This window comes from Ambystoma mexicanum, chromosome 5q, assembly GCF_040938575.1.
Source record: "Ambystoma mexicanum isolate Mex_15411 chromosome 5q, UKY_AmexF1_1, whole genome shotgun sequence".
Classification (NCBI taxonomy): domain Eukaryota; kingdom Metazoa; phylum Chordata; class Amphibia; order Caudata; family Ambystomatidae; genus Ambystoma; species Ambystoma mexicanum.
Genome location: NC_090933.1, coordinates 839,217,931 through 839,290,019, shown reverse-complemented (window position 1 = coordinate 839,290,019; position 72,089 = coordinate 839,217,931).

The following is a 72,089-nucleotide window of genomic DNA, read 5'->3' as shown; positions in this document are numbered from 1 at the left end:
TAGTCAAGCTAATACATGAAGATGGGACATGAAAAAAGGATGGATCTCAATGTCCAAATAAAAAGGGATGCTAACCATGCACTGGACAAACAATCGTAAATCCCACTAGGGATGTATACACAGGTCGGACTTGAGACTGCCCACAGATATAATGGAAGCCCAATGCCTCTGTGTTAGTTACTTTTACACGCTGCACTCCTTGCAAGCCCATGGAAAGGGGAAGCAGGAGTGGCATATGTTTCTGGACCCTAAGGCACAAACAAGGAGTGTGCCAACATGAGACAACCCTGCATGGGTCCAGCTGGAATCTACAGTGGATGCCCTTGGCTGTCACACAAAGCAACACACATCACATAAATGCACAATAGACAAAAAACAAGTGAAAAAAAAATAGAAAATTAAAATTGGGGGAACCAGGGGTGCCCACCCAGGAGGTAGGAGGTGCAGGGTGCAGGTCAACACCCACATGTGTGGATGTTGAGAAAAAAAAATACCTCCATGGGTTAATGGGCTGCATGGCTAGCATGGATCGGGAGAGCTGTCGCTGCTGTCACCACCCTCTGGTGTAGCATCAGAATGTGGTAGTGGTAAGGGAGAATCACCACACATAGCCCTGGCCTGGTCCTCCATGGCAGTGGCCATGCAGGATTGAAATGATCGCATCTGCAACATGATGGCTCAGAGGTCCCCATGCTACACCTCTGTGATGGTATGAGTCAACTGTTGCATCTGCTGCTCAGACTGCGGCTGCCTCGAGTGCAGGCAGTGTAGCTCTGAGGGACCTATACTCTAACCTCAGGGCATCCCTGTGGGCCCGACCCTCTGCAGTTTAGGATGCGTGCAGAGCCCTGAGTTCTGCCTGTCGGCTCCTGTTGCTGGCCTCCATGTGAAGCCTGTGTGAGCGGCATGTGGTCCGCAAAGCCTGCTGCTGGTGCTCCACCTGTCTTTCTGGGTGGATCATGGTATTGGTCACCCTATCCATGGCCTGATCCAACATCTCATATGAAGCACCCTGTTGTTGTGCAACAGCATACATGGACTGCTCCCACACAGTATTGCCAGCTAACACACTGCCACCACGTTGGCAGGGCCCACGTCTGCCTGGGCCAAGGGAACCTGATCCCTTGATGTGATGGCGCTGTCTGTGGCTTCAGGACTGCATCTCTCCCTTGGTCAGCTGGCCCAGGACCCTGAGTCAATACTGTGGAGTGTGACCCTGCAACCGTTACAACACAGACAGATGTACCAACACTGACTTTCAGGATCGGGGCTGAGATGAATCTTTGTTTTAGCTCCTGGAAGGCTTTCTCAGCCTCTTCCGACCATTGAAATCGCTTGTTTTTGTGCAGCAGAGTGGTGATGGGGTGCAATAGTTGCGAAAATCCTGGAATGAAACGATGATAGAAGTTTGCAAATCCGAGCATGCTCTGAACTCCTTTAATCGAAGTTGGAGATGGCCATTTGAGAATGGCTTCAACCTTTTGTAAATCCATGCACACACCATGAAGGGTTAAAACAAATCCAAGGAACTCGACCTCAGTGACATGGAAACATTTTTTGTCCAGGTTTGCAAACAGTTTGTGTTGTCGAAGTTTGTCCAAAACGGGCCGGACATGTTTCACGTGTTCTTGCTCTGAACGAGAGTATACCAGAATGCCGTCAATGTATACTACGACACACACATCAATCATTTTTCGCAAAACATCGTTCATGAAATACTGGAACGCCGCTGGGGCGTAGCAAAGGCCAAAAGGCATCACCTGGTATTGAAATAGCCCGTATTTGGTGCGGAAAGCGGTCTTCCATTCGTGCCTAAAAAGGAAGGTGACCTTAGGACTTGCATCGACTACTGCGCATTGAATCAGGTCACTGTTAAAAACCGTTACCCTTTGCATTTGATTCCTGACCTATTGGATCTAGTTAAAGATGCCTGAATGTACACTAAGTTAGACCTTCGCGGAGCATACCACCTGGTACGGATCAGGAAAGGGGACGAATGGTATCCTGCCTCTCAGGAAAAGTAGTCCCAATCCACACCCTGTACTCAGCATCTCAGAACCAAATAAATGGACCATGTATTTAACGCTTACCATGAGCCTGGACTGAGCCCGGGTGAGCCTAGCTGGGGCCTGGGAAGTCCCAAAGAAAGCCAGAGTCTGGGCTGGGCTTGCGGGTTTCAGGGTTTTTGGGGCAAGCACCATGACAATACCACAGGCCTCTGGTGCCCGCAAGGTATTAATGCTGCAAGAAACTCTGATTTTGGAGGCTCAATGTTTAGTTCATCTGATGTTGTGAAGATTTTGAAGCAGTTTCCAGGCACAAAGTGTACGACTCGAGATAATCGACCCAGATTAGTTGCAATGTGCCCAAAACCCCAAAAGCGTGCAGTGTTTGCAAAGACCCTACCTGAAGCTGGCAGATGTGATGTTTGTGGCAAACAGGTGGCAGAAGACTACAATGCGCTGCATGGCAGAAGGACCCATGGGATACGGGGAAGAAGTCCTTGCAAGGGTAAATTAAGTGTGTAGACAATACTGGAATGAGCACGTGGCAAAACTCACATGGATCGAGGCAATGGAAAAGCTGGTGAAAGTGCAGATACAGGAAGACTATGAACTATACTTTTATAAAGAAGGAATCATTTTTGTGGGGGCCAACAGCAGGTGCGACAATATGCTGTACATTACAGATCTCAAGAAAGGCACAGCAGCAGTGATGGATAATTGCTGGGTCCACGGTCAGCAAGAGTTTTTACACCTCCCGCCGTAATGGAGGGGCCCCTGCCCGCTGACCACTTTGCACTCAGCTCTCCTTGTGATCCCTGAAGATCTTCTAATAGTGGGGTCCCAGGGCTTGCTCTCACCAACAGCAGCACCAGGAACAAATACCCCCACAATGATTCCAGTGCCTGATCCCCATGTTCTGTATCCTACGAGAGCAAAAGAAGAAAGAAAAATTGAGCAGAATGCAAAGCTCTAATTATCTATCTCAAGTCTCATCACAGCTGCTCAAGGAAATACCAGATCAATATAGTGTATATAGCAAGGAAGAGAAAAGAGAAAAGAAATTCTCTGTATTGCTCTTAGGATCTAGAATACAAGTAGCTGCAAATGCCAAATGGCTCCAGATTGTTCGATGGGAGGCGATACAGTTGGTGAATGACACTGAGCAGGGCCTCAACACTATCAATGCAGAAATGCGTGCAATCAAATGAATGACACTGCAGAACTGAATAGACTTGTTAACCACAATGGAGGGAGGAGTTTGCTGCAAGATTGGTGATTCTTGCTGCACATTACATCTCCTAATGATGCTGACAACAGTTTCCTCACGCATATAATAGGGACCCTGTACACTCTTGGCAACCACATGCAAACAGAAGGTGGCATATAAAAGAGTGACTGGTTCGACAACCTTTTTTCTTTGGTACCATCAGGGAGGTGGGCAATTGTGAAACTTATGGTTCCTGCGACAGTGTGTGTGCTGGTAATCTTCTGTACCTGCCAACTAGAGCTTCAATGCTGCTCCAAGGCAGTGCCTAGCAGCGTAATGATGATGGTCTCAATTGGGGTACAGGGTGCACCTCTTAGTACAAAAGATAGTGCTGTCCAAACAGATGACCCTGAAAAACCACACATGGTCAGGTTAGAGCAACGCCTTCACCCTCAGGCACCACCACAATTCCCCCACGAGATCCCGAGAAATACATAGAACACTACATAGACTTAGCGGGGATGGAGGGCGTGTATATATATGACATGTACACCTGAGCAATATGCGCATGAAGGGGAAAGCTTACGGTCCATGTGTAGAGCATGGGTACCAAAGGAAGGGTCACTACCATATTTGGAAGCTGAAAGATTGGAAAGGGAGAGAATAGACAAGAAAAAAAAGGAAAGGCTCACCTGGGAGTTTGTTAATGTAGTAGTAACGAAAGGGGTAATGTTGGGAAGGAGAGATGATCATCCCAGGCCCCCAAGCGGTTTCAAATGTGGTAGAGGCCTGGTAGTGTGTTTTAGGGGCTTGAGTAGGGTACATGTGGAAGGGGGTGCTGATAGGCCCACAGTTCAGGGAAGTTAGTGCATGCCTTGGGAATAGAGTACACTGGGGATCAAACGCATCAAACGAAAATAACAGCCATAATGAAATCAAGGCTTAACTCTGCACTGCAGCCAGGACAGCAGGCCCAGGCCTTGAACATGGAAATAAGCATATGTATGCGGGAAAAGGTTGTATCATGGGCACCGGTGAGAAAGGCCAGAGTCACTGAAATTCATAGACCTTTCATTGTCTCATGTTGTCAGCATTTGTATCCCAGGAGGAATGTGCTCTGCATGGCCATGAGGGGGCTGAGAGCTCCCTGTGAAAAGTTATCCCATGAAAAGGAGGGCACGAGCCTCTGGCCTTTGCCAGTCCCAGCTCTAAGTTATAGCGCCCAAATGCTGCGTCCCAAGACCCCAGCATTTCATGGTACCAGCCAGTCCCAGACCACCGACCATAAAGCTGATAGACCCCCAATCGATTATAAAAGATCAGAAAGCAGGGACAGGAATCATTCACCATTAGGTCATGTGATTTGTGCTGTGATGTGCCGGGGATGGGAGGTAACACATTAACCCTAAAATGAGAGTGGGGAGCTTTGGAAGGGTGCTAACGTGTCTGGAATCGAGCTGGGGTTTGTGAGTTAGTGACGTCGAGACTATCCTCTTAGCCCTTGTCTGCTCTACCAGTTTCATACTAGGTTAGATAAAGAGAATGTATTATTTTTATTTCTAATTGGAAATGTTGTAGCTTCATGAACAATGAGTTGCAAGAAGGAACCTATGTGCAAGTCGATGCACAGAAGGGGCTGGGATGAATGTCTTGGCATCCCTTATGGAGCAGGAAGCCTATGTATAGGGTCACGCCAACCAGCCATTTGGATTTATAACTTATGTAACTTACATCACTGATGATGCTGTGTGCCTTTTTAGGGTGTTGCTTGGGCTGATTTTGCCTGAATGTTCCGCAGCAACAGAGCTCTTTGCTGGTGCATCTCTATTTTGGGAAAATAAAATCTTGTTCTCTTTGCAAGAGGTGTGCCGGGCCTTTTTCCCTAGTGGGTTGCAATTTTTCTAGTGTGAGCATCTTCTCTACATATGTTACGCCGGGAACAGCTAGTATGCTTTTATTTAAATTGTGTACATTAGTACAATCCAACAGTCTCTCCTGACTAATGGCCCTGCTGCACCCAGTCGAGCATAATGAAACACAGTGGATTAAAGAAGCAACAGAGATGATGATGATGATCATATTCTGTCCACAATCGAAGTGAACCTTAACTCTGCCCTGCAGTGATGTCATAGTGGAAAGTGCTTGAAGATGTCTGGCTAAAGGTGGAATTCGGAATTCTGTAGAATGGACTCTAACAGGCCACACCATATGGTAGACAGTCCATCTGCCATCCACAGCTATTGTTCGATATTTTCCTTCTCATCGTGTGGCTAGGTTCTGCCAAAACTAAATCTATAGCTATTGGGCAACGCAATTGTCTTGGAAGCAAGACAGCGCAGAGTGTCCCAGGTTTTGTTATCAATCAATTGAATGTATTGTATTGCTGACTTATAGCCTTTGCACATTGTACCAGAGAACTCTTACAAGTGTGAATATGATAAATTAGGGCTCTATAACACCTTAATGTATATTGTTTACGTTTTCTGAAAATAAAGCATTATGTTGTATTCTCTTGTAGATTTGTAGATTTTTAAAGTGATATTAACACATTATTCCTTGTTAGCACGTAGGGAGGAGGTGCAAGCCAAACAGGATGTCAGGAACGTGAGCTGAATGTTAGGCTGAGGATGGCACCTTTCCTCAAGTCTGCCATGTTCTGCTGCACCCAGTGCCCATCCCCAACCTCCCCAAAGGATGCAACCCCAATGCGCACACCATCTGTAATTCAACCCCTCTGTCCTTTTCCACTTACCAGGTTCTGGGTCTTCCCTTTCCAGTTCCTCCCTGATTCTGATGCTTCAGTCATTTGAAATGGTAAAAGGGTTCCACCTTTGAGCCATCATCTATTTCTATAACCCTGACATCTAGCACGGGTCCTTTTTTAAAACCAAAAAATCATTAGCACCTATGGTCTCAGCCTCAGGGTGCCAATAGCAATAATGGTTGGCTGGATTGAGTGGTAACATCTCTGGGTATTATTATTCTAGGAGAATATCTGAACCTGACATATCATATATCAATTAAGCGTTTTCTCTCTCTCTCTCTCCCTGTCTGTTTTTCTTTACCTATAGCTCTCTTTCTCTCCCTGCACTCTCTTCCCACCCTGTGTCTTTCTCTCCCTCTCACTGTATGTCTCTTTCTTTCTATGGGTAAGAGTTGACTTGTCAGATGTGCTAGTGCTAACCAAGTCATTGCTGACATTAGCGCAACCAGATAATCAACGTGGATAGCCTGAAGAAAAAGGAGAGGTGCTATATTTAGAATGAGAGCAACGTCAAAGGTATCCCCCCAGGTGATGACTGTGGTGGTATTTGGAGACAGATATTGGGCCTCATTACGAGTTTGGAGGTAGCCATGCCATGTTTAGCAGCATGGCTACCCCCAAATTCGGGTCCGGGTCCCTCAAAAGTGGACTTACCGGGCCATTCTGACCTTGGAGAGCCCGGTAATTCCCTTTCACGGGACCCGGCCCAGGTATATCCCCATTCCCATTTCAGCCCCCATAGGGCTCAATGGGAATGGGGAGGATGCTAACAACAGGCCCATTAATGACGGGCCCATTGTTAGCATCCTGTACTGTTAGTAGGTCCCGCTCTGCACGTCTGGTCTGGCCAGGCGTCCAGAGTGGGACCCGCTGCAGAACTCGTAATGTGGTGGTCCGGAATGAACGGTGCCAGTCCCTTACCGGCACCGTTCATTCTACGGCACCCAGCCTCGTAATGAGGCCCATTGTCATTTAATATGTCTTGCAGGAATATTGCAATCACACTGCAGACTTACTGTTCATACATAGCGGGAGGAGAGAGCCGTGGATTGGCTTTGTTGGAGGTTGAGGGGTTCTGACAGACCTTGTAAGGGGCAATATGGTATATGGATGAGCGAGCCAGCTCAAGCACAACTGGAACCATTCGAGATTCAGTGAGGTTGAGCAAGTTGGGTTTCCAGGTTTTCCTGAGGCTTGACCTCAGTGGTTTGGCTGGTCCTTCTTGTTGCGTCTTTATAAAGGAGCATGTGTAGAACTTGGGGCAATCAGCATTCAGAATTTGAAGAGGAAAATACAAATCCACAGTGAACTAGAGCTAGGGAGTTACAATGATATTCTTTTGGGGAAGGGGGAGAATTAAAGCACAGGTTTTGTAGGTGGAATGAAAGCATGCCAAATAATTATTCATCAGGACATTTTATTTTGGTAGATGGGACGAGAGCACCCCAATGTATTCTTAGTCACACATTCTTTTCATAGGCAGAGGAGAACATACTACATCATTCTTAGGTATACATCATTTGTGTAGAGGCTAGAAGAGCCTGCCAAAGCATTATGATTCACACCTTCATGTTATAGCCAGAAAAGATACCATGCTAAAGAATTCTTCATCGGATGCTCATTAACTAGGCAGAGGAGAGAGTTTGCCAAGTCATTCTTATGCACACATTATTTTGGTAGGGAAAGGGCTCACGCCAAAACATTCTTAGTTACATGTCATTTTGTAGGTGGTGATAAAGCATGTCAAATCATTCTTAGGCACACTTTATATTTGTACACTGGAAGAGAGGAAGTCAAAGCATTCTTAGTCACACATTCATTTTATAAACTGAGGAGAGAGCACACCAAAGCCTTCTTAGTTACATGTCATTTTATAGTCAGAGAAGAACATGTCAAATAGTTCATAGTATTATGGCAACATCCTTTTGGTATGTGGGAAGAGAGCATGCTAACGCTTTCTTAGCCATACATCATTTAATAGGTGGAGAGCACACCAAAACATTCTTAGGCACACATCATTTTTGTGACTGGAGAAGAGAGCATGCAGACGCATTTCTATATACATGCCATTCTATAGGTGGAGGAAAGGGAAGGAAGGGAGCACACCATAACATTTTTAGTCACACATTCATGTCATAGGCAGAGGAGGGAGCACACTAAAGCATTCTTAGGCACATGTCATTTTGGAAGGGGGAAGAGAGCCCTCCATTGCATTCTTAGTAATAGGTTCATTTTATAGGTGGAAAAGAACGCTTGCCAAAGCATTCTTAGTCACATGTCAGATGCTTATTGTGCAACAGACAAGTTCTATTATTTCTGAATCTTCTGCAGTAGCCAAACATGGTAGGAGATGGGATAAGGGCCAGAGAAGGAATGTATCTATTATGGGGCTTTCACCAGCGACAGCAGTATGAGTTGGAGCAGTCTAGATAGTATGCAGGCTTGTGTGCCAGCCATACTGATCAATCCGGTATCGGTCTCTTCAAAGAACAGTGTAATTTGCCTCAGGTGAACCAGGAGCATTTTCAAGAAATGTACTTATGAACAAGAATGGCTTCCTGCAGGTTCCTGCAGATTCCCCAGCACTGATTTCCTTGCACGAGCTTGATTGGAATGTAGGACTCGAGCGTTCCCTGGAGACCTGATCCCAGGATCAACCATTAGTTAATCCCATGGATGTGCCCAGAAAAGCTCATATTTCCAATGGGGCACATTTTAAGAGAAAGAGAAATGGGAAACAAAGCACCAATGAGAGTCCCCGGATGCTTTGAATTAAATCAGAAAATATTTGTGGAAAATAAGAATGACCAAATAGCTTTTGATTTTACAATCATATCTGTAATAAAAGGTTTCTGCGCTTAAATCACTACTTATGATATGCACAAGTGTCCTGGTGATCATTTCAGTTTTCACACTTAATTTTTCACACTACTCACCTTAACATTAAAGCATTAGCAATTTGGACAGCCTCGGGATTGCAGCATGGGAATAAAATGGTTGGGAGATTTGTCATTCTATTGTAATGAGAAGGCTGTAATATGCAGCTTTGTTCAATTTTGGAAGAGGAGAGGAAGACGGTGCCCTGACTCCCTTTGGGAATTACATATATGTAATATTCTTCATGTTCACACCAAAATATCCAGTTTTGGAGGTGAGTTAATTAATTTAAAAAGGTTGAAAACAACTGCTTTAAACGTGACTGGGGAATGTTGATTGCGTGGACATTTCAAACATAATCATTCTTACGTATGGTTATTCTTCCGGTTTCATGTATGGACTTCATTAATAACTGTTTGCAAGTAACTATGATATGCCTTGCAGTCTCTTATCTGCCATCAGTCAAGTGATAATGATGTCACATTAATGATTCATGGAAGCATGGGTAATTGCTCAATAGATCCACCTTGATTAAGTTTGAAACATATAACTCCTGAGGTTTCTTTCTTGGTAATTTTATCACTTGTTTTGGCCTAAAGGAAATCTTTAATTAATGTGGCAATAAGACCTGAGGCAGCCGGCCAATACCTCCCCAGGTAATGCCCCCGGGGCCGCAGTTACAGGCCCAAGTGAGAGGGTCTTATAGCCATTAGTACCCCGGCCTGTTAGACCAGGGTACTAAAGTCAAATAAAATGGCCAACGGGAAAGTGAAAACGTAGTCCGTTTTCCCTTTCCATGGCGGCCATCGGGAGCTCCTGAGAAAAAGAAAAAAGAAGGTAAGTGGGGTTGGGAGGGTGGGATTGGAGATAGTTTGTACGGGAGTGGGGTGGAGGGAAAGAAATACTTACCCGAGTCCCTGGCGGGGGACGAAGGCAGCCTCCAGACTTGGGGAGGCTTGGAGCAGGGATTGCCCCGTTTTGAGCCTCTTCATTGGCTAATGGGATGCCACGCCCCCTGCCGGGAACAAACGCCGGCACACTTGTATGTCCATGGGAATACTGTGTGGTATGGCTCGGAAAAGAGCCAATCCACGTGTAGTATTTCCTGTGGACAGAGCGTGCCAGGTACTAATTCCATGTATAGTATGATAAAGACATGTCCTGTACACTTTGAACCATTGCCAATCCAAAGACAGACCAATGCTTTATAACTACACATGCAACATGCCAGAGAAACATAGTTATCTGCTAAATAGTATGCCACAGTTATTGAGGGGGAATTATGAAACTGCGAGTCGTAGAAATAAAAAGACAATAGTGAATTGACTTTTTGAGCATTTTATTCATCAACAACAGATGGCGTGGGGTGGGGTGGGGTGTTCATTACATCATCAAGTCAATATATTCCTTCAATCACATTCCTTCTTTTGATTCTGTGGCCATGTAAGCAAAAGCAAATTATGAATTTACTTTTAACAATCACATTAGACACCATCAGTTCCAAATGTATTAGACAATATCATGCTCCAAGCTTTGAGCAGATAGTTTCTCAATAGGGAATTCAGTTGATTCGCTGATCCAGGTTATCCAATTGTGCCACTCACAATCCCACTTAGAGATTTACTCATGATCATCAAACTCACAAAATAATAAGCTGAATGGGCAAGTCTCCAAGGGGCTAATTCAAAATCACTCTATCACTTGTTACAGATGTAAGCCCGTGGAAAGACAATGTGCAGAAGACTAGGAAGGTGGACACATTTAGTAGTTGATACTGGTACTCTGTTTTGTGGTCCAAGGTGTAGTGTAAGTGCTTGCTAAATGCAATACACCGGTCTGGGTGAGCAGAAATGGGAACTGATCTGAAACCACTCTCTTAACAGAGGAAATAGTCAGAGGTAGAAAAAAGGCAACCTTTGCCTTTCCCTTACCTCACTAATGATGGTGCAGGACAAACTCAATAGATTATTCTGCCAGAGGTGCTGATACATAAGGTTTCACAAGTTCACATATCTTGTTTTACACTTTTTGTCCATACTAAGCTGATACACATTATATATTTATAGTATCTAATTGCAAGAGTAGTTAGTTTCCTAAAATCCAAAATTAAGAACAAATTGTTATATTCATTGTAATCACCCCTTGCAATGGAAGCCAAGGGGCATCCGTGATAACAGAAGTCAAAGGGTGCACAGGTATGTCTGTATGAGTAGCCAATGTGATGCTTTTCAGTGGATCTAGAGCCCAATGGTAGGTTAAGCCATAAGTAGAAAGAAGTGGTGAATACATCTTTGGAGAAAAGACAAAGCTGCAGTTGAGAAAAGGAAAGTCTGTAGGTTGAAGTGAGATGTCAAGGCATTGTTTATGCACTTTTAGTGCTCCGTTTAATTTATTTCAGTGCAGTGATTTCAGCGCTCAGAATTACTAGCAACAGATGGCCAGAGGAAATGTTAACCTTTGGTTTCTTAGGGCCTCATTACACGGTAGGCGGTAAGGGTTTACCGGTACCGGTATTTTACCGGTACCGGTAAACACTTACCGCCTTACTACGAGGTCCCTTTGCGGGTTGGGGAATTTAACGCCTGCTTTTTGCAGGTGTTAAAAACCAACCCGCAAAGGGACCATGGAGCTAATTACGGTACCGCAATTTGTGGTACCGTAATTAGCGCCTTCCCCATTCCCATAGAGCCCTATGGAGCAAAAATGGGAATGGGGAAGGGCAATGGGGGAAGGGAGAATTACCGCCCCACCAACCTTGGAATAGGGCTGTAATTCCCCTTTCCACCAAGGCGGTGCCGGTATTTTACCGGCATGAACCAAGGTGCTAATAGCACCTTGGTCCACCGCCATCCGTGTAATGAGGCCCGTGTTGATCTTAGCAATGCAAGAGATCACGGTGAAAAATCTTTGGAAAGCAGAAAACGATCCAAGCGGGAGAAGTCATGCTTAATAGCCTGCATTTACTCTATTGGTTTCCTGGTTGATGTTCAAAGGCTGCAGTTTATAGGGATTAGAACTTTTCTGTGGGTGACGGTGACAAGCAGTGGCTAGAGAGTATGTGCCATATCTGAGTTTAAGCCACATATCACGTGGAACCTGATGAGAATGTCTGTCCCTTCGGAGTAGAACAATTCTCGATGAAATATTCAGGCCTCCATGTTCACAACACTCTATAAAACGGAACTCTTAAACTATATGTACTTTAATAACAGAATAAGAGATGATCTAATGAGGTGGCCTACAATGCTCTGCATGGCACAAATGCAACCCATTCACACTTCTGTGCAGGCCATTAGAGAACTTGACTCACTTTTCACCCTGGAAGGTCTCATATGGCATAAACGCATGTCATTTCTGTTTCTGGACCCTTGCCAATTGCACCATAGATGTGGATCAGAAGGACATGGCGCATCACTGATCGGAGCACTGAAAAAAACATGGCCCTTCAAACCCCATCACTATCTGAGACCCCACAGAGTAAGCCCAAGCAAAGGCAAAGAACTGAGAGGCCAAAGAAAATACCAAGCCTCCTGACTCCAGATGCCCCCAGACCCTCACAGCCTCTGCAGCCCCCAGCACCCACCTGAAATCTGATGCCAATAGAACTCATTGACAGCTCCAGCCCCCCACCATCTGCTGCCCCCAGTGCCCAACTGACTTCTTGTGCCCCCAGGATCCCCCTGACTCCTGCTGCCCATAAGGACCCTGTGAAATCTGTTGCCCCCAGGATCGCCTGGCTTCTGCTGCACGCAGACCCCCTGACTTCTGCTACCCCAGGATCCCCTGGACTTCTGCTGCGCTCAGGATCCCCCTGACACCTATTGCCCCCTGGGCCCATGACTCCTGCTGTCCCCTGGTCCTCTGATTCCTGCTGCCCCCAGGATCCCCTTCACTAATGCTTCCCCAAGGCCCCCCTTAGCTTCTACTGCCCTGCCTGTACAAGTGACATCCACTGGTCTGGCCTATCCCACACCCTCCAAGACGAGTGACACCCACTGCCTTGCCTCGAAACCCATGTGAAACCATGACTGCTGTGCCCTCAAATCCCTGTACACATCTCACCCCCATGCACCTCCAACTTCCCTGGCCTGCCCCAGAGTCACCAAATCACCACCCATCTCTTTCCCTAAACACACAAGCTATTAGTCAATTCCCTGCTCCTGGGGTCACCACTAAATGCCAACTCCCTGACTGACCAGCGGGCCTCCTTTTCCACCCAACAACACTGGACACACACCAGGGTCATGCAGAAAGACTATACCAAATTCACGTATGAGGAGCTGTAGGTCTTGTTGGAGATAGATGTGAAATAGACTGACTGCCTTCTGGGTCCCAGCCGATTCATGATCCTTCAACATGCAGACGTTGCTCACCACCACCACTCCTGGATCTATGGCCCTGAGAGGGGCAGAAACCGGCTATCATTGATGTTTGCAGCTTTGAGGGAATCGCAAGAGTCCACTGCATGCCTGGGACATAGTTATCGAACTATGGTTATTGTTTCGGGAGGATAGCTCAGGGGCAACAGGCTCGGCCTTAGAAGCAAGATGACACAGAGCTACACAGGTTCGATCCCTGGGTCAGTGCTTACAAACCTCTGGGTATTAAGCATGTTATAAATAACGTATCATACCATATCTGTGAGGAATTTGACCATCTGCACAGGGAGTGTGCGCTCACCTGGGCTTTTTTTGAAGTTTCATAATGAAAATGAATGATGGGAGATCAACCTCAGAAAATGTGTGGTGCTAATCTGCAGACATTTTCCTCTGCTCACCGCAGACCAAACACATAGAGCCTCATTACAATTGTGCCGGTCCAGAAACAACAGTGCCGGTAAGCGTACCGGCACTGATGTTTCCCCACCGGCACACTACAACTCTGCAGGTGGGTGCCGTCCCGCTGGCCAAGGTCAGTTCTCACGGAAGCACCAGCACCATTATTACCGGTGCCGGTGTTCCTGTGTCCCCATTCCCATTGAGTCCTATGGGACTATCTGGGAATGGGGACTAACAAAATTACCAGCGCCTGTCTTCCCGGTCATTTTTTACGGGTCCGACAGCGACCCGCCGGTAGTTACTGCCTGATCCGTAATGAGGCACATAGTCATGTGTACTCTGGGGGGGATACAGCCTACAGGTGCTTTCCTCCATGTCACATTTAGCTGGAATGTGACAGCCACAGGTACATCAAAGCATCTCAGGAAGGGGGAAGGCAACACCTTCCTCTGGCCATGGCCAGCCTAATTAAAATATCAAAGGCTTCATGGATCCACCCTCTCTATTGTCTATTGTCTAAGTCACTTGGAGAAACCTGTATTGCAACTGCTAGCACTCTCTAGCACTGAATGTTGCTTGGAGAAAAATCCTACACTCTAGAACCATTATGGAAATGACTACTAAGGGTGTGGCCTGCACTGCAGGCTCCTATATTCAGCTAGAGAAGGGCCTAGCCCGCCTATGCTGTTCCTGTCACTATCCCATCCTATGTCCCAGCCCATTTCTTAACTTAATTGCGTCTTTCCCTGCCCCCACCTTCCCTCCTAACATCTCCTGCCAGGACAAGGTGAGGCTATACCATACTATCAATGCCCACCCTTTAGTCTCACTCCCGCCGCACAGACTTACTAGAACATCTCGACTATCTGCACGAACAGCCCAGATACACTCCCACGCAATCATAGCCCACCCCGCACAAAAACCTCTGCCACTTGACTCACATACTTTCCCCCATCACTGCTCACACGCCCCATCAATGGACTTGCTAGAAGACTTAGACTATCTTTTCGTTTCTATCAACACCACACCAAATGGAAGAATAAGGCACATAATTTGGTCACCCAATAATAAAAAAAAACAAGATGCCCAACAACCCAGTTGCTGAACTAGCACCTCACCCGATTAACAATTAACAACTCTCAGACTAAGGGACCCTCCCCTCTTACCCTTACTCAACAAAAGTTACACAAGCCAGGTAAGAGCTCAAACTGCCTCCCCAATGCAAACTCACCTACCAAGTTCATAGCCAACACTAACGAGACCCTATTTCTAAAAGGTGCACTAATAAATGCCAGATCCATCACTGCCCACTCCCTGGATATTTCAGATGTCATTAAAATCAATGGCCCTCATTACGACCCTGGCGTTGGACCATGGTGCTAACAGCACCATGGTCCATGCCCGTAACTTACCGACTCCGCCATGGCGGAATGGGGAATTACCGCCCCATTCCGAGGTTGGCGGGGTGGTAATTCCCCATGCCGCCATGGCCCTTCCCCATTCCCTTTTTTGCCCCATAGGGCTCAATGGGAATGGGGAAGGCGCTAAGTACGGTGCCACAAATTGCGGCACCGTACTTAGCACCAAGGTCCCTTTGCGGGTTGGTTTTTAACGCCTGCAAAAAGCAGGCGTTAAAATCTCTAACCCGCAAAGGGACCTCGTAATCAGGCGTTAAGGGGTTAACGGCGCCGCCACCTTTTACGGCGCCGTTAACCCCTTAACGCCAGGGTTGTAATGAGGGCCAATGTCATCGGCTTCATTGCTGTCACTGAAACATGGCTCCACATATGCTCAGGCCCCCTCCTGTCCCTAGCCATCCCAGAAGGCTACTCTATCTATAGGAAGGACAGAACATCAGCAAAAGGAGGCGGAGTAGCCTTATTTGCCAAAAAAATCCATGAACATAAGAGTTTCCACTGAACCCTCCTGTACTCCAGGTGAAATCATCACTCTAAAATTCTCCCTCACACACACCTGCACATCGTCTACAGACCTCCAGGCCCGACTTTCACATTCAAAGACAACATTGTCTCTCTCCTGGCTCACGATATGAAACCTCACTCTAAAGCCATCATTATGGGTGATTTCAATTTAGGTCTGAACGACCCTCAGGACAAGCATGCAGGCATCTTGGCCAACTCTATGAAAGTCCAAGGGTTCACACACAGAATCTGCACCCCTACCCATGAAAAAGGGTGTACTTTAGACGGGCTAGCTGAAACCAATTGTGTCACCGACATCCTTTCTAACACCCCTACTCCATGGTCAGACCACAATATTATAATCTTCTCTGCAACTCTCATTAACAAAACTGGAAAACCTCCCCCAGTCGTACCTACGGCTCCCTCCAGAAGCATGAAAAATATTAACCAGACTAATATGCTACCACTGCTAACAACCCTTCTAGACCCGACTTACTCAGACAACGACCCATCAGATTTGGTAAGCCATTAGAACAAGGTACTGCTTGCAGCCATTGAAAAGGTAGCCTCACTGAAAATCAAAAAAAGTCAAACCTATTGCTCATATCAACTCTTGGTTTACCCCTGAGCTCCTAATCCTGCGTGCATCCAAATGATCAGTAGAAAACAATTGGCGTAAATCACCAACACCAGTGAACAAAACCCTCTTCCAGACTTCAGCTAATAATTACAAAAATGAAATCCTTAAAGCAAAAAGTGAAGCCTATAACCAAAGAATCCAGAATGCCCAGTCCATTTCAAGAGAACTATTCTCTATTCTCTGTGAGCAGGAATCACCAGCACCCACTCCAGACTATACTATTAAATATGAACAATGGTGTTCCAATATTCAAAATGCTATAGCAAACAAAATTTGATTACTTCAACAAAAAATTGTTTAAAATAGATCTAAACTCAACCTCAACCCCACCAAGCCAACCTTACCCTTATCAACAGAACCCCACAAGAAGATTAAATGTACCTTTGCGCCTGTATCCACCCTAGACGGCGTCAACATCTTTAAAGGCCTAAAACCGTCAAGATGTAAGGGCGACACCGGTCCTGCAACACTGGTAAAAGAACGTGTGTCTGAACTTGCACCCTTTATAACTAGCCTTATTGATAGTTCATTTGGCACTAACTCGGTACAGAAAAAGCCTTAAAGCAGCCATGGTTCTACCATTACTAAAAAAAAAACATTAGACCCTAATATCCCTACCAATTTCCTCCCTATCACAACAGTACCATTCTCATTACAAATCCTTGATAGTGCAGCCTATCTGCAGATCCAAAAATTCCTGGAACTCAATAATCTCTTGGGTCTGAGACAATCAGGATTCAGATCCAGTTATGGAAAAGAAAAAGTCCTCTTAGACTTAAAAACACAAATGGACCATTACAAGGATAAAGGCGATCTGTGCATCCTCCTCCTACTAGACCTCTCGGCATCCTTTGATTTGATCAGTCATGATATCCTGTGCCAACTCCTTGAATCAGCAACTCACTTTTCTCCTGAAGCTATTAAATGGATCAAATTCTTTCTTTCTAACCGGACTACGAGGGATTTTTATAACACCTCAGCAGCCCCTCCTGCCCTGGTGACTTGTGGCGTACCACAAGGTTCTTGCGTGTCACCTACCCTTTACAATGCATTTACTAAGCTCCTATTCGATAAGCTTGACAAAATGGGTATCTCGTATAAAAACTATGTGGATGATACACCAATACATATACCAATCACTGCCTTGATACTCTCCAGGATAGATTATTGTAACTCACTATTTGCTTGAACTAGCATCAGAAATATCAGAAAACTACAAGTAGTACAAAATAACGCTATCAGAGCTGCACTGAATATTCCCAATAATGTACATATCTCGACTACTAGGAGGAACATCCACTGGCTCCCAGTCCACGATAGGATCACATTTAAAATCCTCATGCTCACACATAGATGTCTCACTAACAATGCTCCAGCTTATCTCAGTGACCTTATCAACCGAACTCAAACTAACAGACCAACAAGGTCATTTTACACTAATTTGATAGCCACACCTAGATATAGAAGACAGAAAGCCGGAGGCCCAAGCTTACCAGTAATAGCTGTCAAATGGCGGAACTCCCTCCCACCACAACTAAGAAATGATACATCCCTCTGGTCATTTAGAAAAAACCTAAAAACCCTACTATTTAAATTAGACCTCACACAACAGACCAAGTGCCCCACAACACCCAGCCTCCTTGCTGACACCTCACCTGCTGTTAAGACTAAGAGTACGCATACCTAGCCTTGATATCGGCTATGACATCTACGATTAACAGCTGTCTCTAAGTAAGCACAAAAACATGAATGTGTAATGTACCTGTGTGAACCTATACCTAAATCTGTAATCATTCTGTCAAGTATGAATATGTAACGTACCTATGTGAACCTATATGCAAATCTGTAGCCAGTCTCTTATGAATCAGCTCCTAGATGCCCCTGTGCTACCTGCACTTTATAAATGTTCAAATAAATAAATAAAAAAGTTCTGCTGGTGGCAGCGCATACTGATGAGAGTTAATTGAAACAGACCTGTGATAGGCCTGATCACAGACTGATAAAAGGGGACAGGAAACCCCAACACCTCCTTGATATGCAATGTGTCAACGTGACGCTAGCTCCCAGCCTTCTGTATGAAGGGCAGTGAATGTCTTGTCTGGGATAACTGTTTACGGTAGGCAACCCTGCAGGGAACCTCGCTTCTGAGGGAAGAAGTATGTGATTTGATGGAGACAGAAAGTCACAGAGAGCTCAATTAACCAGAGAGACACTTTGATGCACAACAGACCGGTAGATGGGTGGGACTTAGTAGTACATGTTGTCACCCCTTAACTTTCCTGTTGCAAAGCACTCTGGTTATGACCTCATACATAACAGAAGATTGTTGGGGGGGACCCAGGATTGGTTCATTAAGGTAGGCTTAGCCTGCACCAATCACTGGTGCCCATTTGGCTTTAAAAGAGGGCTGAGCCCCTATTTTGGCAGATCATCTGACGTCTTCGAAAGGAGTAAGAAGAAGGACTCATTTGGACCCTGGCTGAAGGTACAGTCTACCTCACAGCTTACGCCAGTAAAGGAAGGCCAGGATTAACAAGAGGGAAGCATGATCCCTCCTTTAAACATCATCCCAGAGAACAAAGGGAGATACCTACCTCAGAGGACCTGTCCAGCAGCTCCAGAACCGGTACCCAGCCAGCACACAGCATGCCCTGCTATGTTCTGCCAGCAAGATTTCCTAGTTGGGAAGTGCCAGAGAGTCTATGAACAAAGGACAAGGCTTTTGCCTGCAAACACCCTCATCACCTTTGGGCTGTCTGCCTTAAAGGATGACACAGGCCCTGCAAAGAAGCTAGGGGAGTGTCACAACAAGAATCATCCAGTATCCATCCTTTTTCAAGGCAGCTCGAGCCCCTCGATCTGCAACTGGCTGCACCGCTGACTGTTGTCACGCCGGAGTCACTAAAGCCGTCTGAGACGCCTCGACTAGCATTCCAGATCCACCAACCAGAACAGAGACAATGATTCTTGACCCCGAGCCGCAATGTAGGCCAGCCTGCAGCCATCTGTCTAGCCTTGCTTGCAAACTTCCTGCCACCTGATACACACAGCTGTCTCCCATCATAAACTCTGTCGCAGAAGCTGCAAAGCACCCTGGAACTGACCCAACGCTGCTGAGCATCAAGATCATCTCAAGCTCCAGGTACATTCTGGTTCTGTCCCCTGGTCCTTCTCCAAAGGCCCCTAGTGACATTCACTATCCCTTCCTGCTTTGGTGCTGAAACCAAATAACCTTAAGTTAAGACTGACTGCTTTACCGACTACCCTCCTGTCAGTATCCTGAGTGCATCCCTTTCCTTCTTGAAACTACCTGTCCTCTGTGTTCCTTTACAGGGTGTATTGTATTTTGCAGTGTGCTAAAACTTTCTGTTGTAATAATAATAAAGTGGATATTTGTATACCACCTTGACTGGACAGTGCCTTTTATCATTGGGTAATAATTGTATTTTCACTGTGTTTCAACTAACCTAAGATCCACGACATTGCGGGGATAAGCCGGCCGTTCCATCCACATTACCAAAATCGGACAAGGAGGTTTATAATTGACTTGTGTTTCCAATCTGTTCGGATCTCTTCTGGTGTACTAGAGGTGTGGGGCTGATTGATGGTTTAGAAACCGATATTCATCCTTGGACCATTGGTGCCCCGGAAGTTGATTCATCACATCTCTGTAGGAAATTGCTTGACTGTCAAAGGCTAACTAATCACCCAAAATATGGCCACATTCATTGTGACACCCCCGTCTCTAACTAACAACAGGGAATTCTGACATCAACCACATATGTACCATCAGGATAGGCCCCTGATGGCAAAATGCACATGCCTGTGTCCCCATACCAAAACCTCCTTCTACACATGTTGAGATGATGAGCACATGGTATGAAACACATGCACAACTGACCACAATCATCAACTAAAGCATGTCTGGCAGGAGCACAGAACATCTTGTGTTGCGATGTAAGAAACCAGAAAGGTGGTGACCAGCAGAGCACAGACAATGACAAAGCCTGCAGTCCTTCTTGACTCCAAAGGTACATGAAGGCTCAGCAGAACTGTTTGCATGCCAACTTGTACATGCATTCCCACAGATTCCCACAGATTCCCATATGTATGGAGGGTGAACACACACATGCACCAACAAAGGGGAGGACACCAGGGCTAACAGGCACATAGCATGCAGCGCACTAACATTGACAGCAGTGACATGCTCCTGACTCGGTGTGTCTCAGCCTGCATCAGTCACAGGTCAGCAGATTAAGCTGTGGGTTACTCTGATTGGAATACAATAGAACTCCCCGGCTCTCAACATGCTGGATGTAACATCATACACACATGGGGGAAGTTTGAATCAGATGCTTCATGATGCTCCATGGAATTCACAAGTGAATGTGCTATCACAACATGGGCCCTCCGCATGAGATGGGGTAGAAGGGAATGCTGATTGTTTCACATGGCCCTCGGGCACTGACCCCAGTACAAAATAAGATTGCCCTTGAGATGAACTCCACATGCTGAAACTCTTGAATACACAAAATCCATGTGAGTATGCATTCCACAGCTATTGGTAAAAACAAGGGCCCATGTGCCTGACACAGTGATGACATACACAGTGTTCTGTGGGTAAGGCCACAATCACATAGAACCATGTATTGATCTGCTTTAAGACTGTAGGGTCAGTGGGGAAGGCGTATGGTGGCGCATCCATCAAAATCATGGTTGATGTCAGCTGTGAGAGGATATGTGAGAAGCATGACTGGGTACTGCCATGTATCAGGGTGACTGTGTGCTGGAAACTACTTGTAGCACAGAAATGGAACAATGTGAGGAACTTCAACAGAGGGGAATGAGCTGACTATGTCCCTGTAAGACTATGAAGTGGTCTATTTATGCCACAAGGCTGAACATGCCCAGGTGATAGGTGGTGAGGACATGCTGGTCTGTGAGGTTTAGTGGGACTTCCTGGTCTGGTGCATCCTCTGTGGGTAGTGCCTTGCAGCTCTTCAATCTGTCCTTATTTCCTAGAGCTGCTCTGGAGGTTGTTGGAGTACAGACTGATGCGCTGCATGGGCTGGGGCCTAAAGTGCAGGATGATGGGCTTCCTGGGTTGGGGGTGAGGAGAAGGTGCTACTGGATCAACTATGCCTGTGGAATCATTCTCCTTAGTTGCCTGAGCTGTAGCAACAATGGTAGGTCCGGTTCCATGGAAGTTTGAAAACTGATTCTGTTGTTTCCTGTGCTTTTTTTGCAGAACCCACCCCAAATTAGTGGTTCATTGAATGTGTGGCTCATTGCAAGGGTTGCATGGCTTTTTATTATGTTTAGTACCTACTCTGTCAAATTGCACCTGCGGGTGAATTTTTTGGGACTTATAGCTCTACCTACAGGATTCCAAAATCCGAAACTGTCCCCAAATTGTATAGGACTGGAGCTGGAATAGTTAGTTATACACATATAGAATATTTATGGGAATATTGCCATCCTGCTCAACCGTCTCCGTGATAACCGGGGTATCACCGATCAGGCCCTGGCTTGGCTGACCTCTTTCCTCTCCGATCGACCCTCCCAGGTCCAACTTGGGTCCTTCCTCTCCTCTACCTCCATCTCTACATGTGGTGTTCCCCAGGGGTCTTACCTCTCTCCCTGGCTATTTAACCAATACCTGGCACTTCTTGCCCACCGCATTGCTGCTCTCTGCCCTGACTTTCATTGCTATGCCGATGACACTTAACTCATTTTCAGGCTCCCCTCCACCACCTCTTCTTCTTCTCTCATCTCTGACTGTCTGTCTGCCATCCAGGAGTGGTGTGCCGCCAATGATCTCTGCCTTAATGTCAGTAAGAACAATATTCTCCTCATCGGCACACCTGCTCCCTCCTTTCCTGTCACTCTCTGGCTGGCCTCCCGTGGCCCTCTCCCTGCTCCAACCTGTGAGGCTTAAAACCAAGGGGTCATCTTCCACTCCACACTTTCCTTCTCTTCACACATCTCTGACGTCTCGTAGAAGTCACATATCCAGCTGCACCTCCTCAGGGGTATTCTTCCTTTCCTCTCCTTCCCCCAGAAGCTTACTGTCTCCAGAGCTCTGGTTCTCTCCAGGGTGGACCACTGCAACAGCCTCTTTCTAAATCTGCCTGCCTCTACTCTCTGCCCTCTGCAACTCATCCAAAACAGAACTGCAATGCTGTCCTTGGCCTCAAGCCCAGGGATCGTATCTCTCCAGGACTGAAATCTCTGCACTGGCTCCCAGTGGCGGTGAGGATTAAGTTCAAAACCCTCTGCATTGTCCATAAGGCCTTCTGGGGCCTGGGACCTCAATATCTTCAACTCTCTCTTCCTAAATATCTTCCCTCTCAAGCTCTTTGCTCATCCGCCTCCAACTCCCTCAGGGTCAGTCGCTTCTGCAAGCAGCGAGTTGGTGGGAGATCTCTTTCTTCCGCTGGGGCCTCCCTCTGGAACAGCCACCCTGCCTCTCTGAAACTTGAGGAGAACCATCTCTGGTTCCGGAAGCACCTCAAGACCTTCCTCTTTGCTTCTGATTTCTCCCCTCCTCTCCCCTGCTGAATCTGAAACTGCACTGGTTACCTGGCAACCCTCTGATCTCGGGCCCAGGTCCCCTCCCCACCATTTGCACATCTGCACTGCCCCCCTGTCAATCCTTGCACTTGGGGACTGTTTCTGTATTCCTACAGCCCCTACTAGCACTTAACACCTGATGTCTGCACTTACCCTCGCACTTACCACCAGCTGGCCGCACTTTTGTTTATTGTCTTTATTAATTTTACTGTTATCCTATGTACCGCACTGCCCCTGCCCCCCCCCACAATTTTCCCCTTTCCCTCCTCCCCTGCACTTGCGCGATCTCCATGTCACCTGGCATAGTAGGATCGTTGTCTCTGTCTTCCCCCTGTTCCCCCTCCCTTGCCTCGTTGCGTCTTGAAACACTTGTGTATAGGCACGTTGTAAATGCCATATCATATCATAAAGCCAGCATTTCCTTCTTACCTTTCTTCCTTCATTCTTAAAATCGGCCCCAGCACTTGACCTAAGTATTCTCTCAATGTACCTCCACCTACAGGGATTCAAAATCCAGTTCATTTCACACATTTTCTAGAACTGTAGTTAGAATACTAAAGTATACACTCCTAGAATGTTTACGGCAAATGACTAACATATCTCCACTATTTTAAAATTTAGCAGGAATATGCCACTGAGGTAACAACTCTCCGGGAGGCCCTACTGAGAGAACACGTAGGTGCTATTTGGCGGCCCAACCAGCCAAGGAACGTAGGTGTTACATTTTCAAATATGCCTGCGTTCCACGCACTTTGATTGGCTGGTGCGGCTGAACAGTGTGCTGTTATCTTAATATGGTCCTGACACTTGTGTGACACTTTTCTGATTGGGCCTCATTAGGACCCAGGCGGTAAGGGGTTTACGGCGGCGTAAACAGCGCGACCCTTACCGCCTGATTCCGAGGTCCCTTAGTGCCATGGAGGATTTAACACCTGCTTTTAGCAGGTGTTAAAATCCATGGCGCTAAGGGACCTTGTTGTTAATTACGCCACCGTAATTTACGGTGGCGTAATTAACGCCTTCCCCACTCCCATTATGCCCTATGGGGCAAAAATGGGAATGGGGAAGGGTAAATGGGGATTGGGGACTTACCGCCCCGCCAACCTCGGAATGGGGCGGTAAGTCCGCCAACCACCATGGCGTAAACGTAGTTTACGCCATGGTGGTAAAGGTACGACCCAGGCGGTAACTTACCGCCTGGGTCGTAATGAGGCCCATTGTATTATTCATGCTTGGTGGATGGACATGTTGGCCCTGCCTCTTGCTGTATAGCCCTATCCGTGGAGACATTGGTCTTGTCATCAGTTTCATTGTCATTGTTCGTTATTGTTCTTCTTTTTCTGTCACGATATCACTTACAAGCACAATTAATAAAATAAAAGAAATATCCATGTGACTTGATGAATGTCAGTGGTAGAAAAATGAGCGTGCTCTCAAAAAATAATACTGATGAATGTGTGGCCAAAGAAGAAATGCAATTCATTCTTCATGATTTACAAAGGCCTCAGAAGCATGGATTCAACCCACTAGCTCTCTTAATGCATGTAAAGCATATCAACTGTAACTTTTTTCTTTTGAACTCTTTTCCTTTCGAGACCAGGTTGGCGGTATTTTTATCCACAGTTTTTATTTTATTTTGTATGCAGTGGCTATTGTTGCTGTACTTTTTAATCTCTCTTCCTTCATCTGAAGTGATTAACACCATGTCCTTATTTTTTAGAGCTTTTCATATGTGGTTTACTTTACTGCAGGTGGGTAACCCTTATCTGTACACATAGAGTGTGGTCTAAATGTAGACTTGTCTTCTCAGATGTGATGAGCAGGTCAAAGCTTTACCCACAACCATTGAATTGCAGCGTCGTATTTCACTGGGTTTCCATCTTTCAAGATGGACGACGTTTTAAAATAAAAACGAGTGATGACAGTAATTAACCACCGCATCCTTAAATCATGGCCATTAAATTTAACGAAGTCATAATTTTGAGGAGCGCGACTCCTCATTGAAGTGTCCACTTAGCCATTTCACACTTTCCTGCTTTTCAGTTCTCATTTCAGTCATGAGTCATGACTTGTGGGCATTCGTCTCTGGCAGGTGTTGGGTGGGAACACGACAGGTTTAGACAGATAAGAACATCAAAGCTGCAGTGTTATTTTCGTGAAAAGGTCACTACAATGCTACCACTTAAAGCAACCTCAGTGCAAACGGTTGGGTTAGGATTTTACTTGTCTGATGCCATTTAGAGAGTTGCCACATTGTTGATGCTGAACACGAACACCTTCTTAAGGTTTCATGTATACAAGTGTGAAGGATGGAATGCAGCACGATTTTATGTGCAAATGTGCGAGCATATGTTCAGTTGCTAAGAGCAGAAAACGCTCTCTCGACATTTCATACACTTTACCTCTGTTATGTTATATGCTTCTATAAAGCGCTCGTTATAAAGGGCATCATGTCGCTGAGGGATCAACCAGATTAGGGCTTCCTAAAATTCTATGTCCTGCTTCCTCGTCCCACTACTTACTTGAGAGTATCAACCTTTATTTATTTATTTTATTTATTTTTGTTACATCGCACAAAACCCTTGGTTATCTCGGCGGTAGTTACATTAAGATACGAGGTGACTTGTTCCATCACGAAAAAAAGGTACAAAGGAGCAAAGTTGCATGTTACATTGAGAAAAAGAGAGCAAAAAGAGGGCGGGTGGGACAAAGCAGTGAGATGATGCAATTGTTTTAGGAGGAGCACAGTCAGTTGGACAGCCACGTCTTTAAGTTTCTGAGGAAGGTCCAGTAGGACTGTTCTTTTCTGAGAGCTAGTGGAAGATTGTTCCAAAGTTTGGCCACCATGACGGGGAAGCTCTTGCCCCCAACTGAGAGGGGGTTGAAGTTGGGGGTCTTCAGGATGTGAGAGGACAGGCAGGGGCTTTTTTCTCTATGCATTGTGATAGGTAAATCGGGCAGTGTTGGAGAGACATTGGTTGACCAGGGACAACGTTTGAATTTAATCCTTTCTCGGATAGGCAGCCAGTGTGCAGCTCTCCTGGCTTCTGTGATGTCGTCAGATTTGGAAAGGCCAATGGCTGCTGGGAGGGCATTATTCTGGATTGTCTGTAGATTGCTCAAGTTGCGTTCAGAGTTGCCAGTAACTAAGGCATTATAATGCCTTATCTTAAATTCAAATCTATTTTATCTCTAACCGTCACCCTCCAAGCATTATCCCAGTCTTTCTCTGATAAATCACTTCCCAATTCAGTCACCCATTTCATTCACAATGTCTCCCAGGAAACCCGCATACATTCCTGTACGGGTATCAATTTAGTAAACGTGGAAACTACATTTGGAGCAGTACCATACAGCATACACACTTGTGGTTTGTCACTCAATGGTTCACTGAGCATTTGATGCCTTTCTAACATTAACGGCTTCAAACATCTATACGTTTCAATTTCCCTATTACTCAATCCATATGGGAGTACTAAGTCCTCAAACGCAACCATTCGATCATTCCCCCACACATCTTCTATCCTCAAAATTCCTTTGTTAGCCGATCCTTTCCAGTACAGCATTTTGTTCTCAATCTGCAAACCCGGATTCAACCAAATGGAGGCAGTGTTATAAAGGAATACAGTCTCACCACACCCTTGAATCATCGAGACCAAAGCCGATTTTGTAGCTTCTAACGCCTCAATCCTTAACCTTGGTTTCGGTGGCTTTCCATATGAATATAAACACTCAATGGGTAATGAGTCCAACTTTTCCTTTTTCATCCGAAGCCAAAAAGGATCTAGATACCCATCCTCCCTAAAATAATAAGAAGCTTTTTTTTAAAAGGAACTCCTTGTAGTAATTTTCCAATAATGGGTATCCAAAACCCCCATTCCTAACACTGTGTGTCAAAATAAATCTTGGTATCTTTGGTTTTCTTCCCACTCCCCACATAAAATCCATAAAAATCTTATCAATGCAGTTCAATACCTTTTTTGTGAACCTTAGGGGAAGTGATTGTATGTAATAAAATACTTTTGGAAGCAACACCATTTTAACCGCATATATTTTCGCATGAAAAGACTGCAGGTCACCTCGCATGGCCCATTGACGCAACGCCACACCAGTCAGGACAGGCTCAACCCGGACCCGGATAGCCACGTCCGCAGGCAGAGGAAGGCCAGTTGTCGTTTGCTCATCCCCTGCCTGAAAACGGGTCTGGACGTAGGCATCCCTGCTGGTGCAAGATGATGCAGGGACAGGATCAGGGACAGGATTGCACACAGGCACCTCCGCGGCGGCCTGTGCTGCCTCCTGTCCCTGGTCCTGCACTGCACCACTAGCACCAGTGGGATCCCCACCTCCAGACCCCGTCTCTGTTGCTTGCATGGCCTCCTCCTCCACCAAACCCCCCACCAACCTGGATGACTACGTGCCATCTTCCCCCGTTGGGCCCTGTGGGATCCCAGCTGCCCCTTCTGCTGCCAAGGAGTCCAACTCCAACCTCCGCCTCTTGGACCTCCCCCTGCCAGCTGCGGCCTGGGACGCGGCACCGGACTCCTCACTCCCCGACGAGATCACAACCTGGGAGGGGAGCCGGGCCTTGCGTCTCCGGCTGGTGGTGGGATCCCCGCCGCTGTGCTCGACAGCACCTTCTCCGACCTCTTCATCAGTTGACGCTGCAGACAGGGAGAAATAAAACACAGGCATCAGGGCACTGTACAATGGACACATACACACATGACAGTTGTACATGAGTGGCATTGTCAAACCTTAGACATGCCATCACAATCCCCAACACACATGTCATTTCAACTCGCACACATGAGCCATACCACATCCATATCGCAACTGCTAGCACCATCCATACACATACAACAACATGAGCAGGCAAAGCTGAGCCAGACATCACATGCAACACAGGAAGTGCACCACACATGTACACACACCACCACACTTGCATGCATGTGTACACCTCTGCCAAGTGTCGCAGTGTTCAGATGGGCATCCATGTCACATCTGCCAATCAGGCTTCCACATCCCGCTGTCACATGCATCCATGTTGCATCACTGTTGCACCCTTGTCAAATACACACAAATGCACATGTACACAGTGCTGATACATGCAGCTGAAAACAACATACATGCGTGACATCACGGACATGTCTACTTACATACACATTCATCCAAACATGTGTGCCCACACAACTGCATTTGGCATGCAAGCCTATACACACAAGCACCATCCATGTCTCACACATTACAGCCCTCGCATGTGTTAGCCCCACGGCCCTGTACACCCCCACCCATACTCGACCCCATGCAAACAGATGTGCAACCTGCACACTACTGAAACATCACCACACGCACAGCTCACAATCAGGATGCATGTAGACTTACCGCTCGACTCCAGACGGGTCTGCCTCTCAAGGACCTGGACGTGGAGCACTGGGGATATGCATTCCAGGACCCTCATCTGATCTTCCGTCAAGTGGCCCCGGCGCCCCTTGGCATCCGCTGCCTTCAAGAGGCGCCGGGCCTTGTTCAGGGTCCTGGACCTGAAGTCCTCCCAGCGCTTCTTGACATGTTGGAAGTCGCGGACTGCCACCCCCTCCGCATTGATGGCAGTCACAATGTCAGTCCAGATCCGAGTCCGTCCTTCCTTGTCGGCGTGGGAACTTCCGAAGAGGGCATCATATTGCCCCAGGACTTGCTCCACCAGGACACCAACTTCCCTGGCACTGAAGCTGGTGCCCCTCTGCCTCTCCGGCCGGGGGTTGTCAGTGGTGCCAGATGTTGCAGTGCCCGACATGACAACCCCAGAGGCAGGAGTGGGTGGGCAACTGGGTCCTGGGGCTGGGCTGTGGAGCGATGGAATCCCAGTCGGGAGTCTTCGGTTCCAGCAGGGGTGGTCACAGCAACAGCACCCCTGGCTGATGTGCAGGCAGCAAATGGCAGGGCACGTGGGCAGCAGGCAGTCAGGCAGCAGCAGATGGCAGGTGGGAGTGTGCTCGGGGCTCTGGGGGGCAGTAGTTCGGCCTTCTGGGCAGGAGCGTGGTCTTCCGTGTGCTTACGCGTGGCCAGCTTGATACGGAGTGATTTGGCACATGAAAATTCGGCACGTCAGCTTGTAATTCGAGGAAAGGCCCTTAGCGCGTAAGCGCATCTGCACGCATACGCAATTTCATTGGACAGGCGTGCATGGGCATTTCAGCGCGCGTGAAAAACTGCACGTCCGCGTGTAATACGAGGAAAGGGCCCATGCGCGTAAGTGACGTGACGCGCGCCTGCGTTTCCCTCAGCACGGGTTAAAGGTGAGCGGGCCCAGCAGTTCGCTGTACGTGCATTTCGTGGAGACCGACGTGTGTTTCTGCTTCCTGTTGTTTCGCGCGCCATCACAACTTCACAGCTATCAAGGACGTATCTCTTCTTTTGGCGGGGGTATTGGCTACGCGTGTTTTTCTGCATCGCGCTAGTCAGACGGTGAGTCGCACATGCTCTTTTTCCCACTGCGGGTGCCCCTGTGTATCGCACCCATTTTTGATGTCATAGTAGCCTGCGTGTCCCACGCGTACGCGTTATTCGTGTTACTGGGTGCCACCGCGTCCTGCGGGAGGTTGAATCCACGCACGTAGGCTGCAGGGTTGCGTGCACGGTTTTACTGCAGTTTTGGGGTGCCTGAGCGTTGCGTGACCCGTCACTACATCACCGGGGTCACATACAGCCTTGCAGGTGCAGGGGGGCTGTTAACATCTTGCTTCTCACCCCCTTCACCCCAATTGCCCAGGTCAATTGTGGTGTACACCTCCCATTGGCACCACTCCATCTGTGCCGGCACTACTACATCTGTGCCATGGTTGGGAGGCCACCAAAGGTGAGGGGCGCCTCAGCTGGGCGTCCTCCTCATGGCGGGCATGGTCGGGGATGTGGCCGTGGTGACCAGGGAGTAGGGGGACTCCAGGGTGTCCAGGGCGGCCACAGAGGGGGAGGAGGCAGGGGTGCGCCACTTGAGCACAATGTTGTGCCATGTGTCGGTGCAGTCATGCCACCACCCCCTGTGGTTCCAGGGGATGCAGCTTCTGCATCTGGCACTGGCGCCCGTGTGACCCGGCAGTCCGTTCCATCGACTGCCACGGGCCGAAGGGTAGTGGTAGCTGCAGGTGCAGCTGTGGACACCGCCACCCAGGCTCGGGGTCTGCCAGCGCAGGCTGCTTTGGCACTTGAAGAGCCCTTGGTAGATCTCCAACAGGCCAGGGGGGAAACCATAGGGGCAGGCCGGGCTGCTCAGACCAAGACACATGTCCCTGGGGCAGTCATGTCATCTGCTGCCCCGAACAGCTGGGTGTTGGCAAGTGCAGGGGCAGATGCACCCAACAGCACCCCGGTTGTGAGTCTGCCAACCAGGTCCGTTGCGGTCAATGACCCTGCCACAGCTGATGTTGCTGCGCAGGGTTCATTAGTGGGCACCCAGCTGCCACTGACACAAGTCAGGCCTTTGGTCAGCCCTCCACCTGCCACTCCCTTGGCTCAATCCACCGAACCCACTGGCCATACTGGTCAGGGCGGCATTAGCCAGCCAGGGTCTGCGCCACAGTCCAAGAGGAGGAAGGTTGCACCTGCAGCACAGGCTGGGACCCCACACACAGCCACGACCTCCTGCACGTCGAGGAAGAAGCCTTTCTTTAAGCAGGAACTGGACTTCCTCGTGGACTACGTGCAGGGCCACAGCCGTGACATGCTAGTGGGTGCCAATAGTCAGACTACGGCTGCCCAACGTGACACCCACTGGAAGCATGTTGCGAAACTTGTCAGTTCATTCGGCCATGAGGTGCGCACGGCGCAAGAGTGCAAAAAGCGTTGGAATGACATCAAACGCAGCACTAAGGCTAAGCGTGCCTCTAATTACAATTTGACTCTGGTGACAGGCGGTGGGCCTGCACCAGAGGAGGAAGAGCTCACTCCGCATGAGGCACTCGTTGCGGAGTTCATACCACCTGAATTGGTCGAAGGAGTGGGAGAGATGCTGGACTTTGATGCCCAGTCCAGTGAGTGTTGATGCGTGTTTGTTGAGGACATGTGTGTTTCATTTGTGGGATGTGTTGTGCATGATTGCCGCTACATGTGACGTGTACATGGTTCTGATGTGTAAGTAATGCAATGCTTCCGTCATGCATGTCTCCTCTGCCTGCATGCGGGGTCTCCATGTAGGCATGCTCCCTTGCCCCTCCTCTGCCACTCTGCATCCCAGTTCCACCTTTGCACTGGTGTTCTTCAACCTTGCCAATGTGTACTTTCTTGTTCATGCGTCCTGTGTAGATGCTAATTTCCAGCATAGAATCTGCCAAACATATGCCGTGTGGTACAGCCTTAGTACTTGATGCAGGGTATCTCACTTGTACTGTGCATAGGTCAGATGTCCCGCAGGGACATGAGTGCCCATTCATGCTCCATGTGCATTGCACGCATGCCCCTATGTGTCCTTGACTGGATGATCACTGTAATACAAGTCCTTGGTTACATACATTGCCTGCCATCTCATCAACCTTCCCATGTCAACTGTGGCTCAGTCCTGCGTTGCACACATGTTTAGGGTCTGACAATCTGTGTGGCTCACAGGCCTCAGCCTGTTCAATGGCCAATGACTCTGTCCAACTGTTGTTGTGTCTTCTTCACACATGGGCGGAATCCAGAGTTTTCATCATGTATCCTGCTTACTGTCCCAGCATCATTTGCAGTATTGTCACTTGAATCACATTAAGCTGTTGATGCTAGGCATCCCTGCTTTGGTACTGGGGTGGAGGGGTGCTTGGCTTCTAGATATGGTACACATTGAATGCACAATGCACGTGATGTCTGAATTTCACATTGCACTGCCTTCACATTTCCTGGCACACACCATGGAGTCCTTGTACATGTAGGTAGTGAGTGGCGTACACATTTTCTGCACTGCATAGACCCACTTCCATGGAAACTGCCACCTTTCAACAGGTCTGATCACAGAAGCAATTCAAAGTTGACCCAGCATGCATGCCAGGTTATATGTTGTGTGTCACATGTCTGCCTGATGCATTTGCTGTCGGTGTGTGTGTGTTGTGTGCTTCTGACATGTGTAGTGACCTTTTTTCTCTCTATTTTTCAGGTGATGACGCAATGGAGGCGGAGGATGGTGTTGTCATGCCAGACACAGGGTTGTTACCACTACATCAACCCAGCACTAGTGGGGGTCGTGGGGTGGTAGGCCACAAAAACCCCCAAGTGCTACAGTCCATCTTGTCTCTGGCTGCCTATGAGTCCAGCCTTGATGACGACTCTGACGTCCATGTTGAGTTGGATGAGCATCAAGTCCATGTGTCAGGGGTGAGTGATTCTGATGTGGACACTCCTCTGTCTGCGACACCTGCACTGAGGGATCAGACAGTCTTGGTTCCTCCGCCCGTGGTGGATCGGGACGCAGGGTCACCCTCCACACCAGTCACTGATGTGCCTGGGACATCACGTCGACAGGGGCATGTAGTCGTGCAGCCGCGGGCGGTGCCAACACAGCGAGGCCCCCCAGTCCTTGGGTCCCGCAGGGGTCAAGCCCGGCAACACGGTCGCTGTGCGTAACCGCAGTATACTGAGTGGGAGCAAGACATGACTGCCAATTCAGAACGGCAGGGGGCAGCAATGGAGAACATCGCTCAGAGCATGGAGCGTGTGGCCCGATCTGTGCTCCCCCCTGCTAGGCAGGTGCTTCTCCAGCAGCAGGCGGCACGGTCCACGGCCCGCTCGCTCAGGCTGGGCATGGTGGCCTCAGACAGGGCACGCCAGGCTGAAATGTCGTCTCTGCGTCAAGCAATTGCTGCTCACGCAGAGGCGAACATGGATGCCCTGAGGGAGGAGTATGCTTCCCTCAGATCCACTCTGGGTGTCCTTATGATGTCCCAGAGGCAGCAGGCAGAGGAGAGGTTTGCACAGCTTGAGCGTACCATCTCGGTAGAGCTACAGGCTTGCCGGGAGGTGCAGCGGTTGTCCAGCCAGGCCTTGCAGGAGGAACTCCGTGTTACACGTGCTACCTTGCAAGAGGAAGCACGTGTATCACGTGAGGTTCTGCATGCAGACCTACGTCACATCGCCACACAGAACCAGGCTCACCCGTCCGGCAGACTTGCTGCCGACGAGGAGCAAGCTGCGGCCAGGCGTGGCCAGGCTACTGTGCCACGTCCTCCTTTACAGGATGAGCCAGAGTCGGACGACCATCTATCTCCCACATAGGTCGGGCTGTGCAGGCGTTGAGCCCATGGGGTTTTTTTTTTGGCTCAGCATCATCGCATGTGGATGTTGAGCAGCACCCTGTACCTCCCCCCTCCTGGGTGCCTCCCCTCCCCCCCGGGTTGTATGTGGCCATTTCTGATTTTTCTTTTAGTTTAGTTAGTTAAGTTTCTGTTTGATAGTTAGTTTAATTAGGTAATGTAGGTTTTCCATAGTTAGTGTAATTAGTTAATAGTTAATATAGTTTAAAATTGCTTGTCTATTGTGCTTTCATGTGACGGTGCGGTGCTTTGTGGCTTTTGAAGGCATCCATTGTCTGTTCCAGCTGGGCCCTTCAGGCTTATCTTGTGTATGTGTTTGCTGCTTGGGGTCCTTGACTCACATATGCCACTCCTGCTTCCCTTATCCATGGGCTCGCAAGGATGGTTCGGTGTCACAAACTTTTACACAAGGGCTTTGGACTGTCATATCTGTGGCATGTCTGGTGCTGTGTGACTTGTGTTTACACTACTAGTGGGGATGAATTTGGTGTTATTGTCCACTGTTCAGCTTTTGCTAGATGGGGTGTTTCATGATTAATGTGTACATTAATTGCTATTCATTGTGTAGTATGTTTCTTATCTTTACTGTACACGTGCTTGTTGCAATTCATGCAGTAGATAGTGTTCTACACTTTGGATGTGAAAGACGGACTGATGGTGTGATTTATGATGTGACTCTCTGACATGGTCAAGTAATGAGATGCCTGAAGAGACACACACAGATGACTTTGAAGCATTAATCATGTGTTCCATGCCCTTTCTGCAGGGGGATGAGCCTCCAGAGCACCTTTGCCAGCAGACATGGCCCATTGGACGACGGAATTCTGGACACGTTTGTTGGTGCCCACATGCACATGTGTGCACAAGCAGAGGCACAGGGATTGCAGACCTACATCCTAGAACTGCTGACGTGTTCCAAGGAACTCCAGGCAAGGTGAGCAGCACAGAGGGGCCACAACACAGAAAAGCTTGCACCAGGCGAGTTGCACATGCAGGCTTAGTCACAGCACTGAGGGTGAGCTTGGACGAATATTGGTGTTGAAGCACACAATGCAGCTCAGATGTGTTGGTGGACTGATGGCTGTTGATTGTAAGGTTGTCTGGGACACCTGCAGGGGCAGTGGCACATACCCTCTGGTACACCAAGGTCCATTGAGGCACTTGTATCAACCATGTAGCCTTCTGAGACATGGAAAGGGGCAGCTCACAGGGACATACAGCAAGGGACATACTCGGGTGCAGTGCATTTCATTTCCATGTACTTTATGATAAATGCACTGCCAACTTTGTTTCGGTCATGGTGGTACGCAACTTGCTCTGAAGTCATGGCTTGCTATATGGGTCTGTCTGCTTACCCAGGGAACATTGCATGTTGTGTGAATTGTGACACATTGGTGTTCCATTTGCCACGCACCCACCGGCGGCTGACTTACTGCATTGACTGTGTATGACCCGTCACAGGGGTAATGTTATATATGGGTACGAAGCATCTACACTAGATTGTCTGTTTGTAGAGTAGTTTGTTGCTATGGGGCATGTTTGGTGGTGTGTTTTTGTGTAATTGGCACGTACAGGTTGTTGACTGTGGCTCTCTTTGCAGCATTGCAGTGCTCCTGTAACCGGACCTGAGAGTGCGCAGGCAGGAGGCCAGCACTCAAAACCAGAGCTAAGTGTCTTGTTGTTTTTCTTTCAAACTGCTCTGCATAGGCTTGCTGGGGGGTGCACTAATGCATGGATGTATGTGTGATTCAATTTGGTATGTTTTTTTCCCCCTAATCACCTGGTATCCTATGCAATTTTGAACCCTGTACCCTCTACCCGGTGTTCCTGCTTCCCGTACCTATCCAAGCAACGTTCCCTAACCCTCTTTCCCTGCTGGGGTTGCGGATGCCTGTGTAAGCCCCGAACTTGCAGGCGCCAAAACCCTAGAGGGGGTGGTTGGTTCGTACCACTCCTAAGCCTGGACTACAGAAGGCCATGATGTCCAAGTTTGTTTGGATTGTGTATGTGTTCATGCAGGTAGTACATTTTCGTGCATTCCCTACTTTCATGTGTCATTCCTCCTCCCCTCTCCTGCCACTCATTCCAGTTATCCAGTGTGCCAACACCTGTCCCGACTGCATATCCCTGAACCTCCTTCCCCACCAGGGTCTCAGGGGCCTGTGTGAGTTTGACCTTGCAGGCACCCGGGACACGGTGGGGGTGGTTGTTTTGTGACACTCCCGCGCCTGTACACGGGACCTGTGACAGTACACATCCGTTCATGGTGCATCATCCTATGTTATGTACCACACATGGTTCACATCCTGTTGTGACATTGTTTTACTGTGCTACCTTGGTTGTTGCATCATTGTGGTAGTTCTTGGCCTTTGTAAGGTACTGCTACGTCAAGTCATCTACTGGAGGGTGTTCTGGTTCGTTTTTATGCCTTGGATTTTGTGATTTTGGAAATGAGTGTGGATTCTGAGGGTGCAGGCACCTTTTTACACACAAGGTGGGAGATGGTGACGAAGGGTAAAGGTGATCCTGTGGCCAGGTGAATTGAGGGTTGAAGGCTCCATGACCCAGGTGCAGTTGTTCAGTGGGTCATGGTCATTTGTGAGGGAGGGGGGGGGTTGTTGTTGATAGTTGCCTTGCCCTGCAGTGTGATGGGAACTCTGACATTGTAATGGTGGTATCCTATGTACATGTTGTGTTCTGCTGATCAATGCCTGTTCATGTGTTGTGTTTACCTTTCAGGTGCGAGGGGATAGCTGTGGTTTGACATGCTGGAGTGTACACATGGTGAATGTTCACATGTGATGTGTAGAGAACACTGATGGTCACTTGAGTGCACATGCATATGTTGAGTGCATGTCCTTGCAGACCCACACACTTGCACTCTGATGCACTACATGTACTCCCACCCTTGCATATCCACGTGTACACTGTTTGCCTTCTGGTGGCCACTGTGTCCCTGCAGCACATGTTCTGTGACCAATTATGGATCCTGTACATGCCTAATTTGTTTTTTGATGTGGTCTGTCGCTTAGATGTGATGCTCAGGGTGTGCATCACACACAATGGCTGTTCACTGTGCTGTGCGCTGAGCAGTGTGTTGCAGGAGTAGGACACAGCACACGGAAGCTGCAGTGTTGATTTTGCAATGCACAATGTGCATGTAGACAGGCATTCATTGTTATGTTACGTCTACAACTCTTGTAATGCATTTGGAAATTACTTATTTTGGGTGGGAGGTTGTTGGTCTGTCATTTCATCTGATTCCAGGTCAGGCATCATTGTCTGATGCCACTGTACATTTTGGACATGGCAATGTGTACCTTATTGTTACTGTGTTGGTGTGTGGGTATTGCTTGCCATGTCATGTTGTGGTTTGGGAGGGTTTGAGTGACATAACAGTGATGGCCATGGCCTGTTTCGCAGGTGTGTGTGATGCACACCTTGCATGTCAGGGTCATCCGCTTCTCAGAGCAACTAGCTGGGGGTAGATCTCTCTCTGCGGCAGGGCCCTCCCTCTGGAACAGCCTTCCTGCCTCACTTGAACTTGAGGGGAACCATCTCCGGTTCGGGAAGCACCTCAAGACCTTCCTCTTTGCTTCTGCTTTCTCTCTGCCTCTCCCTTGCGGAATTCTTCACTGGAACTGCACTGGATCTGCAACTGGGCCACTCTCACCGACCTCGGTCCCTGGCCCAGCCACTCTCCACTTGCACTGCCTCCCTGGCAACCCCAGCACTGCGGTACTGTCTCTCTATCCCTACAGCCCCCCCTTCCCAGCACTTGTCTGCACTTACCTTTGCAGTTGCCACCAGCTGACCTATGTATTTGTTTTTTGGTCTACTTCCCCTGTACTGCACTCCCCCCCCTCCCCTTCCCCTTGCACTTTTCCCTTCCCCCTACCCCTGCACTTGCACAATCTAAATGACACCTGGCCTAGTAGTACCGTTGTCTGTCTTCCCTTGTTCCCCCCTCCCTGCCTCATTGCACCTTGAAATACTTGTGTATAGGCCATATCATGTCATATGTCATATGTGTGCCTTTTGGTCACACAGGATAGCTTGTGTTTAGGTAGCTAGGGATGCAGACGATGTGGCACTTCCATGGCAACTATCTCAGGGTGGTAGGGTTGTGACAGTTGACTGTCTCTTTGTCATCATCGATTGTCACCTGGTATGTGCCAGGCCTGTGTGCACTCCGCAGGGTTGGGAGTTTAGGTGAAAAATGTGGCCACAAGCTGGGTCCGGGCTTCCTCGCCACGTGCCCTTTCCCCTCCCATGGGCAGCGCCTGTTCCTGTGGTTGGGGATGTGGGGGCACCACCATGTCCACCGGGACGCCCTGCCGTGTTGCAACATTGTGCAGGACACATGCTGCCACAATGATCCTGCACACTACTGGTGGTGCATAGAGTAGTTGCCCGCCAGAGCGGTCAAGGGAGCGGAAACGTGACTTGAGCACTCCGAATGTGCTTTCCACTATGGCCCTGGTTGCAATATGGGCGGCGTTGTATCTTACCTGGGGTGGTGTGGTGGGGTTCCGGATTGGCATCATCATTTGGTTGCTCAGAGGGTAGGCACTGTCCCCTGGGGAGGTGATAATAGTTGAGATTATTAGGGTTTGGGTATTTGTCTGTGTGTGACTTGCATGCATGTGCAAGGGCATTTGTACTCACCTAGGAGCCATGTGTCGCCTTGCTGCCCAGCTTCCAGGGCCCGGCTCAGGGCGGACATTCTGTATATGAAACTGTCATGGGTGGAGCCAGGGTAGTTTGCATAGACAGAGGTGATGATTCCCTTTGCATCGCATACCACCTGTACATTGATGGAATGCCAGTGCTTGCGGTTTCGGTAGATGTGCTCAGTGGCCCTAGGTGGACGTAGGGCCACATGGGTGCAATCTATGGCACCGAGCACTTTGGGGAAGTGTGCCACCCTGAAAAAATTCAGGACAACGGCCTGCCTTTCTGCAGGTGTTCTGGGCATGTATATGTGCCTGCGGACTGAGGGGCGCGCTGTCATGATTGCCAGTACCTGGTGTAGGTGACTGCGTGGCCTGTGAGACCCCCCCCACTATGGCAGTAGTCCGCTGAAATGACCCAGTGGCCAAAAAATGCAGGACATTGAGCACCTTCTCCAAGGGGCTCAATGCTTGGGAGCAAAGGGTGGGGGATGTAAGGTCATCTTCCCACTCCCTGACCAGGTCTAGGATGATGTGGGGTGGAAACCTATACCTGCCATAGACCTGGTCGTCAGGCATCCCAAAAAGGCTTGTTGTGGTGCGGAAATGCGTGCCCTGGCTATTCTCTTCCTCCTGCGGTGTCCCACGATCAGTGCTGCGACAAATGGGGCATTCACCGTAGCTGTATATACGTGTTTGTTGTTTGCGCGCACTTTTGTACTGTGCGCGGGGACGCTTCCGCCTGCCTTCGTGTGGCGGACTCGTTGACGCCCGTGTGCGTCTTTTGCCGTGCGCGGGTTTCCCATATTCGGATCCATGAATACGGGTTGTTCGCGTGCGTGTGGGCGTTCCGTGTAGTTCCCTGCAGTACTTCCCCAGTTACGCCTTCTTTTTCACGCGTTGTTCCCCATTCCGCGTGTTACGCCCACTGTTCCGCCCACTTTGGTTGTGCGCGCCGTGCTATGTGCGCTTTTGCTGTGTGCGTAGCGCACGCCGTGTATGCCTGCGTGCACCATGGCTGGATTGGGCGCACGGACAGCGGGAAACACGCGCAGCGTCTTCCTTGAATCGCACGCGTGCGCGTGCGCTGCGTTTCTCACGCTTGCGCTCCCTTGCACCTGCTTGCGCATGGATTTTCGGCGCACGTTTGTTCCATGAATCGGCCCCTCATTGATTTAATTAATAAACACGTTTTCAGTTCACTTTGGGCTTGAATGCTGAGCTTCCCATCATGCAGTGCTTCAGGACATAAATAGTTTCTCAGTTCACTCTCAGATTTAAGATCCATTCCTCAGTATGCAAAATTGTGAGCAATTACTATGCTCTCAGTTCAACCAGATAGCGAATATGAATTTGCCGCCTGAATATAATCGACAATCATATACACTGACTTTGTTTTATTATTAATAGCAGCAAAGCAAATATCAATTGTATAACTAGAAAATCACAGAATTGCTGTTTCCTCAACTCCAATTGAGTGCTTCTACTCTTATCCCAGTCCTTATCCGTCTTCTTTGTATGTGATTCCCACTTTTGTGTAAGGTATCCTCTTTTCTTATTTCTCCTAAGCACTAAAATAAATATGAAAAAAGTGTTCAGAGATTTTTACCTCAAGCCCTGCAGTCAGGGTCTTTAAGTGTATCTTCCTGGTTTAGGGGCTGCTAGTGTTTGCCTCAAGTACATCAGGCTCTCCAAGTGTCTCAGGAGGATAGCTTAGGCACAAGCGCTCGCTTGGAAGCTAGATGACTCAGAGCGGCACAGGTTAGATCCCCAGGTCTGTGCTTCGAAACCTCTGGGTATTAAGCGTGTCATAAATAAAAAATTATAATTCTATAAGTGGTAGTTGTGAAACAACATTCTTCATGATAGTCTGGAACTCCTAGCACACAGGCTGCACTGAATGCCTTTTTTAATTACTCAAATTCTTCAGTCATTCCATCTGTCCATGATATCTTCATTTTGTCTACCTGTGCTTCTTTAAGTCATTTTTAAAAGTGGTCGAATATATGTACTGTAATGGAAAACCCGGGCCATGCACTAGTTACATAGGCCTAAAAACTGTTGCATTTCCCTCACTGTTTTAGGTTCTGAAGTCTTCATAATTGCTTGTGCTAGTTCAGGTGTAACTTTCCTCCCCTCTTGAGAGATTAACTGTGCTATGTACAGGACCTCTTCCTGACAATGTTCTGACTTTTCTTTGTCTACCTTGTATCCTTTCTCTGCTAATATGTTCACTGAGCCTCACTGAGTCTTCACTAAACCTTTCCTCTGTCTCACTGCACAATGATATGCCATCCATGTACTGAATTATTGCACTCTCGAGCTGTACATTACCCAGGTCGATCTGGAGGACCCTGTTAAAGATTGAAGGGACTCACAGTACCCCTGAGGCAAACAAGTATGTTTCAGGTGGATATTTCTTTACGAAAAGGAAGTCAAAACTTGTGAGTCCTCATGAAGGAGAATTGAAAAGAACACATTTTTAGATCTATAACTGTAAAATATTCAGCCCATAGATGGGATATTACATAATATTGTAGCAGGATTTTGAACAAAAGGAACTCTGCTTCGACAATGTTGTTTAAGGGGCAGAAATACTGAATAAATCTCCATGATGCCCCCATTGACTTCTTCACTGGGTACACAGGTGGGGTACATGGGGACTCAGATGGTACTTATATTCCTTGCTTCATTAAAGCAGAAATTGTCTCAAATATACCTTCATCCGCTTCCCCGGACATGGTATATTATTTTGCTTGTGGCAAATTTGCTCTTGGTTTAAGCTTGATTTTAACTGCTCTTACTCCTTTCAATAGGCCCACGTCATATGGATCAGTAGTCCATAAAATGTTTGGCACTTTCTCTAAATCCTCCTGAAAAAATTACGGTCTATTTTTTACCATCATCATTCTCTTGGTATTTCACTGTTCTCCACTTTAATCCAATATGTGAGATTTATGAAAAATACTAATTCATCATCAGAATAATCACCCGTAAAAATCTCTTCATCTGTCAAGTCTGTTAGCCTATATTCTTCACTGAGGGCTATCACTGCTCTCCATACTCTCCCCTCATCATCTGTTCTCTGGACAACGACGTTTTCCTCTCTGACCAGTGTTGTTTCTAGCTCTAAAGGGCTAACCTGTCCTTCTTCATTATATATGGGTATTTCTGGTCTAAACAAAAACTCTTCAGTTATTCTCGATATTTTACCTTCCAACTCGCACCTTGAAACACTTGTATATAAGTGCGTTATAAATGCCATATCATATCATATCATATCAACTTGGGTAACAACGATAATAAAACAGTCACTCCATATAAAAATACTTCTCGATCTAAAGGGACTCTTCGTAATGCCTTCTGGCCTGTAAAAGCTAATATGAATTCTTTCACTTTCATGTAATGCATCCCTGAAGTGGAGCATACTATTCCTTCGTCAGTAAAAGATTTTGTCATGTTAAGTTTTGTCATCATTTCCCACCCTAATATGTTAACTGGTGTCTGCCGAGAATATAATAATGGCATTGACATGTTGTGTTCTCCTATAGAGATTGGTAATTTGACAGTAAAAGGAACTAAATGCATTGCCTGAGAGAATCCCTGTGCATTCATGACAATGCCTGACATTGGGTATTTTCCCTCATGGATACAGGAACGAGTTGATCCAGTGTCTACAAGGAATGGAAATGTCTTGCCTCCTATCGTTACCCTGAACCTTGGTTCCTCTTGGGGGTCTGGTGTCACTGATAGCGCTGAACACATCAGGTCGCTCGGTGGGCTGTCCTATAGTGAATATAAATTAATCCCTGTACCTGTGAAAGGATTTCTTCCTACCACGGTCACACTCCCTAATTTAGGTGCAGGTGTTTGCGGTATTCCTACATTCGTGTTCCATTGTGGTACCATGCCTGTTGTGTCTGTGCTTGCTGGGTCTGTAGCTGTTGTGTTTGCATAGGCACTTGCTGTGGTTTCCCTTGTGGTGACTGCATTTGTAATGGAGATTTCTGTGTTTGCTGTGGTTGCGGTGCACATTCCTGATTCTGTGTGTAATCTTGGGCATAATATGTTAGGCAGAATTACATGCAGTACCCTTTGGGAACACTACACACAATTAAGACTACGGGTCTCATTACACAAAAGGCAGTAAGGGTTAACGGTCACCGGTAAGGGTACCGGTGACCGTTAACCCTTACCGCCTTACTGCGAGGTCCCTTTGCTGTTCCCAACCTTAACAGCTGGTGTAGACCAGCCGTTAAATTTGGGACCGGAATAGGGACCTTGGTGCTAATTACGGTACCGCAATTTACGGTACCATAATTACCACCTTCCCCATTCCCATTATGCCCTATTGGGCAAAAATGGGAATGGGGAAGGGCCATGGAGAAAGGGGGAATTACCGCCCCGCCAACCTTGGAATGGGGTGGTAATTCCCGTTTTCTCCATGGTGGTACCGGTATGGTACCGGCGGCAACCATGGTGCTAGTAGCACCATGGTTTACCGCCTTCCGTGTAATGAGGCCCTACAGTGTAAGAACAAAACTTGCCTTTGGTACAAGCCTGTACTACACAGTTAAGTGGTAGCAGTGGCTGAGCAGCCAGACTTATCTCAAGAGGGATGTGAGCAGTACAAGATGTTACACAAAGGAATTGCAATCACAGTAGTTCAAACAAACACTATTCAAGGTTTCCTGGTAAAAAGAATATACATTTATTTACACAGTCAGTTGGAAAACATTCCACTAGTAAGAAGCAGCTTAATATCACAATCTTAATACACTACAGTACACAACCAATATGTTTCTGAACAAGTTAGGCTCCCCTGAAGTGGGAGCAAAATGGCACTTCAGTGACTTTCAAAAGGGGTAGAAAGACAAAGGTTAAAACAATGAAAGCACAATGACGTTCATAGGCAGGACAAATTGTTTCAGTGCACTACAACTGGAATTGCAATTCAAAAGGCCTGGGCCAAAGTCAATTGTTCAGAGTCTTGGATAGGATAGCATAGTTCTGGTAGTAAAAGGTTAAGTCTTTGCCAATGTTCGAAGAAGTAGTTTACCAGAAAAAGATATATGTCGGGTTAGGAGCGAACAAGACTCCAAAGTGGGGAAAGTTTCACAAACTTTCACAGCGGAAGAAAAGATTTCCACACCGCGTTTGCACAGTACCTTAGGTATGAAGAAAAGCTGTAGCTGAGGCAGTTGTTCCTGGCAGTTCCTGCAGATCTCGCTGTTCCTGAGCTTCAGTGATGGGGACAAGAAGAAGGACCTCGGGAGGTTCCTGCACTTCCCAGAAATGAGGCCACAAGCTTGGCTAAATGTCGGTTGAAGGTGTGAGTGCTTTAAAGTCCACAAACTGGTATCCTTCTCACTGGCTATCCGGTTTTCAACAGCACTCTGAAGAAAATTCGACCAGTATGGAGACGGTGTCCAGCTGGCTTATGAGTTGGTTGTTCCCACCAGCTCAAGGGAAGAAGTCGTCCTTGTAGGAGCTTCTCTGTCAATGGAGTTTCAAGCAATTCGGATCTGCAGCAGGGCTTCACACAACAGTGCAGTAGTTGCAGCAGTTGTCTTCCTTCAGCTCGTCTTTGTTTCTTTCGTTCCAGTGATCAACTATGCCTTCCAGTCCTGGAGACTCACCTTTTAACCAGTTTTCTCCCATTCATCCCAGCCTAGCTGCCACTCACCCAGCAGGGTGACTGTCCTTGCCGGACAGTCAGCCAGCCAATCTCGCCAGAGTGCATTCAGGTCTCCTTGGAGACTAACCACAGGGAGTTTGGGGCACCTCCCTCACATACTGTCCACCCCAGACACTCAGGTGCCAGAGGAGAGCGTCAGCACTGAAGCCCGCCAAAGGTCATCGAATAAAGGGACCAAACCTCGTTAAACACAAGAAGGACCTTTCCTAAAAGAAACAACGAAAAAAGATGACCGGAGTCTGTTTTTTACAGGGGGGTTATGGGCGCCATATTGAAAAACATGGCTGACCCGATTTTTTGCTACCGGTGTTCGCGGTCGGGAAAAATCAAGGTAGTTCATTCTAAAACCACTGCCACCAGCCATTTAAAAAGAAAAGGGTAACATTTGACTGTTACATGCGTGTTTAGGCACAGGGGATGCTAGGCAACCCCTCCAGCATTTTATAGGAAGATAGTGTGTGCTGGGTTTATGAATTTAAAAAGACTAGCAAAGTCAATTTAACTTTACATGCTCTGGGAGGCGGTAGTCAGTCCCAGAGAAGGCATTTAAAGCTTGGGGAGTCTGAAAGACACCCCTGTGCCACTGCACTGAAGGTGCTGTGTGACACACAAGAAAAAGATGATGCCCATGGAGTTATTTAAGACCCCATGTCCAAAGAACACAAAAATAAAACACACATCAAAATACATGAAAGAGTGGGAAAAAGGGCTCACACTCTATCCAGGTGAAAATTAAAATCCTAGAAATCCAGCAAAGTTGCTGGGGGCCTCAAAAGTTAAGGGAAATTAGCACATTCTTGAGAATTCTCCCTAACATAATACTCGGGTGGTTCTGTATTATATTGTGAAATTTAGCCCATCCGCCCTCTTGGAGCTTGCCAATTTTGATCCATGTCCCCTCTACTTCTACATGTTCTGGCTATATGTCCCATCCCCTTACAGGTACTGCATTTTTGGGGCTGTCAGCATTAAATCCTCCTCCTCCCTGACGGTTCTGAAATCCACCTCGTACTTCTCCCCTAGGTCCATTCCCTCTTCCTCTTGGTCGAAGACTGTACACACTCAGATCCATAGGGTATACTTCAATACTTTGCTGTGCTGGTCACACCTCTTGTGTCGCCATATCTTCATTACTCGTCAATACCGCTCCTTCTATAGCTGGTTATTCAAAAGAATTCTGAACTAACTTCGCTTTCTGCTGCTTTTTACTCTCAGCTTTCTTCTTATTCTTCTCTTGTAACAATTGGCAATGGTGGACAATAATCAATTGTATTTCTGGCCATGGCTTCACTTCCATCCCTACCTGTATCTTTATCTAACTTTGCACTGGCATGGGCAGTCCCTGACATAAAATGTGGTAAAATAATGCCACCGTTTTATCCCACAGTTCTCTCATCTCAAGGCAACATCTCTCTTGAATATATTGAATAAAGGCAGCAGAATCTTTATCCTCACCCATCTTCCTAGTCATAATCACACCCATGTCTGATGTTTTGGGATATTGTGCTCTGAGCGTCGCCATACATCTGCTGTGTGTTAAATATTAAATGGCGCTCCATTGTCTGTCGTGTTTTGTGCAGTCAAACCTGCATGCCCTGCTTGCTTCCAAATGTCATCAGCTCTCTCTTCTAGAATGGCTGCTAGCAGACTTTGCATGTCACCTATAGCTAACGTCATTCCTGATGTCATTCTTTCTAGATCATAAATCCATGTTCCCACACCTAACGTCAAACTAGGTAATTTACATTTCAAATGATCCTTATCCATTTGTGACCATGGAACATATCGTGGTCGTCCTCCCCCTTTCTCTAATAATAGAAAGTTTGAAAACCCTGACCCATAATCATACCCACCTACATGCCTTGTTTTCTGGGTGGGGCTAATCTCGCCTGTTTGTCTCCATCCTGGTAGTGACCTTAATCTGCTTACATAAGGCAGGGATACATCCCCTGCACTGTGCGACCGTACATGTGGTCGCTCAGTGCATGGTGTCGGGTCTGGTGTTTTTCCTGTAGGTTCCTCTAGGTCTGACCATTTTACTCATTTTTCTACACTCGACTCTTTCAAAAAAATGCATGCGCCCTCTCCTCATGCCTTCTCGTTTTCTTACTTTTCTTCATCTGACATCATTATACCCCGCCTTGCATGGCTGTCAGCCCTTTGCACATCATCAAGATCTAATCTACTTAAAGACAACGCTCTATGTTCATCTGTTAAGGTGTCACCTGACCTTCATCCTGTTTCCCACAGTAAAGATCCTTCAACATTCTCTTGAGTTTTATTCCCATCTTTATCTCTAATTTGCTTATATTAATCCCTGATCCTCTTGCCTATGTTTTCTGCTTTAGGCTTGTCAACCCATTTCTGTATTTTTGGTATCCCTTGCAGCTCCATGCAGGGCTGTTGTAACCCTCTCTCTTCCTCAAATCGTTTTCGCGCTTCAATCGGCACAATATTTCTATTAAATAGAGGATCTAGCTCATCATCCTTTTGTCCCCTACATCTGTTCATCTCATCTGGCCGCCTCCTCATCTCTCTTTTATCTTCCTTCTCTTGCCTTCTTCTCTTGCATACTTGCATTCTCTGTATTTCTTTCTCCTCTCGCATCTTCTCTTCTAGTATCTCTTGTTCTTTCCTTGCCTCGTGCCTTCTTCATTCTTGCTTTCGCTTGCTCTCTTTTTCTTTCTCTTCTTCATATGCTCTCTCATGTTCTCTTTCTTTCTTTTCCCACTCTTCTCTTTCTAAAACTCCATCAATAATCTTATCATGCAGCTTAAGTAATATCTGTCCTCCCATCCATTCATTCTGTAGTATTGTTACTCCCTTATCGTTATCTTTCACTTCCCTTTGTCTCCTAACTTCTTCCTCTATCTCCATTTATCTGCCCTGTCTGTCCTTTGTCTCATCAAGCTGTTTACCTTCATCACGTGTTGGCATCTATTTGCATCCTCTACTTTTGCTCTCTCCCTCATTATCCTCACTGTTATAAGCAGAGGGCTCATATGTCAGATTAACATACCCCGCTGCTGCTTTTAATTCCTTTAAAGGATACAATCCCTGTTTCTCAATATCTGCGCTCTTCTTTTCAGAAGGATAAAGGGGAGTTTTTTCATGAGTGCAGGCATTATATCCTCCTCTTTATGCTGACTAAGCATTCACTCCTTCTCAGGTGGATCTTCTTTCTCGCTCTGATACATTTTCCGCAACTCTAAAACAGCCAATTTATTCTCTAACTTCTTCCCCTTGTATGTAGCATGCAAATATGTCATCATATGTCACAGTAATGTTTTTGACAATGAACCCTTTGAGGACACGGCATGAGTGTTTTATTAGTCGTGCCTCTGACCCACTCTGCATGATACTACCTTATTGTAGGTTTATATCTCGGCAGCATCCTGCATAAGTGTAACAGAGGAGTGTCCCCCATGATGACAAGTCAATCTCAACTGTCAACACTTACCAGATTTGTTATTCTTTGATTTATTTTATCAAGGATACCACACTGATTAATTTGAGCAGACACGATCAATCACCGCTTATTACCAAAATACCAAATTTGTAACCACTTCAAAAATCTATTCAATTATATTCTTTTTTATCCTTCGTTTATACTTGCTATCAATTTTTGATCTCTTGCTGTTTGATTATTGATGTTTTAAGAATCACTTTATTTATTTATTACTCTCCTTTGATTTTTACCCTCCTGATTGATGTCAATATCTTTATTTAAAAGTATGATGATCACCTTAATTTTTTACTATAATTTGATATCCCATAATCTAGACGCAATACAAGTTTTATACTGACATATTCCTAACCCCATACACACATGCACTTTTTACATTTTCTGCGTATGCTGCCCTTTACTGTCTCTAGTAAATATATCTCTTCTCACTTTTTACCTCATTTTGGAGTTTGAAACACACTCTTCTTTTTGGCCTTGCCTCAGGAATCCTTAATACCCCACTTGGAGTTTTTTAGTGCGTACCGTTCTGCCCATCTTGGAACCAGGAAAACAAGGTTTCTATTTCTCTTCATTCTAATCAGCAAAATTCCTGTTAATTCTATACATATATTTACATCCCTGCCCCTATTTTTGCCACCTTCGATGTTCTACTTACATTCGTGGCTCAGCCGAGTCCCTCTGCATCGCCTTTTCCCCAATCAACTAGATTGCCTTCAGTCGGCGAGGCACAGACAGGGACTGGACAGGAATTTCATCAAAGGGGCACCTGCTGACCGATTCTTCCCACACATGTGTTTTTGTGCAGCGATCTCCACAGGATGCTCCATGGTCTTCTGGCTAATGGTGAAAGCAATCAAGACTCTGAGAATTTAGATCTGAGCCTAAATCGATTAGACCAGAACAATCCTCTGCTACCAAAATGTGCTCTAGCACTTTGAAACGTCTCTTGTACTAGATGGAATTACCAATAACAATTTTGGAACCAAATAACCGGACAGACTCAAAGAATATTGCAAAGTATTACTTATTTATTAACATAAAACTAAGTAGAGCAATCTGGCAAACAACAGGCTGTAGTTCACAAACTGACAACCAAATGTGATTATACAAAGCTGTTATACCTCGATATGTGTCATTTATGACATCATCCTATATGGCAAATTGTAAAACCTATTGAAGGGAGGGATTGGTTAAGGGAACATATATGAATATATAATATGTAAGTACGAATAATATTACTGGATGCCCCTTATCTAGTGGGCACGCCCTTGAACCACCTTTAAATACATATAATACTGATTATAGCAGGGAAAAATGGCAGTGGGTTGGCCTATGCATGTTAGCATGTTGCTACATAGACACTGTGATTGTTTGGCATGCGTTCCCAACCTTGGATTTTCGGCTCATTAGCAGCACTTGAGTAAAACTAAATAGCCCTTCTTTTCGACTTCTGAAAAATGTGTGAGGAGACCACAAATGTGTCCATTACAACCTTCTATTTGCTGCTATTTGATTCAAATGAGCTGGATGTCATTACCCTCCATGGCCTTTGGAGACTTTCTCACTCCATCTTGCATAGGTTTTTTGCATATTTAATTGTCCAACACTTGGCTCTTGCTGATGTTTTCTTCATTACTTAACCTAAGACATATATGTGTTATGTGCATGGCCTATCCCTTTGACTCCCTTTGTGCTTTGCAAATATTACTTGAAGTAGCATCCTTGATCCCAGGCCACTAGACTCCTCTTTATTCCTCTTACAAAGCTGTTTTTCCAGAGTCTCCTGCCCTGGTCTGTCTCTAAGGAAGCTTAATTTGTTTCAATACGAGTCTGACGTCCATCTTTCCATTGTGACCACCATGGGCTCGTTATGTTTTCTTCTGCATCAAGTCTCTATATGTCCCATCTACCTTGCATTTCTGCATATATACACTTATTAGTCAGCAGGGTACTTTATCTTCTTTACATATATGATTTCTTCATATTTGATTACATGTTTCTCTTGTTACTTCAGTTACATCTTTATTCTTTGAGTATGTGCATATAGTTTCAGTGAATCTGGGTATCTTTCCTCCATGACGTCACCCTGCTCTCATCAGATTTCACTTATAGCTCTATGCTGTCTATGGTGTGTGCAGCCATACTTCCACCCTCTCGGTCAAGGGTACATTCAATAGAGTTGTCTGAGTGCATATCATGTCTCATACACTCTATGCGGTATTGGGATGATACCTGGTGTCCCACATAGGGCTCTTCTCCTGCTGTTGCAATATCACGGAGGTGAAGGGGTGGGAACAAGGAATGATGTGTCCACCTGCTCCTCTACATTTTGTTTGTATCCCAATGGACATTTCTGATGTTGCTATTGACTTTAGATCAACACAGCCATCGGAGCCAAAACACTTTTTTTTGTGCTTTACACAGTTCTCAATATTTCACATACATTGAGAGGGTGAGAGCAAGGACTGAATAGTGGAAGGAACATCACTCACCCTTTGACCATGCCACAAGAATTGCGTTTGGACTGCATTGCAAATCGGTTGTCATTCATAGTTCCCCATGCACCCATCTGTACACTTTGATGGATAGGTAACTTTAATTCGTATCTCTAAGCTACCTTGTCCATGTTAAAAAATCAAATGATAAAGCAACCTGACAACATACAATTCATTTTTTAGAAACATTTTAATTAAAAAAGAGTGTGATTGAAACTTTATTTTGCACATCCTAAATGGAAGCCTTCAAGTACCTATATGCAGAGCAATGTGAGCCTGACACTTCTCGCCTTTGCTGTACCGCTGTACTTTAAAGGCTTAATGGAACACAATAAAATGAACTATGTGACAAAGCCACCGGTCTGTGGTCAATATGTGGCACAGATGTGAAGGTTGAGCAGTGCATAATATCAAAAAATGTGAAGTGCCACAAAAACAAGACCCCTTTATTGAAATGAGCAGATTGTGTGGGTTTAAACATGCCCATTAGAAAGGAGTTTGACTGTTTTGCCCTGTGTATTTGTCTTGGGCATACGTGTGACAAGTACCTGGAGCTATAGTTTGGCTTTCAGATGAAGGTGTAGAACTATTACATTGGTTATACATTCTCACGCAATATAATGCACAAAGACATGTTTTTTTCAAAGCATTTTCCAGCCCATCGTTAAGGTGCTTTGGGAGTGGTTTCCCAGCCACTTTCTTTTCACAGGGATGATCATCTTGACAGCTGCAGAGGAGAGAGAGGGCCCACATACCTCTACCAGTATTTCAGAGTTGTGGCTGAAGTTAAATTATCCCAGATGTGTGCCCTGACTCAAGTCTGGTGATAGCCCATAACTGGCGGGTAGGCTGGTGAAGAGAGGATTATGGTGGTTGACACTCACCAAATGCATGTGAGTTAAGAGCTATGGTTTTAGCACAACATTTCTCATTTGACTTGCATAGCTATCTTTTTTATGTCTGTGGTCCTGGTGCTCCAAGCCAGAGGCCGATTGGGGAAGGGGTTGTGTGTGCAAGTCTGAAGGATGCCCTTTTCCAAGGTTTGTGGTTTGTCTGAATCACTTCATGACTCTGTTCCTCGGCTACTTCATTGTAAACAATTTGGGAGCTCTTAGACGCAGGACTTCTTGGTTTCCTATGGGCAGTGGATATTTAAAGGTATCAAACCTCGACAGAGAGACGAGCAGACAGGAATACAAGTAGAGTCTCACTGAGTGAGGAAACCAATCTGCTGTCTCACATGTCTTGGATTATACAAGTCAGCATTTTCCAAGCAACTACACTAGTAAGAAAACGTCCAGTGAGCTCTCTGCTAGCCCTTCTGCCACACGCTGATTTCTCCACAGTTGGCCAAACGTCTTTGCACACCTCTACCATGAGCTCTCTGTCGCACTGAGTGAGTCTTAATGAGTGAGGAAACCAATCTGCTGTCTCACATGTCTTGGATTATACAAGTCAGCATTTTCTAAGCCCCTACACTAGTAAGACAACGTCCAGTGAGCTCTCTGCTAGCCCTTCTGCCACACGCTGATTTCTCCACAGTTGGCCAAAGGTCCTTACACACCTCTACCATGAGCTCTCTGTGGCTTGAATCAAAAAATACCTCTCATCCATCAAGTCCACACCCTTGAGCTATTCTATTGTGTATTCCATTCCTTTTCATTCATTATATTAGGCTTTAATGTACAATTTTAATGACACATATTGGTTCTTAGAATTCCTTTGAAATTTAATCAAACAAGTAGACGGACTACGTATCTAATTTGTGAAATTTATTAAAAATTCATCTCATGAGCACAGCCCTTACACTCGAGCTTATTAAGAATTGTCATTTTCATTGGATACTGTCATCAGTGATATGGAAAGAAGACCGTTTCGGTAAAAGCGAACCGGGAGAGCAATCACTGGTTAATTCTTCTGTGATATACTGTATGAAATATATGACGGGGCTGGGCTAGTTGAGTCACTGAAAACCAGCATCAGGTTGGATATGTAAATAACCTACTGACGAAAATGAACCTTCTTACAAAGAACGTATGTACGATTTTTCTATACATATTCACTGCTGATTATCTGAACCCTCAAAGGGATTTAATAATCGGAAGGGCATGGAACCACAGCCTAATTTGAAATCAGTTTGTCTATCAATTTGAAAACAATATGACATGTTTACTGTATAATGGTTTTACTTAGCAATTCCAGGGGTCTGGCAAGGGCACCACCAGCAGGATAGAAACAATAGATGATATTCTAATCAAACAAAAAGCAAATCCTGCCCTATTACCGGTTTACCAGAAGGGGCACGAATCCGGGCATCAGTTGTGCTAAAGCTCTTTGAACTTTGGTGGTGCTGCTCATAGACACGCTAACGTTTGTGTGAACAGTTGATCCAGACCTCCAACTTTATTCACTCTTTGGAAAAAAAACCTTTGTATCTGCTGATCATGCAATATCATAAGAATTGCAGTAAAAGAAGGAATGGGAGAAGATCCTATAAGCAGTAAGGTGCATAAACATTTGCTTGTTAGCAGCTAGGATATAGACCCTTATCAGTACATGGAATGAAGGGAGTAATAATTAAACAATAAGCCCTGAACTGGGGGACATTTCTGCTTCAGCAGTAATACCCCTCCATCGAGGGATTTATTGCTATTAGTACTCCGGCCCGTAACACCAGGGTACTACCAGTGTCTTTTTTTAATTTGTGAGACGCCGTGGGCATTTAGCAACAGAAAAAAAGATGGTCCCCATGGAGGGGGGACTATATGTAGTCCCTTCTCCCTTTCCGCGATTGCTATTCAAAACAAAGAAAAAAGAAAACAAAGAAGATGGCCGCCATGGAACGGGGATAAGGGACTACACGTAGTCCCTTCTCCCTTTCCATGGTGACCATTAATAATTGATTAAAGAAAAGTAAACAAAGAAAATGGCCAACATAGAATAGGGAGAAGAGACTACATGTAGTTCCTTCTCCCTTTCCATGGCGGGCAGTCAGAAAAAGACAACGAACATTGAAGAACGTGGAACGACAGCAGGTAAGGCTTTGTTGGGCTAGTAACGACGTGGCAAGGGCCAATCAGATCGATTGTTACAATCTGATTGTCCCTCACTGGGAACTAATCAAAAATAAGGTGGTCTGCCTATCATGGACTGGAATTATTCAAACTTTTCTACCATCATGTGAAATTTGTCTTTCGGTTAGACATGCACGGTGTTGCATGTTTATGTGAAGTGTTTCATTGGCATGGTTGGTGACTGATGCCAGCCCAACAAATAGCAATCAGTATTTGACCGTCTAATTTAGCTAAAGCCAGGCAAAGTAAAAACAAGTGGATTGTGCAACTGTTTTGCTCTTTTGCAAAACATTCATGGGACTTAACTTCATCCAAATGTAACTGCAAATACCTTTGTCACCTCGAAATATTCAGTACAAAGGCCCTTTCAGCTGTAATGTTAATCCTTTGCAACACACATTCTCACTTTCTTGCTCTCTCTCCCTCTCTCTCTCCTGCTTTCTTTCCCTCTTCTGTTTACACTCTTTGGAACAATGATCCCCTTCTCCCTCTCTTACAACACCCACTTGTCAATCTTCATTCTCACCATATTCATCTCATCTCTTCCCTCTCCTTTTATCATGGACTGCTCAGCGATAATGGGTTACATGGCACTGCAAGGGCATCATTACAGAGGAGCCAGACAATGTCATCCCAGTTAAAACAGAGAGCACATCCTCAGCAGCAGCCAGCAGCTCATGACAATCTCATTTTTACAGAACAGATTCCCAGTAGCGCATGCTCAATATGTCATGCACGGTCAGGGGTGTTATGCTTCCCTGCAGCCATGCTTGGCCCATTTGGGATGCAGGCTGGGGTAGAGTATGCCAGATATGTGTAGGAGGCATTCACAGGCCTGCCACACATTAAGATGTTCTTGGGAGACAAGATGGTACCTCTCTGGAACCTCTTCCAGACTCCTGGTATGGGTTTGCGTGGTGCGCAGGAGTCAGAGGGCCATCCTGGAAGCATGTGAAGTGGTGTCTGGAGTCCAGGCTTAAAGCAGGGGTTGTGTCTGCGATGTATGAATGAGTGTCAATAGTGCAGCCAGTGTGTATGTGTGTGTGTGTGAATGAGAATCAGAGTATGTGTTGTCCTGCGCGAGTGAAACGCAGTGTGTATGTTGTATGGGTGCACGTGTAATGTGTATGAATGTGTGCATATGTGTGCGGCAGGAAGGGAGTGGACTTCTGATGGGGACAGGCACATTGGGGCAGCTAGCATGCACACGTTTTCTTACTGTGGACATAGCTCTTTTTATTGGCATTATGGGAAATGCAAAACAGAAAAGTGGTGGCTGAAATCTTGAATTAATCTATACAACTGCCATTGGATTACTAGGTAATCTGTGGCAACAATTACTTGAAGGCGAAATGGTGGATCATCAATAGGGTTTATTGCAGATGGTAGTAATACGCTTAAGTGGGTAACAAGGGCCCCTCAGAGCAACCGCCCCCAAACAACCTTCTAAAATCCTGCACTCCCAAATCTTCCCAGCGGGGAGGGAGCTCACACTCTGAACATTTATACATAAACAATCCATATAATAACACAGCAGCTGGCTAAGTAAATTCCCAAATATAACACACCCTTCCCCTTCACACCCCAGAACACTCGCACTAAAATATTCCTGCAATAATACAATCTACAGGACTCAGACAAAAGTTCATCTTTATGCTGAGTGCTGACTTACTTCTTTGCCAACCTCCCCTTGTTCCACACCTTCCTGCCCTCCATCCTTACTGTTCATGGCCTGTGAGAATGATTTTCCAGTGCCTTGAAGTGCTTTGAAACACATTGTGTATAGGTGCTATATAAATAAACTATCATATCATATCATAACATAACAGCATCCTCAAATGTCCTCACCCCCACCCTCTGGGGACCACAAAACCTGGTTTCCCCATTTGTCATATTCCTCCCCTTCCTCTCATGAATCTGATCCCCAAATCTGAAATCCCAACTCGGGGTATGTTTAAAAACATTGTACCTTTTCTTCATGTCATCAGATTTGTTTGAAACCCTCAGTTTGATCTCTACTTCATCCAATTCAACAAAATGTGCTCTTGTCAACCCCAGAGGGCAAACAGCTGTGTGGGATTTCGTCCTCTGCAACATGTTATGTTATTGGGCATTTAACGCCCAGCATAAAGCTTTATTTCGACAAATAATGTCATACAAGCAACAGTCATCAAAATTAATTAGCAGTGCACATAAGAATAAATATTAGAGTTACAAAATGGATAAAACAATGAATAAATCATTCTCATGAATCATACCACATTATCAGTGCCCCAGTATCAGTTTTGCTCTTAATCTCCAGGCCCACCCAAGGTATTGACAAGTGGCATGCACTGCAAGCACAGCACTAGAGTTAAGACAAACTAGCATGGCATCTTCCTCTGTCCGGCAGCCTTGAGCCAAAAATAATTCCTTTATGTATCATTAGCCTCATTATGGGTGCGGCGGCAAACATGCCAGTGCTAGCAGTGTGTTGCCGCCGGACCCATAAAAAATTACCGGTGCCTGACGTCCCGGTGCCACCGGGCTACTCCAAGTCCGGCAGCGGGAAGTCAGGCGCCAGCAATTTCGTTAGGACTCTATGGAATGGGGACACACTGGCACCGTGACGGCATTGCTCTCTGTGACCGATGTGCCAGGCACGGTCAGACCTGTTGGGCACAACGGCTCCGACAGGCAAACCTGTAGTTTGCCGGTACTGGAAACAATGGTGCTGGTAAGCTTACCAGCACTGTTGTTTCCGGACTGACAAACTTAGAATGAGGCCCATTGTCTCAATCGCAAGGTAGCTAGGCAAATAATCAAAAAATGAACAGTATTCTCATTCGTACTACCAGACCGCATGCACTCGGCAAGTACATTAAAGTTCCATTTGTGGCGAAGGCTTGCAATTGTTCAGATCCCTATTTGCAACTTAATGTACGGGGATCTTTCAGATTTCGTGTTTACATTGTCTAGGTACTTTTCATAACCCTCTTTTGCCTTTATGCTGCAATAGCATGACAGGAGCATCAAACCTGCAGCCTTAGAGCTGTTATCTCGCAGGACCTTATCTAAAGCTGTGCCTTTTATCACTGCCTTGGATGTATTGGATATAATACTTGGGTTAGTCCAATACTCATCAAGGCCCAGGTCACTTAGCTGAGTCTTACCATGCGCAACCCACTGTAGGTAGAGGCCCCCAGCTTGATTTATAATGTTCAACAAATCATCTTTATACTTTAGCAAGGAGCAATTTGACCATAGCCGAGCCCAATTATAAACAGGGTGCACTCAACAGATGTGTTTGATGCTTTGCATCCCAGTTTCCAAAATGCAGAGGTTGGTAGACCCAGGATGTTCTTAAGGTACTTCTTTTCTGTAACAGCTAGGGAGGCAATACCTTCCTGTCCCCATAGCTCTGTACCATAAATTGCAGCATGTCTCACTTGGGCTTTGTAGGCCTCCAGGGTAAAACAGACTGCACCATTGCCCTGTTCCCTGGTGAACCTTTTAAGGGCTCCACTGTACCTTGCCAGTATTACCCTCGCATTATCCAAGTGCATACTTAATTTACAAGATGACGTTGCCCTTACCCCCAGGTAATCATCAGTAGTTATTGGGCATTTATATAGCTCCTTTGACCACCGGTTTGATCTGAACGCCATGCGGTTTGAACACCATCTGGGACTGCAGTCCCGTTTAGTGGAGAAAGTGAGAGTAGTAACTAGTGCATGTGTGCACTCTGTATTTGTGCATCTGCAGCTAGGCCAAATCTTTTGTGGTGGGTAGCGCCATTCTAATGCTAGAAATACTGTGAAAGTTGTGTGAAACCAGTAGTATGTGTACAGCTAGGCCGAATTGTCTTGGGGGTAGCTGCGTTCTAGCAGAGGTAGTGGTTGTATATGAGATTATTTGTGCAGCTAGGCCACATTTATCATGGGGGATAGCTGCTTCTAAAGGTTGTTGGGGTGTGCAAGGAGGTGTTTAATTATGTTTGTAGCTAGGTTGAATTAATCATGGGTATAGCTGCATTCTAATGTTTTATGGTGCAGAGATGAGAGTCCGTATATTGGTAGGTATGTGCGAGTATCCGTGCAGGTGGACGAGGCCCCCTGTTCCCGATTACTTTCCTGTGCCCACTAAATTAAATTTGCTCTCTATTATGAAGGTCTTGTGCTTTGGTTCTTCGGGAAACTCCGGGTCTAGTGTGGTGTCAACTCTGTCTTGCAAAGCATGGCCATACCTTTACTTGGTTTAACAATCTAATCAATGTTGAGTTTGGCTGTTTCCCACCTACTGTATGGGGCTAGTAGTATCCCTATGCCAAGGAATGTTGAGTGTTTAGGTCCAGGCATGGAAGGGGATGCAGAGGGTAGTAGAAATTCTAGTAGTAACCGTCCTGGTGCGTTACTGGGTCAAGATCTGCTGTCCACTATCCCAGTATCCACCTGAGGGGTCAATTGCTTGTTGAATAACACCTCGATAAGCAGTTACATCCAGGTCAATGAGAATTACGGGTACTTCCTAAAATACACGGTTGGATACTCTATGAACCAGAAGGGTCCAGCCTAAAAAGCCAGGCCATGCTATTAGTGATGTGCCTGTCTGACATTTCTAGGTGCAGTGGATGGCTGAGTATTCCAGGTGTAGTGCATGGTTTGAGTTGTAGGCGACAGCTCATAATTGTCCCTAACAAGATCTGTACTCGCCAGAGTCCTCATCTGATCTAAGAGTGTAGTACATTGCCAATAAAAACAAAGAGCCAGCCCAGTCTCAATGTTAGAACATAGGTGCTACTAGGCTCAGGGTTACGAGTCCAAGGCATTCATTTATAGTGGATGGCTGAGTATTCCAGGTATAGTTAATGGTTAGAGGTGCAACCGGCAACGCATCATTGTCCCTTAAAAGAGTTAACTCGCCAGAGACATCACCTGATCTATGAGCATAATACATAGCCAGTAGACAACAAAGAGTCAGCCCAATCATAACGTTAGAACATATGTGAGAATAGGCCCAAGGCTCGGACTCCAAATAAGGAGCAAACACAGTCATCACGTTAACTCATAGGTGCTACTAGATATTCATTACTGAATATGTAAAGAGCCAACACGAACATAACGTTAAACACATATGCTACTGGGAACAGCGTTACACTTCCCGGGCATTCTTAGAAGTCCATAGTAGTGGATGATAGGCCATTTCTTGGCCATGGGTGGTTGGCCGGCAAGCATGGTTTCGTGGTTGGGTGAAAGCCAGATCAGTCCCTTTGCACAATTTAGTGGAAAAGCCAGGTTTTGAGTGCTTTCCGGAATGCCATATAGTTGTGCATGTGTCGGATGAGGGGGCTAGGCTGGGCAGTGAGTTCCAGATTGTTGGCGCCAGGTATGAGAAGGGGGACCCTCCAATCCTGGCTCATTTGGAGGCAGGGCTGGGTTGGGAGGTACAGCGTAATATTTTCTTGTATTTGGGGCCGGCTTTGTGCACAGCTTGGTGTGTAATGCTCAGGATTTTTAATGTGGCCTGTTGCCCATTTGGGAGTCAGTGGAAGGTGCGGAGTGCAGGTGTGATGTGATCTCTTCATCCGAGTGCAAGGAGGAGTCTAGCTGTGGAGTTCTGGACTATTTAGAATTTGTTTAGTTGGTAGGCCAGTGTACCCAGGTATAGGGAGTTTGCATTGTCAAGTCTGGACATGACAATGGACATAATTGCTGTCAGTCTATTCGGGTAGGTGAGGTAAGAGAAGATGAGTCTCAGAAACTCAAGGTAGAAGTGGCAAGATTTGGATACATTTTTAATGTGGCGGGACAGAGTTAGGTCAGAGTCCAATGTGCAGCCAAAGTTTTTGACAGAGGTGGAGGTGGGGGGGTGACAAAGGAGGGGGTCCAGTGAGATGGTTGTCAACATCGGGAGTACCAAACGGAAAGCAGAATCTCTCCTCAACACAGCCCTCTCCCAGTCCTCACCAACACTCTTTGCCATTTGGAGAGCTTGCATGAACGTGCAATTAAAACATTCCACAGCCCTGTTGGTCTCTGGGTGGTACAATGACATTTTGGGATGCAACACTCCCACTCCATGTAAAAATGTCTCAACTAACCTTGCACTCAACTGAACATCATTTCCATGAGAAACTTTGCAGGGAACCCCTCCCTCTGAAATATCTAATCTAAAACATCAACTTTTGCCCTTGAGTCAGCCTCTCCCACAGAATTCACCTCTACCAATTTAGAGTAGAGCTCTACTAAAACCAAAATGTACCTCCTCCTGCCCCTCAACCCATCAACTGGTCCCACAACATTCGCAATTCCCCATGCAGGGACGGTAGTTCAAGTGGCCTGAGAGGTGGAATATGATTCCTCAGGAATATATTGGTTTCCCACACAACATACAGTCCTGGACCATTTCCTCTACCTCCATGTCAATATTGGGCCACCATTAATCCCACCTCAATCTCCCCTTGCATTTTGTCATCGCCAACTGGGCTAGCTCTAACAACTTCCCTCACATTCCTCCGGGAGGAACTACTTTGCCCCACTTGCACAAATACCCATTTTCCACACTCAACTCCTAATGGAGCTTGTGAAACTGTTTTAGTTTTAGCGTGTGGTCATCATCTGCTGGCACTCTCAATCCTCCTTGCACTCTCCCCATCGCCTCCCTCTGTGGGAGAATTGTGCTCCCCCAGTGCCCGCTCCTATTCATCTCTGGTGAGGTTTCCCTCACATGGCTGAAAAACCTCATCCTCCTCTTCGCCATTATACTCCTCCTCACCATCAACCAGCATACCAATCCTCTCTATCCTTGACAATGAATCTGCGACTTAATTTGCATTCCCAGGTACATGCTCAACTGAGAACGCATGCCCCTGCAAAGAGGCAACCCACTTCATGATGCGCCTGGACACTCCATCCAACCATTTTGTTATTATAACTCTAACAAGGGACTTTTGGTCTGTGAGAATGGATCTTCCTTCCCTACACACACAAAACATCCTCACAGTCTAAGCCACCCTGAGTGCCTCTTTCTCTATCACAGAGTATCTTCCCTCCACCACTTGCAAGGCCTTTGGTGCAAAAGCAACAACACAGTCCTCCTCACATGCAACACTAAACCAAACTCCCAAATTGTATCGTTAGGAGACTTTAATTTAGGGCTCCACGATGTAAAGGACACCAATGCTATAGCACTAGAGAATGCCATCTCTCAGATTAGCTTTGAACACTGCATCAGTAGCCATACACACAATAAGGGAAGAACCCCAGATTGGTTGGCTGACCTAAACTGTACTACCACGATCCTTACTAACTCTCTGAGCACGGGGCCAGACCACCATTGCATCTCCTTTACTATAAAGGGCAGTTCTGGCCCTTCCTCCAGTACTAATCTTGCCCCGCAGACTTTGACTAGAAACAATCATAACATCACTGCGGATAACTTAATGCCACTACTTCAGCCCATTATCACTCCTACTAATAGCTTTGGCAAATACCTGACCCTCCTGTTGGATTCGTATAATCGCACCTTGCTCCAAGATTTAGACAAAATTGCCCTATTTAAACTTTGAAAAGCAAAACCAACAGCACACCTTAACAAGCGGTTCAATTCAGACCTAAGAGCACTATGTAGCTCCAAAGGAAATAGTGATGCTGTTTGGAAAAGAACACCTACTGTCTTTCACAAGGAAAAGTTCATAACCGCTGCTAACACTTACAAAGCAGCTATACAAAATACCAAAAGAGAAACTTACAATGCCAGAATTCAAAATGTTAAATCAGGCTCAAAAGAACTTTTTATGATCCTAAGGGAATTGGAGACCTCTGTTCCACCTACAGAAGCATGCACTAAAGACACCATGTGGTGCATGAATATCCAAAAAGCCCTATTGGATAAAATAGCTCTTTTACAATCTAAAACTGAGGTAAAAAAGCAAAGTCTAACTCTAAACACCAATTTCAACAAGCATCATGACCCTAAGCCTACACTGTGTCACCCATTCCAATTCTATCCAGTCATGGCTAAAGAAGTAGTGGACATCATAACCAGTTTGAAGCCATCCAGATGCCATGGGGACATCTGACCAGCTACGGCTACAAAAGAAGGAGCTAAGGATCTTGCACCATTCATAACAGCCTTGATCAATACATCCTTTGAAACCTGCACAGTCCCAAATAATCTTAAGGAGGCTTGGGTCATGCCCCTCTTCAAAAACCCCAACCTAGATCCAAACACTTCAACCAATTACAGACCCATAACCACAGTGACGTTCCTCTTGAAAATCATTGATAGAGCTGCTTACCTTCAAATACAAAAATATTTACAGGATAACAATCTCTTAGGCTTACGTCAATCCGGTTTTAGGCCAAGATATGGTACTGAAACTGCCCTCCTTGATCTTAAAATCCAAATGGACAAGCCAAAAGACAAAGGAAATCTTGCCATACTCCTGCTGTTGGACCTTTCTGCAGCTTTTGATTTTGTGGACCACCAGATCCTCTCCAATCATCTAACTACAGCAGCCTACTTTTCTGATAACGCTGCCACCTGGACTGAATCCTTTCTAACAAATAGAACCATGAGGGTCTTTGCTCCCCCTGCATCTGCTGAACCTGTACCAATATCCAGCCGAGTCCCCCAGAGCTCCTGCATCTCGCCTACCCTATGCAACATATTTACGAAGCTCCTCTTCGACCACCCCGATGGACTGGGTGTCACCTACACTAACTATGCAGATAACACCCAAGTCCTCATCACTCTCACGGGCTGCTATGTCAAAGACTCGTAATTGCTAAATGAAATCTAGCTCCATATCTAGGCACGGATGGCCGCCCATGGCCTATGTCTAAATTAATAAGACTGAGATTCTTATCATACGCTCTCAACCTCGTCTTTAAAAGTTAGATAAACTCTACAAATCCTTTAACATTGATGGCAACATCATCAAAGTTTCTAGTGAGGTCAAAACCCTTGGTATCTAATTAGATACAGCCTATACCATCAAGCTGATTAATGCATGCAAACCCTATCTCTCTATTCAGAGCTGCATTACTTTAGCCAGAGCTTTGATCCTCTCCAAGATAGACTATTGTAACACTCTATATCTTGGATCCAATGTACGAAACCTAAACAAATTACAAGTGCTTCAGAATAATGCACTCAGATCAGCCTCAAATAACCCGCAAACTAACCATATATCAGCAATCAGATGAGACACACACTGGCTCCCAGTGCGTGACAGAATTTTGCTTCAAACTCTCGCAGTCATCCACAAATGTCTGTCCAACACAGCACCAAAATACCTGGTCAACAAATTCATCAGGAACCAGTCCTCCATACCTACCAGAACAAACTACTCACACTGTCTCAACATTCCCAAGTACAAACCTCAAAAAGCTGGTGGGTCCAGCTTTCCTGTGCTAGCCGCAAAGTTGTGGAACTCCCTCCCTAATGCGCTTAGAGCTGAACCTTCCTTCTGGTCCTTCAGAAATGGAGTAAAAAAATGGTTTTTCACCCAGAAAAAACTAAATTGGCAGAATCCTAGCCAGGTCTGATTGTCTGCACCATTTGTGTTTACTATCTGCAATTTGATGTCCTGTATACCGAGCTGCTGCTAGGCACCATAACCAGACCTAGGCTTATCTCTGCTTATCTGTACTGATTGTTTCCCTCTGTAATTTTGGTACGTCTTGTATCTCTTCGCACAGTGGGCTTGCTTTATCTCTTTTATGTTGACCTGACATGAAACACTAGTCAACGGCTCTTTGTTTTTCTCTCTCTTTGATGATTTATCTCTGTAACCATTGTTTAAGTCCATGTGCCCAGTTACCTCAGGGTTAGGTGTGCTCTATAAATAAATAAACTAAACTAAACAGCCCAGTCTTGTTGCCTCTGTAATAGCACTACTCCTAGACTCGTATCACTAGTACCAGTCATCACCCATGTAGGACATCTAGTGTCAAAGTTTGCCATGGATGGTGCCCTCACTTTTGCATCCATACATCGCCAAACTCCTGCTGACACACCTCCGTCCACTGAACATCTGCTCCCCTCTTACACAACTGGTGAATTTCCTTGCATGTATCAGAGAATTGTGGCACAAATCTTGCGTAATATTCAACTAAACCAAGAAATTATCTAACTACTTGCCCTTTGGACCAAGCTACATTTTGAATAGTAGATATAAACTCCTCTTTAGGTTACACGCCTTTGCTACTTAGTTTATGCTCCAAGTAGTTAATTGCTGATTCCCTCAACTTGCACTTTGCTCTCCTCAGGGTGAAACCCGTACTCTTAACAATATTCAACACCCTCCTCAACCTCATATCTTGGTCGTCCTCCATGGCCTCAGTAACTAAGATGTCATCTTGGAAGCAAAACAGTCCTTCTTTACCTTTGAAGAGGGCATGCATGACACTTTGGAAGAAGGCAGAAGGTGGTACTAAACCAAAAGGCATCTTACGGAACATAAAGGTCCCTTCTGGTGAAACAAAAGTTGTTAATTCTCTGAAAGAATGATGTAGGGTCATCTGATGGTAGACTGATGCTAAATCGAGTTTGCTGAACCAATGACCAAGATCACCATCTCCCTTGTGTTGGGCATGGGAAACCTGGCAAAGTGAAAGGTACTTCTGCAATGAAAGTACCTCTTTAACTCCCTCACTCCAGGTCTGGCAGTCCCCATGGCCTCCCTTGTCTTCTCGTTCTCCTATGTTCCTCTGTTCCCCAGAACAGTTTAGGTGGCAACCGCCTACGTTTAGGCTTTCCTTGTGCCTTGACGGCAGCACAATCCTTCCTCTCTTTCTTCACACATGTAGTTTCCAATTCTTTAACACAATTCATCATGTGTTCCACCTTCTTAGCTATTGTCAACGCTTAATTCAGTCCTGGATCCGTTCTGCTCCATATTTCCTCTCTTATGTTGTGCTCCTCACTTGCAATATAAAGTGGTATCGGATATGTTCACTGTATGAATCTCCAAAGTTGCAGCAGTTGGCCAATTCCCTGAGACCCGTAACAAAATCTTCTATGGATTCCCCTTTGCCCTGTTCTCTCATGCCAAAATAATATCTCTCCAGTAGCGGACTGAACTTTTTTTTATAGTGTAAATCCATCTTATGCAGTGTGGTTTCATAAACGATTCACCTGCCACACTTGCTTCCTGTGTTTCTCCACTGATTGGTGCTGGGTCAGTCAGGATTTTGAGAATTCTATTCCCTTCAAATCCCAAGCTTTGCATGGGTAGAGCCCATTTGCGACCACTCTGTAAATTGGGCCCTGGAGCACCAGCACAAAATCCTGGAAATCCTACCTCCAGACATTGCACTTATTCAGGGGTTCCCCAGAATGGGGGAGAAATTATAGGGGCACGTAACTCATTATTTTTCTTTTTAGATTCAGATTTAGCGAGAAAAAGAAATCCAAAATCATCAAATCATTACTCCTCTGGAATAGAAAATTCTTGCCGCCTGGCTCCAAGACTGTTTGAATGGGAGAGTCATAGCTTTACCTGACCCTAATATGGCTGCCGTAGTCTTGCATTGTTTGAAGGGTCAGAGATTTCAACCCACGTCATAGTGAGATCCTCATCCAAACCTGTGGAGTGCCCTAGCTCTCGGAACTCTCGTCACTTCCCGACCCTCCAGCGGTGACTGGACAATGCACTCTCATGGAGTGCCATGGAGTTCTGATGGGGCGCTGTTCACTCCGCCTCGGAGCTGCATATGCCAACTGCTGCTCTCTGCCTTTCCTGATACTGCATGCCCCACTGCAACTACAGCTGGCTGTAACTACCTCCTCTGAACCAGTCTCCACTGCCCTTCCATCAAGTTGTGGAGTGTTGCAGGGTCAAGGTGAGATGCTCTGAGCTGCAAAGGCAGAGTCTTGTCCCCAGACCAACCAGCTGCAGTGTTCCTCATGGCACTGCCCTTTCTCTGCTCCAGAGACACTGGCCACAGACGCTGTACTGTTTTTCTGCAGGGGTCTCTGTAGATACCTTCCTCCATTCAACAGTTGTTTAGGTGCTGACAAAGTCCTTGTAGTTCCCTGGAGGGGTCTCCAGATGCTCGTCTCCAGTAGTTCAAGGTAAGCTGTGACACCAATGACTTAGAGAAGGGACTCTTGCAGAACCAACTGGGTTGCCCATTATGGGGTGGGACAATGCCTGATTTACATATAGTCTTTCCTATCAGAGACTAAAATGTATTGCAAACCTTCCGGACATCCCTCATCCATTTTGTTTAAGTCACCACAAGAGGATTAGTTATGTCTGGATATAGGTCCTAAGCTTGCCAGGATTGGAGACCCAAACTGAACCTCATTGACAATCCCCAGTTATGGTGATTTGCATGTTTGTGCAAAAGGGATGTGACCTAGCATTTCAGTCTATAACACCCCCTTTGCTGTGGGACCAAGCCTGATTTGCATACAGTCTTTCCTCTCCTGTATTGGCATGGTAGCTCTAAAGTGATGGTCTGGTTGGTTACACAGGGCAATGCTAGTGGTTAGGGTTCATTGAAATCCTCCGAGCCACCAATCTTCTATTTTGCTTAAGTCACCTTCAATTGGACAAGTATGCACAGACATTTGTCTGAATCTTGCCATGCCTAGAGGCCCAGGCTGTAGCTTACTGATGGTGTCCAATGAGGCTGAAACATGTCTGGGATTCCTTGTGTTCTCATACAGAAGGGATGTGACCTAGCAGTTCAGGCCTCGCTTTCCCTTTTGGGGAGGGACCAGGCTTGATTTACATGTGGTCTTTCTTCTCCTGTAATGATATTCTATGAATTCTATGGTCTGTCAGTTGGCCAGAGCAATGCAAGAGGTTATGATTCATTGAAAACCATTCATCATCACTCTCCTGTTTTCATTATGGACAAAGGAAATATGACAAGTGGTCAGATAAAGGTATACTGGCCTCCATTGGTGGAGCCAGTATGCACATATTTTCTTACAGTGGAATCAAATATTTTCCTGAAATTGTTTACAAAGCCTACTTGATGGGGTGGAGGCTACATTGATGCAGGCTGCGTGCACATGTTTTTATGCAGTGGGCATTACATTTTGTACTGCCCTTTAGCTCCATGGCCAAAGTCAACATGATGATTGTTCTTACATGGGTAGATTGGTTTACATTTTATTACATTGTCATGGGATTTTGAATTGGTCAAAGCCAAGATGATGAGTATTCTTACATAATTTACATGTTTTTTGGAGTGCTACAGTATTTTTCCTAGCATCATGGCCAAATCCAACATGGTGGGTGTTCTTATGTGGGCATACCGGTCTACATTGGTGCAGCCAGTGCAGGCACTCTTTCTTACAGTGGTGGCATTTGTACTGGCATTAAGGACAATGCCAACATGGTGAGTGTTCTTAGTGAAGGGGAGGAGCTACATTGTTGCATGCAGCATAGAAATGTGTTCTTACAGTGGCCACAATCATTTTCACTAGCATTGTGGGCAAAGGGAGTATGAATAGTGTACTTATGTGGGCACCATTCTCTAAATGGCAGCATTCAGCATGCAAATGTTTTCTCATAGTGGTAAGACATGTTGTAATGTCAGTATGGGGAAAACCAACATGATGATTTTCCTTACATGGACATGTTGGTCTACATTGGAGCAGACCAAATTGACATATTTTCTTACAGAGAATTGCCTTTTTTGATGGTAAGTGTGGTCATACATGGACATATTGGATTACAATTTTGCATTCAGTATAGGCATGTTTTCTGACAATTGGATGGCAACTTTATTCTGGCATTTTGGGCAAAGCTCACAAGAGTATGTTCCTGCATGATGATACTTCAGGAAAAACTATAGGGTGATGCCTGGAATGTTTTTAACAACTCACAAGAATACACCTTGTGCTGGAAAACACTTGTTTTTTTTCAACCTGCCAAGCCATCACAGAAGGAGGAAGGTCCTATGCAAATCAGGCTAAGGATAAAACGGCTTCTTCTCCTACCTTGGGCTCTGAGTTTTGATGTTCTTCTTTCTGGTCTTCCTCACTTGGTGCGCCCCCTGTTCCAGTGACGATTGTTAAACATCTGGGAGGTGTATTTATCCTCCTGCCTCTCCATGGTTCCGCAGGTTAGTGCAGTGTGCACATCTGGTCACTTTGTAGTGCTCCAGAGAGTTTTGCCGTATTTACCCACCCACCTTCACCCTGTAGTTGTCTCTTCTCTTGTAAACAGTCGGCTAGACTACTGCAATGCCTTGTATCTAGCCCAACCTAACGGCCTCATTCGTCGTCTTCAGGTACTTCAGAACCTGGCGGCTCGGGTAGATACGGCTACCCCGTATGGCTCTCACATCAGGCCAGTTTTTCGATCACTTCAATGGCTTCCTGTAGAGAAGAGAATATATTTTAAATCTCTTTGCATTCTCCATTGGGCCTATTATAAGATTAGGGCTGTCTTTCTCCAACATAAGTTTGTACCTTATGTTCCTAGTGGGGATCTGTGATCTGGAAACGACTGCTTAGTCACGGTTCCCAAATTTAATCGGAGCAGTGTTGGCGGTAGGGCTTTTTCTGTGGCGGTTGGCATACTGTGGAACTCCCTTCCTACTATCTTAAGATGTACTAGTGACCACTTTAATTTTCATCACCTTTTCAAGACCATCCTTTTCTAAACTCCATCGGCTGTTGCCTTGTCCTGCTGAATCCTCGTGCCAAGATGCCACTGCCGAACATACATGCTTCAATTATGCCTCACATAACATAACATGACATAAAATAACAGGCTTGGTCACAAACAGAAATGGGGAATCCTGACGAAAACTGTAGGTCACATCCCTTCTACATGAGACCACAAGCAACCCCAGACAGATTTCAGACTCATTCACCATTTTTAGTAAGGTGCAGCTCCGGTCTCTAGGCTCAACAGGCTTGGGACCCACCTTTGAGAATTCCTTTCCAACTCAAGCTGACTTTGAGCAAAACTGGAGGTCGATGGCTGGAAGGTTATACCAGGATACTGGCATATAATAGCATAACCAGCATGAAGCAAACAGGAGTATGTTTTACATGGGCATACTATAATTGATGAATGCAGCCAGCATGGACCTGTTTGGGCACAGCCAGCATGATTTGTATTTCTACATTGGCATAATACAGCAGATTTGTTGTTTAACAAAGGCTGGCAGAAAATCAATTGTAAAATGCTCATGTGTACGGTTGGTGACTTGGCATCTGTATTTTTTTCTCGCGTTAACCTACAAAACCAATTGTAGGATATGCAGCATTGTTCCAAATATTTCAAAACGTGCTGTAAAATTAACAATTGTAACCCATCGACTCAAACGTTTTCAGATGGGGAGGGCCTCTGTAAACCTTTCTGTGTTGGCAGGTGCTCCTTTTCTACACTTGGTTCCTCGCGCACATTCATGGGAAACGTTTACACCCCTCCAAATAAAGGAATCACCAGCCACTGCTGCCTTTTATCTTCATTTTCTTCCTCTACCTCTACTCTGCAAGACTCCGGATATCACTCATAATATCTCTGTCACACTCCAATGAATCTCGTCTACTTTCTGTTGATCCTCGCACAATCTTACTCTCTCCTGTTTGGGACTCTGAACCTATGCCATTTAGGTCTGTTGCACCCTATCATAACTTTTGTCTTTTGGGTACACAGCAGAGGTTTCCTCTGCATGCAAATTATGTTCTTGTGTCTTTGGCTGTCTTAAATTGTAGTCATTTGTGAAGCTAATAAATCAGTAAGCCAGGAGTACGACGAGTACCTCATGGAGTCTTGGTTCATCTCTGTCTCTGAATAAATGGTGCCCACGTGTGGTGGAAATGTTTGCATAGTATTTTCATGCTCTCTCCTGTAGTAACCACATCCTCTAGCGCGAGACCGCAAGCAACCCCAGATGCAAATATCTGTGTACAATGTAAATAATATCTATGTATTGTCTTTAAGTGTTGAACAAAAACATTTTGCCCAGTCTATGTTTTTTTCCAGTCCATGTTGGTATCTTCCTTCTTCATTACCAGGATCATAACTTCCTCATTTATCACTTTGCCCTTGAGCAAAGCACCAAGTAAAGGGATTGTGCTGCTTGCTGTTGTCCTCGTGTACAGCAATGTGCTTGCCTACCCCAATAATGTAGTAATAATAATAATAATAATAATAATAATAATAATAATAATAATAGTAATTTAGCATTTATATAGCGCTACGAACCCTCGGGTTTCTGAGCGCTGCTTATTATTACCCACGGTGTGGGGTGCTCATTTATCGACCTCGGAAGGATGAAAGGCTGACTTTGGCCCTAATTGAAATACAAACAAAACTCGCTATCTCATTCCTATCTTCGGGATATCCTTATAGGATCGAAACAGAACTGTATCCGAGAGTCACAATTTGTAAGTGAAGCGTGAACTAATTTGGAAGTTGATAGATCCATTTGTGAATGGTTAACCAGCCATGCACTGTTTACTTCACACAGTGCCTACACACACCTATACTGGATAGATACATTAGGAGCTGGGATGCCTGCCTCTCATCAGAATCATTCACTCGAATCAGATGCACTGACCAGATGATACACGCCTACAGCATCCTTATTTACACTCAGTACCCCAGAGAGGATGCTGGGCTCTAGAAAAATAAATCCTAAACTACCAGCTTATATGTCTGTGGGGAATGAAATATCTCACACATGAGTCCGGCTTCAGTGGGTCAGCTGCCGGCATGCGGTACATACATGCACGCAAGACCAATAGCCAATGTTTCTAAATTCGCACACAATTATCTTTCTTTGCTTTTCTACTGTTGTCCTCTGCTCTCGGCGGTGCCACAGCACAGCCTGCAATCCATTGCGACTCCTTAGGAAGCACAACATTATGATAAGGATGTATATACTTCCACCACTACGGGGGGCTTATTAGCCACAGCGAAAACAACTATCCCTGGAGGGATCCCAGATAATAAACCACACAGTGCGATAAGCAGGCCAGAAGACAAATCAGGCCCATCCTGCGGCCAAGCGAAGTGGGTAACGGCAATGGCACCAGGCGCTATCATGGAAGGGGCACTAGCTGGATCTTCACCTAGTATCCAGAGGTGGTAGATGGCACTCCATCCTTTTCACCTCCTCCTCACACTGATCCTTTGCATCAGCAGAAAGATGTCCCCCTTTACCATCCTCACACCTTTCACATCTATCCGCCCTGCAAGAGGCAGGTCAGACTGTGTTTTCTTTTGCCTCTTCAAACACACAACTTCTGGAGCCAGAGATTATATGGGCCTTGAGAGGGCTGAACCCTCCCATGACATACCACTCTTGAAACATTCGGTATTGCAGGGCTCAGTGCAAAACATTGTATAAAACATGGGATAAAAAGTGGCGCACTGAGTAGAGTGTGGTCTGCCAGGAGTGTAGGTGAGTGCAGTTATGTTGCAAGAACCAGACAAGGCGATAATAGAAGTACAGAGAAATAATGAAAACAAAGAATAAATGAAGAAATTGATGACAAAGTGAAAGACCGAGCATTTACAGATGCAAAAAGGAGGTTAGAAAGAGGGGGCAAAAGAACATGAATCAGAGGGCAACCGAAGGACAATGAACACACGTGAAAGAGAGAGAGTTAAAGGGTAAAATGAAAGGTGGTTCAAAATGAGATGAAACGGATTCCAAGATGGCGGCCGTATGGAGCACCCCATTACCAATGTGCTCCTGAACCTCAGGACCACATAAGGTGCAGCTTTGAAGCAACTTTACCGCTCCCATGCAGGAACAGTCAGATAGCAAAGACTCCTCCCAGCCCGGAACTCAGGATCAAGCAATTACTCATGCGGTCCTCAAACAAGTATTCACAGAATTTGGCGGGAAAATTGCTAACACTCTCCAAACACAAGTGGACAGAATGAAAGAGGATCTGCAGCTGCCTGCAGGAAATGAAAACGATGTAAGTAAAATTTAGGAGATGGTGGACACCAATGAAAGGGCGCTCCAGGAGTTGGCGGTTGATGCCAGGAGGTCGGAGTTGCTGATGGAACAACTGGCGAATGCGACGCACAATCTCTAGCTACAGACCGAGGACCTAGAAAATAGGTCCAGGAGATCCAACATCCATATAAAATGCTTGCCGAAGGATGTACTGGACAAAGATCTAAAAGGGGCCGTCCACAACATCTTTGCTGACCTTCGGGAGGAGGATACTGCAACAGAGGTCCGACTGGATAGGTTACACAGAGTGGGTCCTCGTAAAACAGATCCGGGGGGTAAGGGATGTCCTGGCATCTGTACATGATTATACTATGAAAGAGACGATCCTGACAGTGGCAAAGAACGCAAACCAAATATCCTACAACGGGGCTGACATCTTACTATTCCAGGACTTGTCTTAAACAACGCTGGCCAAGAGGAAACAAATGGCCTCTGTTACTAGAGCCCTCTGAGACAAGGATATTCGGTAAAGATGAACATTCCCCTTTGGGGTGGTGTTTCAATGGCAAGGGAAACAGTGATGGATCGGCTTGCTGGAAGAGAGCGTTAAACTGCTGGGTATTGAGGAAGAGGAGTGAGCAATGAGTAAATCTACATCAAATGGCCAAAATAAACCAAGGAGCTAGGAGTGGTCAACAATTAGATAAAAAAGAAACAAGACAGGGGTTACCCACGCCATCTAAAAGGCCCAATGCTCTTAGGGCCGTAATAGACATCATGCATTCTGGCAATTGACTCACATGGTGGAGATGCTTAATGAGGGACGAGGGGAGAACAGCTACTGAAGAATGCCTGGGGGAGGGTGACCAAAGGTGGTCAAGCCAATGTCCCCAGGGGTTAGGGGGTAGGGTGGAATCAACATCAGGGTTTTAGGATGCCCTGCACTTGGTCGTGGTTTCTTTAGTAGGTCATCTCCATTGATGGAGTCCATGGTTCGAGTAGCACAGATGGTAGGGGAACAGAACAGGGGTGGGGATAAGATTGGCAGGAGGGGAAGTGGGAGGGTTCGCAGGGGGGTGTGACGATGGCACACACAAAAGACACCTACAGGATATGAACGACCTCGCAATGGGGTGGGCATCAGCGAACAAATACATTCCATGTCAGAAACACATTCCGATTCCTAACGCTTTTGAATACCCCAGTCAAAAGGCGAAAACTGGAGTGTCTCCTCCCTAAATAACAACCCGACCTATTGGCTCTTCAGGAGACCTACGTCAGGAGACAGGACAAACACAAGCTGAGTCTAGGGCAATACCCCAAGATTATGCAGGCTAACGCCAGGGAGAAAAGGGTGGGGGTACTCATTGCATTTAAACGGGGTACACAAGTGACTATTCTGAAGTCTTTTGCAGATATGGCAGGCCGATTCTTGTTTCTCCTCCTACAACTCTGCCCGCTCACCGTCACAGTGGCCTCAATTTACGCTCTGAACTTAGGCCAAGATGGGTTCCTGAAAATGGAAATGGTCATCTCTAAACTGGAACACTTTAGAGTGGGGGACACAATTCTCTTGGGGGACCTAAACATAACCTGGTATCCAGTTAGGGATAGGAGCACCGTAACAAAATATGCCCAGCCTTCCGCTTCTCAGACCCTCAATAAACGGTTCCAGCGGATGACCCTCAGGTACATCTGGACTGCCCTGAGGGGCGAGGAAATTGCATATACACACTACTCACATGTCCATGAATCGTTCTCCA